The sequence below is a fragment of the Macaca nemestrina genome, chromosome 1, assembly GCF_043159975.1.
Source record: "Macaca nemestrina isolate mMacNem1 chromosome 1, mMacNem.hap1, whole genome shotgun sequence".
Lineage (NCBI taxonomy): Eukaryota > Metazoa > Chordata > Mammalia > Primates > Cercopithecidae > Macaca > Macaca nemestrina.
The window spans coordinates 203,944,528-204,016,616 of NC_092125.1; the positions used below are offsets into that span (position 1 = coordinate 203,944,528).

General features: G+C 45.6%; 1 long non-coding RNA gene across 1 annotated transcript; it reads left to right on the forward strand.

The window, feature by feature from the left end:
* Positions 1 to 26,622: 26,622 nt before the first annotated feature.
* LOC139356884 (uncharacterized) lies at positions 26,623 to 28,690 on the forward strand. Its single transcript, XR_011609381.1, has 3 exons — positions 26,623 to 26,818; positions 28,292 to 28,327; positions 28,664 to 28,690. It is a non-coding gene; the product is annotated as an uncharacterized lncRNA (long non-coding RNA).
* The last annotated feature ends 43,399 nt before the right edge of the window (positions 28,691 to 72,089 follow it).

The window sequence follows — 72,089 nt, forward strand, 5'->3', positions numbered from 1 at the left end:
TGACCAGTCATCCCAGTTTTCCCATATCTGAGTGCTTCTCTGGGATATGGAACTTTCAGTGTTAAAACCTGGACAGTTGGCCATCCTACTTGGGTGAGGCAGGGGAGGGGGCAGTGTGGTGACCTCTCTGGTGACAGGGTATGACCTGTAGGGTGATGATGTTGCAGGATCCTTGAGATGTTGCTGTTTTGGCCAGAAACCTCTGTGGCTAGTGGCACCTTTGCCCAAGTTTTGCTCAGGCCTGCCGGGCTCACTCCGTCCACTCAGCCCGGCAGGCTGCACTTGGCTCATGCTACCAACCTGGATCCCATGCCTGCCAAGGGCAAGCCAGATGTGGAGCAGCAAGGGGTATGTGAGCAAGTGAGCATGGGGTCCAGTCACTGTGCATTCAGGCATGCCAGCTGCTGCAGGGAGGTGGGCAGCTCCAGGTGCTGGCACAGGTGCCAGCTCTCTGTGAGGCTACAGCTGGACCAAGTGCACCACATGCAGCTTCTATAGTTGCCACTAGGGAACATAGTGATGTCCGGAAGCGTGGAGACTCCAGGAACCACAGGGCCCCAAAGAGGGAGTTACAGCCCTTGCTTGGGGAGCTCTCACATGTGGGCTCCCCAAACGGCCGTAGCTCTTCTCTCTTTCTCTTCACCTGCAAGGTGGCAAGCAAGGGTGTTTCAGCCTTGTTTCTGTTACAGCTCTTTCAGCCCCACCATTTGGCAGGTCTTGAGTTCTTGTCCTGTGTCCAGGAAGAATGAGGTATGCAGACAAGTGGAGGGTGAGCAAGATGAAGAGGAGTTTTATTGAGTGATAGAATAGCTCAGAGGAGGCCCTGGAGTGGGTAGCTCCTCTCTGCAGCTGGTCATCCCAACATCTGCTCAGCTCTGGCTGAGCCTAGGGCTTTCATGGGCCTCTGAGGGGAGAAAGCGGGTGCTGATTCGTCCATGCGTGGCCATGGGCAGGCCTGGAAAGGGCACCACAAGTTCTCACTCCGATCCATGTGACTGGCAGCCTGATCCCCAGCCTTCATGCCCTTACTGGCCTGAAGGTAGGGCCTCACCAGGGATCTGCCCCTTTCCACACAGCAAACTGTCTGCCTTCTGCTGCCTTTCATGGAGCCCAGGCTGTAGGTGCCAAGGGATGTCTGCAGGCCAGTGCCACACTGCCCTCAGTCCCCATCAACTTCCCGCCTATGCTCATCAGTGCCCAGAGTCTAGAGGGGGCCTAGGTGGCAGGGGTCTGGTGTGTCAGCACTGCCCTGAGCCTGTGCATACCCAGCCAGGAGGTGACAGTGCCCAGACTCGGGCTCGAACTTGCTCTAAGATCAGAGCAGGTGTTGACAGCAGGGAGAAGCCAGTCAGCAGGAGCAGGCGCTTCCGAACCTGCGAGGGCAAGGGGGCCTTCCCAGGCTCCCAAGATTGCAGACATATCTGGGTGTACAGCTGTGGTTTGGACAGCTGCAGCTGTGCCCAGTGGGGCAGTGCACCTGCCTGCTTCATGGAGTGAGAGGCGTGGGTCTGCAGCTCTGACTTGGGAGGCCAGCTGCACCCGGGAGGGTGGGGCTTCTGCCTGCTTCCAGGCCCCCAGGAGCACAGGGAGGCCCGGGTCTGCAGCCATGACTTGGGTGGCTGCAGCTGCACATGGGGAGCTTTCACCCCACCAACTCTGAACGGGCGGGGCTCCCACTTGTCCCAGGCTCCTGCCAGCTCCACAAAGTGTGAAGCCCCGGCTGTGCCTCTCTGCTACAGCTAGTGTGATGGCAGCAGCTGCTCCAGATGGGCTACCACTGCCATCAACGAGAGGTCAGGTTGTGAGGAAGAGGAAGCAGAGCTTGGCTTGGTTAGGGGCCTGGGACACCCTGTGCATAGTGACCTGCCCGTGGGGCCCTGAGGTGGCCTGATGGCTGTGGCCTGCACCTACACAGGTGTTTCCCATCTGACCTGGTGGCTCATCAAGTGCCTGCCTACCCAAGAAGCAGTGTGTGGATGGTGGCTCGGGGTTGGGGCTGGATGGTCTCTAATGCTGACTCCACCTCCACACTGGAATCTCCTTCTATTCTTGCCTTTGCCTTCTCCTCTTTCCCAACTCAGCAGTATATTGGTAAATGTTTAATAATTGGCTCTTCAGGAAAAAAAAAAAACCCTGATTGGTGGTGTTTGCCCATCGCTATGGTGTAAGTACTGCCACCATGGTCAATTTCAAGCTCTCAGGGAATTGTCACTAAACAGGAAGTTTGGGAGAGAAACAGAGTAACATGCTATGATATAGTATTTCCAGCATACAATAGCTGTAAATAACCTCAAATAGATTAACCTCAATAGATACGATAGATGTAAATGATCTCAAAGACATATGCAATAGTACAATATTAAAAGAGAATTCGGAATTAATGAATTCTGAGTACTTATTACCTTGGTTTTTAATGTAATTTTTTCATCGGATGTTAATATAATTTAATTTTTAATAGTGGTCTGTGTTTAATAACTTACTGACAAAATTCTTTAAAGTTTACCCATCTGCTCCATGAGCTGGTTTGAGCCGGCTCACATGGGATGCCCCCACTCCTCTGGCCCCATCATCTTTGGTTCTTAATCCTGCAATTATGAAAACAAAAATTTGTGTAATTTCTTGTGACCAGCCCCCTGCCTTACTCCATCACTCCCCCTAATGCAGTTCTTGACACTTTCAATTTATTTTTCAATTCCCTTATCATCCAAAATGATGATTAAATTTCCAGCATAACCACGACTTTACCAAACTGAATTCACCCCAGGGTGGGCAGGTGGGGAGAATACTTGGGGCTTTTTCTGAACATTGCAAGCAGTAACCCCTTCAGTCCTCACCGAGACCAACACAGGGAGGACACTGGGTTTTGGGGCCTCTCTGGAAGACCTCATTTGAACTTTTCCTTGCCCCAAACCCTGTGCCCTCCTGTAGCCTTGCTCATGTGGTGGAGGATCTGAGGGTAGCAGACTGGTTTCACCGGTGAAGTTTGAAGCTGGAAGGTACTGCCTTATTTTGCAGATGGGGAAACCGAGGCCCAGAGGAGGGCAGAGTCTTGCACATGGTCACCCAGCCCATCAAGGAAGATTCAGAGGGAGACATCTCACTCTCCTGGCCTGGCTCCTCCTCCAACTCTGTGTCTCAGCCCCATCAGGGCAGCAGGTTCCACCTGAGAGAGCACATGGGGATTATTCAGAGGTGGACAGAGCTCCTCAGTCATGATGTTGGGGACCCCAATCACCCGGGGACCTGGACTGCCAAGTGCTAAGATTAGGGAGATCTGAGGGGCAGTTCCGCTGCCTGACCCCCACCTAACACCACCATCAGCCCCTGGCCCAAGTGGTCGTTCATTCTTTGTTCCAACCAACCTCTGAATTTCCTCTGAATTTCCCCTTGAGTCTCCCCCTGTTTTCTCCATTCCCCTGATCCTGATCACAGCCCACAGCCACCTCACCTGTGGGCCTCCTTCTACCTGGCCCCACATCCGTTCTTCACCCATCACCAGAGTGACTGGCTCAAGGTGAAAATCTGATTATGTTGTGCTCCTGCTCAGAGCCTGTCAGGGCCTCCCTCTGCTTTTATATTAGGTCTCCACCCTTCAGGGCCATGAGGACTGTGGTGACCTGACCCCCACCACTGCTCTGACCTCATTGCTCCCACCCCAGCCCCCCTCCCTGGAGGTCCCAGGCCCCAGGTCCCTCCTGGACACTCTTCTCATCCCCCTGGGGTGTCTGCTTACCTGCTTCCTCCACCTGGGGGCTGCCCCCTGTGTGGCCAGGTTGGGCCCCCTCTCCTTTCAAGTCTGCACATTCTGTGGTCTTCTCAGGACGCTTGTCTGACTGCCAGCCCAGCCTTGATCTAAATGTGTTTGCCCTCTTGGAATGTCCATTTAGTCTCCTTTGGAGCACTTAATTCGAAGCAAAATCACATGCTCTCTAGGGGCTGTGTTGAACAGACCCCTGTGAGAAGGCTTTGACTCGCAGTGCTGTAGCCCCAGCTCCTGGAACCTGGCCTGGAACCTGGAGTGGGTGCTCAGTGCAGACTTGTGAATGAGCGGATGAATGAATGAGAGGGTGACTGTGGGGCACCGGTCAGAGTGGTGGGAAAAACTATAGGGAAAGGGCACAAACGTTCTGAAAGTTTGGAAGATTTTGCAGAGCCCTGGGGTAGAATAGCTGAAGGCAGCTATTCTATAACCCTGAGGCAGAGGGTAAGGAGTAGGTACAAAGGAGTGTGGGGGACTTTATGTTAAACAGGCTTGTTTACATATGTTGACCAGGAACCAACCTTTGATCATCCATGTGCATGTTGTTCCCTGAAATGGGAACAATAAATGTTAATTACCTACAGGTTGTGGGCTCCCAGTTTTCGGCATTGTGCCTGCACTGAATAAAAGCAAGCAGCTCCAGCTTTTCAGGGCTGTTCTCTGTTCTCTGTCCACTAGAGCCAGGCAGTCACCTAGCTGCTCTTACATTGCATGCCTGTGTCTGAGTACTCGTTTCCTCTGTCGGCCAGGGTCTGCGGGACAGACCCGGGAGGTGGGCCCTGTGTGAGGAACGCTGCAATGGACTGTGATGGAACCCTCGAAAACGAAAGTGAAGTGACCGCACAGTAGGTAACTGGTGCCTGTTGGGTTCCAATTACTTGGATTTCCAAGTTCGAGGGGATTTTCAAGCTAGGGTTTCATCATGGGAAAACAGTTATCAGCTCAACAGCAACAGTATATAAAAGTAGTGAAACAGCTGCTGAAAGCTAGCAGAACCTTGGTCTCAGAGGCCCAATTAAGGGACATAATGCAAACTGTTGTTTTCCATAACCCATGGTTCCCAGAAGAAGGCACACTAGACCTAGAGCTCTGGGAACAAGTGGGAAGAAATCTTAAATGACATTATGTACAAGGGCAACGGGTCCCAGTAACAAATGTGACAAAACCCTCCTGGCGTGCACTATGTGGATGTGGCTTCAGCCATTGCAGCCCTGATAGTCTCCAGGGTGGCAGACTTATAAATGGACAATGACAGCCACTCAGGGTTAGGGCATGGGGAACCTGTGAGTGGGAGGAAAGGGGACATGGGGCAGGTAGTCAGCCCTGGGGCTGTTAGAGAAGGAGATGTAAAATTTTAATTGGGCTTTGAGGGCTGAGGAGGAGTTTACGGGGCATTGAAGGTAGAAAAGGGCGTCCCAGGTGGAGGGAGCAGCATGCACAAAGCCTGGAGTGGTGGGGGATGGTCCAGTGAGGCTGGACCAAAGTGGTGCATGGGGCTGTGGCCTCCACAACGCCAGAGATGTCATGGCCAGAGTGACAACAGCTTTGGAAGCCAGGATGAGGGGTGTGGACTTCATTCTCAGGCCAGCAGGGATCATGAAAGTGACTTGACCGGATCATCAAGTGGAGATGGAGGCAGGAAGGTCAGAGAAGAGGCAGCTGTAGGGCTGAGGTCAGGGGTGACAGAGGCCTGGCCCACGGTGACACATGGCAGAGTCCACATGCTGTGAGTCAGAGAGGGTAGCCTGCTTCCAGCTGATCCTTCCCCAGAGGACGGTGGCCGGTGCCCCCCTAGGAACAGTGGATCCAGTGATTCAGGTCAGTGGGTGTCACTAAGGGGACTCTGAGAGCCCAGGCCTCGGGGCAGATGGAGATTTGAAGCCTGGCCCTGCTTCTCTGACCTTGTGACCATGAGCTGATCACTCAGCCTCTGTCACCAGGCTCTGGCGCTGCCCAGAGCCAATCTCCTTCCCAGAGTCTAGACTAATAACCACCACAAGCACTTAGTAGGTGCCTGCTGTGTGCCCCGTCCTGTTCTCAGCTTTACACCTAGTAATTATTCCAATTCTCACACCAACCCGAGTGGGAACCCAGAATGTGAGCACTACCTGGGACTAGGTGACCCAAACCTCACCTCTGGTCTACGGATAGGCAAGAGCACATGATGCTTGCTGATAGGTGGGACTGGCGTGAGAACTGAGGTCTCAGCTCATCCACTTCCCACTCACACAGCCTCCCCCAGCCCTGGCCTTACATGCCCCCTTCTTCCCACCTGGCTCCCTGGTTGTTGGCCTCAGGAAGGGCCCCACATGGCACAAATGTCCATTGCCCACCCACCTGCTCGGAAGGTGATATTTACCCATGAGTATGGGAGGGATAGTTGCAGACTCCACATAGGCCAGCAGGAACCAGAGCAAAGCACCTGGAGCCTCAGCTGTTAAAATGACCAGTACTGGGAGCTGGAGGTCTCGCTGGCCATGACTGGGTCCAACCCAGGGTCAGGGCCTTCCTGATTGGGAGAGACGACGTCACAGAGTGACCCTGATGGATGGCACAGGGCAGAGGTGGGAAGGCAGGAACCTGAGAAGCCCTGGGGGTGGCCTAGTCGGGGGAGCAACACCAGTCTTTGGAGCCAGATATACCTGGACTGGGGCTCCACCTCTGCCCCTCACTTTGGGCCTAATTTCCTCATCTATAAAATACTTCATAGGCATAGACTGGGGGAACAAAACTGGAGCACTGGAAAGAAATCCTTTAGCTCATACAGTTAACTCTAAAGACTGTGCAGGGGAGGCACCTGGAGCCCAGAGAGGGAGAGTGACTGGCTCCAGGCCACACAGCAAGCTGGCAATGACTTGCTGTTGTTTTGGAAAGCCCAAATGGGAACCAGTGACAAATTCCCCTGGGTTTCCAATTCCCAGCCCAGATCTCAAGAGAATCTCTAAGGCAGAGCCAAGACATCAGTGTTTTAAACAACCTCCCAGGTGCATCTGATGAGTGCAGGCGTGGTAGACTCAGGTGACCCAGAATCCTTTGGTTCAGGGAGGTCACATAGCCCAATAAAAGCCAGTGAGATGCAGTAAAACTTTTGCTGCAGATGGAAGGACAAAGGCACTGAATCTTTTGCTCTGGAATTGAGCCTGAGATGTGAAGGCTGGAGCTGCTGCAACCACTCCTGAAGCAAGAGCTCTGCGTGGACTCTGCCTCCCTCTTCGTGGGCTCAGTTGTGTTGCATTTTCTTCCCATCATCTGTAACTGCAAGTGCTGATGCAGCTGTTAATAGTCCTCTGCTGCTGTTCCCACCCTGAGGACTCAGTTTCCCCATCTGTGCAGTAAAGGAATTGGGCTGGATAAAGTCCAATGGCAGACCCAGCTATCGCATTCCAAATTTTTATGAAACCTGAGGGCCTGGGGTGAGAATCGGAGCTCTCAGAATCAGGCAGGGATTTTTCTTGCCAATTCCCCAGGTTCCCCAGGGATGCTGAGACAGCAAACAGTGGGAGGAATATTGACAACATCAAGTCAGTCTTAGCTGTCGCTTACTTGCCTTCTGGGAGATTTAGTTCAGGAAAAACTGTGCCAGGGGAGGGAAGAAGAGCTCCTTGCTGAGCCCAGGGATTGCTCAAGGACAGGAGGAGGTCCTCGTGTTGATGGTGATGCCCAGGGGCTCACAATAATCTCTCTCAGTTTTGTGAAATGCATCCTTATCCACTTGAACATCTCATGGCACTGGGTGGGAAGCAGGACCCAGGAGGAAAGGGCAGCCCAGAGAGATTCAGTGGCTAACCTGAGGTCACACAGCCATTATAGGGCTAAGCCAGGGCTTGAACTCATCTCCACATGCTCAATCTCGAATCTCCCCAGACAGCCTTGTGCCCCTGACTCAAGTGTGGTCAGTTGTGGTGACTGAGCGGATGGTGGACACTTCTGGATGACGACACATGACTGCCTGAGTGGAATCTTCTTGCCGCCACTATATGACCTCCCAGGAGGGGAGGGGAGAGGAAGGGCAGGGGAGTGGCCATTGCACGCAGCAGCAAGGTGGCATTGTGGCCACACAGACCCTGGCTGCACCATTCAGGGCTGTGGGACACCTGGGGCCAGTGGCCTAACCTCACCTGTAAGTCAGATCATAACGAGAGTCTGTATCTCACAGCCTAAGGTACCGTGTAATTCAGCTACAGAGCTGTTTGAGGGGGCCAGGCACACAGCAAGCGCTATGTCAGGGTGTCTGAATAATCTATGTGCAGACAGAACATGCTCCAGGATAGACAAGTCCCTCAAGGGTGTCAGCTGTCATCTAATACCTTGGCCCTGACTCAGGCCCCTGCAAGATCTCAGATCATCTGCATCATCCACACAGAAAGCAGCCTTCTTTCCTCTTAGCATTTGTATCTGAGCTCGCCTTGACTCTCAGTTCTGAGCCCCTTTCTCAGCAGGCCTCATCGTTTCAGTCCTCCCAAGCCAGCCTCTCAACCTGCCTCTTTCAGGAAGCCCTCCCTGATTCAACCCTGAGCCTGTGTCCCTGCCTTCAGCTTCTCTGCAGTGCTCACAAGCCCTGTGACTGGGCCTCTAGATCTGCCTCCATCACTAACCCTAACGCCCTGGGTGGCTCCAGGTAAGTTGCTTCCCCTCCCTGGACCTCAATTTCTTCATCTGACAAATGGACATGACCATCCTGCCTGGTATCTCACATGATTGTGATGCAGATCAAGTGACTGTGTGGTTGGGTGGGAAACTGCTTTGCAATGTGGGAGCCACAGGAGGACTCAGGCTGCTGTAATGCTTGTGTGGCTGAGGGTTCTGGCCACTGGGTCCCGAGGGCAGACGTGCTCCATGGTCAAGTCTAGCACATCAGAGCTGTGACACCTCGGGCGAGTCTCATGGCCACTAGGAGGTGCAGTCCTCACCCGTGCAACAGGAAGAGGCGTGTTACCAGCCTCTCAGTGGAGTGTGGGGTTAGATGGGAGGAAATACCCACACATAGCAGGGGTGGGTGGCCCTCATCCATCACTGGGACTGACAGACGGGGGTGGGGTGGTGCCACACGAGTCTCGCCGTCCAGACTGTACCATGTCTTCCCTGCTCCCCGGGTCTCTCCCAGGCTGGGCACCCTGTGATTGACCATGGCGGTGTCTCACTGAGCTCCCTGACATCCTCCCTGTGGATTTTTGCAGAGTTCTCTTTTTGTCAAAACGCCAGCTTCAATTTCTGCCAAGCATGACACAATTTGGGAGAAGGGTGACAACCACCAAACGCTGTCAGGATGCAGTGGAGGCAGGACTGAGGGCGCAAGGATGCCGAGAAGCAGGAGCAGACGTGGGCCTGGGAACAAGGGTGACGCTCAACAGTAACTGTCTCCCAAGCCCGGCCGAGGACAGGCCACCGGGGGGCCATCAGGAGGGACCTCAGGGGAGCGAGTGCCCAGGAGAGGAGGTGCTGTGACTGCCTCGTAGAGTCTGATGGCACCTCAGTCCCCCGAAGCTGCCACAGCTGCAATACCAGTGCCAGGGCCCATCTTTTGGGCACTTGCTGTGTCCCTTTATGTGCACCTTTTCCATTCATCCTCCTTACAACCCTCTGAGGGAAGCTCTTTTATTACTCCTTTAAAAAAATAAAAATAAAAAACAGATGAAGAAATGAAAACCCAGAGAGGTTGAGGAACTTGTTCAAGGACACACAGCTAGGAAGGGGATAGGAGAGACTATTGTCAAACTCCTGAACAAGCTACCAAGGGACCAAAACACTAGAAAATGAAGTGTCTCCAAGATGGGGAGGGGAGAACTGGGAGTGGAAAGGGAACCTTCTGTTCCCAAGTCCAGGGCTAGTTCCATCCTCGGCCACCTCTGAGGTCACCTGCAGCTGCAGTGGTGAGTTCCCAGGCCAGCAGGTAGCGGCCCACCTCAAGGGCTTACTCCCCCGGCCATCTGGCCTGAGGGCTTCTTCTGGGGCTGTGGGAGCCAGTTCAGCCCTCCTGTGGAGCCATCTGGAGCTCCTACAGACATCCAACTCCCAAGCAAGGGATTAACACGCCAGCTCCGGTCCCTCAGTGGACTGTCCTGAGGTGCACTCAGCATGGGTTCCTCAGAGTCGCCAGTGAGAGTGAGGTCTAATTATACCCTCCTCTGTCTTATTCCCCACACCCCTCATTTTTGCTTCCTAGGAACCCTTCTCAAGCCCTTGTCTCAGGTTCTGCCTTCAAATCACCCCAGGTTAGGACAAGAACCAAGTCCCTCCAGAGGTGCCGAGCCCAAGTCTGCCTCTTGGACACACGTACGGAAGCAGGTAGGGACCCTCACAGGCTCTGCAAGTTTCAGAGGGGCAGAGCTGGCTCATGGTGACTGAGCCTGAGGCTGTAGGAAACATAGCAGAGAGTGTCCAGGGGTACTGGAGGAAGGGCAGGCCCAGCAGTCAGCCTGTCTGCCCTAAAGCCAGGCTCAGGGGACTGCACCGAGGGAGAAACTGGGGCCAAGTCACTAGGGGAAGCAGAGCTTGTAAGAGAAGGTGGAACAAATAGTCTGAGAGTGCAGGGGCTGAGATCAGCCTTGAGGACGTGCCAGTGAGAAACTGCAGCCCCTCCCTAAGGCACCAAGGGACATCGAAGAACAGAGAGAGTCCGTCTGGGTGCCGGACACTGACAGTCCCATAAATCAATACATTGAAGAGGTATCTGCATGCCCATGTTTATGGCAGCACTGTTCACAATAGCCAAACTATGAAATCAACCTAAATGCCCGTCAGTGGATGAATGCATAAGAAAAACATGGCACATACACACAATGGAATATTATCCAGCCATAATAAAGAATAAAATCTTGTCATTTGCAGCAACATGAATGGAACTGTAGGCATTATGGTAAACAAAATAAGCCAGGCACAGAAAGACAAATATTACATGTGGGAGCTAAAAAAGTGGATCTCATGAAGATAGTAGATTGGTGGTTACCAGAGGCCGGGAAGAATAGGGGGAGGGGTGAAGAGAAGTTGATCAATTGGTAAAAATATACAGTTCAATAGAAGAAATAAGACTTAGTGTCAGAGAAATAGGGTGAGTACAGTTTAGAATAGTCTATCATACATGTCAAAATAGCTGAAAGAATAATTTGAATGTTTCTGGCATGAAGAATAGATAAATATTTAAGGTAATGGATAGCCCAAGTACATTAATTTGATATTTACAAATTATATGAATGTATTATTATCACATGTACCCTGAAATGATGTACGCCTATTATGCATCGATTTAAAAAATAATTTATAAAAACAGCATTGTTCTTTTTGTTACCAAAATGCCAGGGCTTTGGCTAAGGTCCTATTGCTTGCTGCATAGAAAGCCCATCACTGAGATAAGCATTGCCAGGGAAGAAGGCTTTATTCAGGTGCTGCGGCTGAGGAGATGCAGATCAGTCTCAGAGCCATCTCCTCAACCAACTGAAATTAGGGATTTATATAGCAGGGGAGAAATGCAACTACATGTGGAAAACAGGACTTTGAGAGGGGTAAGGAAGAGGCGTTGGTCAAGAGGAAGCAGGCAGTGGGTTAGGCAATCATAAGGGGTGAGGGGTCTGGCACCTCATTGTCCAGTTTTGGTTATCTGGTGAATTTCAGCTCCTTGATACTATCTGGGGGCCCTGATGGTTGGTTTCCTGAGAAGGGAACTCAGATAAGACAAATGCAGACACACGCCTGTAATTCCAGCTACTCAGGAGGCTGAGGCACGAGAATCCCTTGAACCCAGGAGGTGGAGGTTGCAGTGAACCAAGATTGTGCCACTGCACTCCAGCCTTGGTGACAGAGTGAGACTCTGTCTCAAAAAAAAAAAAAAAAAAATGCAAATATAACTTTCTCAGGTTTTAAGACAGGGAGTGTAAATTTCTATGTTTATTCAAAAGAAACCATAAACATCACTTCTATGGGACAGTTGGGCTGGTTTCATTTCTTTGTTTCAGCAACTTGGAAGCCCAAGGCCAGATCCCTGGCTGAGCTCTAGCAATGGCACAGGAATAAATGCCATGCATCTCTGTGTGCTTATTTCACCCTCAATCTCTCTTTCCTCCAGTTTCCAGCTATTTATATTGTAATTTTGCATTATGTGTATTTTTCGTAAGCTGCCTTAATGGCTTACAGGAATGGAGGGAGGCATAATTAAACAAATAATGTATAAACCTCACAGGTGTGCAACAGTTGACACTTCTATTTCTATTTTAATAAGGATTTTTTTTTTCTGGAAAAGTGGGAAATATACATTGTTATGATTAATTCAAGAAATATGGAACAATACAAAACAGTAAAATAAACATCTCCAAGACCCAGAAACAACTGTGATAAACTCTTGGTGAGTGAATTTCAGGCATAGCTCCATGAGCATAAACAGGATGTGACAGAGGAGATCGACTGACAGAAAAATATATAGGATTATATGTTTCCTTGAATTTCAGAGAAGAAATGTAAATTGTGATAAAATTGAAGGAATTATAAACTTCAGATGAATTCTGCTTCACAAAATCCTATCCTTGAATAATTCTGCAGAAAACATTTTGAAAAGCATTAAGGCATTATAATCATGATTTTGAAATAACTACTGATTAAATTTTTTTACTGAATGTGATAATGCCTGGCTAAAAAAAGATTAGGAAATTAGCACACCTATACTTCTTCTCACCCTTCATTCTATCACCTCCTTATTTTGTCATATTGTGTCAAAGTTATACTCTTTCATGCTCTTCTGAAACCACGGTTGTTGTGGCTCTTTAAGCTTAGACTTTGCTATACATTTATACAGATTTAATACTCAGCACGAATCCTCTTTTCTTCCTCCTCCTTCGTCTCTTCCTTCTGTCCCCCATCACACACTCTGCTGGCCTTGTCTTACCTGAGTTATTTAAATTTTTTGATGGGTTTGTTAGTGTTTTTCAAGAGTTAGGAAGATTGTTTCTTGTGTCCTGGCACAATTGAGACAGAGTATCTGTTGCCATCACACCTAGAAAATCAAATTGGTTGGGTATAAAATTACAGGGTTCTATTTTCTTGCCTTCAGACATTGGTAGATGTTGTTCCACCACTTTTGGTGTTGCTGTGGATAAGTTTGCACCAAACTAATTTCCCCACATTATTGTGGCTTGACCAATTAGACTCTAGTTTTGAATCTCAGTTGTATCATGCCAATCTGCTTGGCACATTTTTATCAGCTTTTTTTGGTAAAAGATGTTGTACACTTTTGATCTACAGATTCAGGAATTTTTGTTCATTTGTTTGAGTTTTAGAATTGTTTTCTTGCATTATTTCTTAGATTATGTTGTGCTATTTGCATCATTGAATACCTATATGTTTGAAAGTCTCTGTCTTGCAACTCTATCATGGTCTTCCTGATTGGGAAAAGAAACAAAGTTCTTTTCTAGTTAATTCTAACTTGTTCACAATATTCCTTACAGTATTTTAATTATGCATATTCTTTTTTGGTGTTTTGAATGTAGCTTTCATCTCTCCTGTTTCTTTTTCTCTATTCCATTTCATACCTATGCACAGACAGCTTGGTTTAATTTTGTGCTGTTATTTTATAGCTCTTATTTCAATCCATTTTAGTTTTTTAAAGAGATACATGTTGTCTGTTATTTCTTAATACCATGGAAAACAATTTTCCTCATGTCTTCCCCCTGATTCTTTGGGCATTGCCTCTTGTAGTGTATTTTCTTAATCTCTGGATGGGGCCAGCTCTCTGTGGTATGACAGTATGGGAAGGGATAGGAAAGGCGGGCTCAGGCGGTTAACAGCTTCCATTTGAGTTTGTTGTCTTAGACACTCTGACCACAGTAGTTATTTTCTTTGCAGTGGGAGCAGAGCTCTGTGTTTAACATCCCAGAGGTCAGCATGGCCTCAGCCAAGCTGTTTAAGTCACAGCCTCTGGGGACTATTCCCAGGGCTGACTGGGCCCTTGTCCTCCCTCTCCCTACCTAGCCTCTGGAAGCTCCCTGGGTAGATAGGGTTGGGCCTGGGAAGTGGCACATCAGTGTGACTTTTCCTTAAGCTCAACCTCTCTGCAGACCTGCAGCATCCAACTGGGTCACCCTAGGGATGACCTCCACTCCCTAGGGGGCTTTTCTGGGTCTCAGCACTTTAAGTTAAGGATTTTTGGACAAACTTCTCAAGTCGAAGATCCTTTACTTTAATGAAACTGGGTGGTACTCAAGGCCTGAGAATGTTCATGTCCATTCTCAGTTTCTTCATTTGTTCTGGTATAGATTTTTTAATACTTGATAGATATGTTTCAGATTTTGTGGATGAAATTTCTAGTATAAGTCTTTATAAAAACATCCCCTTTTTGCATTTCTGTTGTTGTTTTAGGATGGTTTTGAGGGAGAGGAATGAAATATGAATGTGTCTCCAACATTTTCACCTGGACATCAAGTGTATTCTATCCATTACCTCCTTCAATCCCAGCACCAACCCAGGAAAGTGGGCAAGGCTGTGTCCCCTGGGAGCAGAAAAGGGAATTGGCGAACCAGCACTTGAGAGCTGAACAAGCCTCCATGACCATCCATTATAGGTAAGAGCAGACAGTGCTCACATGTACCCCACACCACCCCAGGGACAAGTCCTGATGTGGGACCCAGCACGTTCTCATACACTGGGCTTTGACCTGTGTGAGACGTCAGCTCAAATAGCATGTATGTGACACTTCTGTCCTGCTCTACACTCCTGTGGCAGACATCACAATCACAGCACTCTTTCTTCCTGATCCTGAATTCAGCCCCAAACTCCTTGTCAAAGCTACATATCAATCAAGAAGACACAACCAACAAAGCGACATTAGCTTGTGAAAGAGAACCTGCTTTCTACACCAGCATTAGAGACTCTCCAGCTCCTCCAAATGTTGGTGTAAAGTCAGAGAGTCCTGGGTTTCAGCTTCAGCTCTGTGAATGACTAACAGGCTGGCCTTAAGCAAGTAAGTATATTTGTCTCTGTGGGTCTCAGTGTTGCCATGTGTAAAGTAGGATCACTTGCCTTCATTGAGGGGATTACTGAGGTAATGTGGGTAAACTTTTTAACCAAGCACATAGAATATAACAGATGCCTGATAATAATTTTGGAAAGAAATGCAAAAGTTCGTTCTACCTCCTTCTTCTCCTGGTGATGGATGCAGTTTGTGAAGAGCCAGGAAAGTAGATAGGTTTCATCTATGTGTCAACTCCAGTACTGAGTTAAGATTGTGAGGTCAAGTTCAGACTTCACGGGGCAGGTACTGTAATCAATTAATCATGTCTGCCATGGGCATGTGATGGGAAATAGTGATGTGTGTGCTGCCATATGTGAGCTGGAGAGTGAAAGAGAGGTTGGGAGATTCAGGCCCTGCTTTATCACCGATACCCCACTGTTTCTTGTGGACCACACAGGTACAGGAGCAGAAAGGTCTGCTATTGCTAATATCGCATCCCCTGCTTCCCTGATGAGTTTGTGTGGTGGGAAGGTCACTGGCAGAAATGTCAGAAAGGCTGTATTCCAGTCCTGTGAACTGGCTGCATGTCATTGAGCAAGCATGTGCTTTCTGCTTCCCTGGAGTTAGAAAGTGGAGGTGAGGGGGTGATAGTAGTGGGTAAATATTAAATCTGGAAAGTGGGATAAGCTTAGATGATTCCTAAGAATCCTTCCAACACAGACATTTAATACATTTTGTCTGTATATTGTTTCTTAAATGTAAATTTATGTGTGTATTTTGCATGTTTCATTGTGATAAAACATACATAACATAAAATTTACCGTTTTTACCATTTTAAAGCACACAGTTCAGTGGCATTAAGCATTGTTGTATAACCATCACCGCTTCTCCATCTCAGAACTTTTTCATAATCTCTGTGTTAGTTCAGGCTACTGTAACAGAATAGTACAGAGGGATAGTCTAAAAACGAACATTTATTTATCAGAGTTATGCAGCTGAGAAGTCCAAGATCAAGGTACCTGCGGATACGGTGTCTGGTGAGGACTGTCTTCCTTGTTCATAGACAGCTGTCTTTGTGTTGTGTCCTCACATGGCAGAGAGAGAACGCTAGCCTCTTTCTGTTCTTAAAAAGACTCTAATTTTATCATGGGGGCTCCACTCTCAAGACCTCATCTAAACCTAATCACCACCTCCCAAAGGTTCCACTTCTTAATGCCAGTTCACTGGAAGTAAAGATTTCAGCATATGAATTTTGGAGAGACACTATCAGGCAGTCCAAGAACAATACCACACTGAAACTCTGTACTCATTAAACAATAACTCTCCATTCTTCCCTCCAGCTTGTGGTAACCACCATTCTACTTGCTGTCTCAATGAATTTGACAGTTTCAGATATTCCATGTAAGCAGAATTATGCAATGCTTGCCCTTTTGTGTCTGATTTATTTCACTTAACATGTGTCTTCAAGGTTCATCCACATTGTAGCAAGTGTCAGAATTTCATTACTTTCAAAGACTGAATAATATCCCATTGTACGTATGTACTGTATTTTGTTTATCCATCCATCCGTCTATGAACATTTGGATTGTTCCCATCTGTGGCCATTGTGAATAATGCTTCCATGAACCTTGTTATACAAATATCCATTCAACTGCTTTCAGTTTTTTTGGGTATATACCCAGAAGTGGAATTCCTGGATCACATTCTATGCTTAATTTTTTTTTTTTTTTTTGGCAATTATCATGTTGTTTTCCGTAGTAGCTATCCGATTTAACATTCCCACCAGCAAAGCCCAAGGGTTCCTATTTCTCCACATCCTCACCAACACATGTTGTTTTCTTGTCTTTCTTTTCGTCTTTAAATATCATAGCTATCATAATGAATGTAAAGTGGTATCTCATTGAGGTTTTGATTTTCATTTCCCCAATTTTTAGTGATAGTGATGTTGAGCCTCTTTTCATGTGCTTGTTAGCCACTCATATATCTTATTTGGGGAAAAGTATATTTAAGTCCTTTGCCCATTTTAAATTTTGTTGCTATTGTTGAATTGTAGGTGTTCTTTATGTAATGTGGATATTATTCCAGTATCAGAAATTAATTTGTATATATTTCCTTCCATTCTGTGGACTGCTTTTTTACTTTGTTGATAGTGTCCTTTGATACACAAAAGATTTTAATTGAAAAATGAAGGTAAATTTATTAATTTTTTCACTTTTTCATCTATGTTGTTGGTGTCCTTTCCAAGAAGTCATTGCCAAATCCAATGTCATAAAGATTTTTCCCTGTATTTTCTTCTAAGAGCTTTACAGTTTTAGCTCTTACATTTCACTCTTTGGTCCATGTTAAATGAATTTTTATATACAGCATAATGTAAGCATCCTACTTAATTATTTTGCATGTGGATATCTAGTTATCCAACACCATTTGTTGCAAAGGTTGTCCTTTCCTCATTGAATAGTCTTGGCACTATTGTTGAAATCATTTAACCATATACATGAGGGCTTAGTTCTAGGCCCTCTATTGTACATCATTGGCCTATTTGTCTGTCTTTATGCCAAAACCACATTGTTTTTATTACTGTAACCTTGTAATAAGTTTTGAAATCAGGAAGTGTGAGACTTCGGCTTCATTCCTCTTTTTCAGGATTGTTTTTGGCTATTTGGAGTTCCCTGAGATTCCATACAAATTTCAGGATGAGTTTTGCTATTTAGGCAAAAAAAAAAAAAAGTCACTCAATTATCAGGATTTGGTTGGGGATTACATTAAATCTGTAGATCAAGTTGAGCAGCATTGACATCTAAACAATATTAAGCATTCCTATCTATGAACATGGGGTATCTTTCCATTTATGTGTGCCTTCTTTAATTTCTTTCAGCAGTGTTTTGTAGTTTTCGATGTACAAGTCTTTAACCTTATTGGTTAAACTAATTCCTATGTACTTTAATTTTTTATTGTAAATGAATCATTTACTGTTGTAAATGTATTGTCTTTTTAATTTTCTTTTTGGATCACTCACTGTTAGTGTATAGAAAATGCAAGTGATTTTTTTGTGTTGATTTTGTATCCCACAACTTTGCTGAATTTGTTTATTAGCTTTAACAGCTTCTGCATGTGTGTGTGTGCATGCATGTGTGTGTGATCGTTAGGATTTTCTACATATAAGATCATGTCATCTGTGAACAGAAATAATTTTATTTCTTCTTTTCCAATTTGGGTGCCTTTTATTTCTTTTTCTTGCCTGATTGTTTTGACTAAGACTTTCAGTACTATGTTGAATAGAAGTGGTGAAAGTAGGCATCCTTTTCTTTTCTCTTTTTCTTGATCTTAGACAAAAAAGCTTTTGGTTTTTCACCATTGAGTATAATGTTAGTGATGACTTTAAAAAAAAATACCTCAAATCTTCCTGCTTTTGAGTTTCCTAAGCGAACTCTAGAAAGTCACTATAAGTCTGTATGGAATTAAAAGGCCTGGACCTGCCTCCCAAATTTAATGTAAATCCAAGCCTGTCTTGTTGTGCAGGGGCTTTGGTTCATTTGAACTCTTGGTGACTTAATCTGTCTTTATTTCCAGCCAAGTCTCTAATCCCTGAAATTTCCATGGTGCTAGTAATTATGAACAAAATTTCTGAAGCACAGAAATGTTGCATCCTGTGTTCAAGATTACACAAATTAATAGAGTTTAATTAAATTTATTTTGCAATTACTAAAGAGATTAGACTAACTCTGTAGCTCCAGAAGGCAAAACAAGAATCAGTTGGTAGAATCCACCAGAGGCAGTTTTGAATTCAAAGAGAAGAAGCACTTTCTAATGGTCACACAGCTGGCCAGAACTGAGTGAGCTGTCCCAGGAAGCCCAGCTCAGACTGGCTGGGTCCACAGCCTGGTGTGGTCACTGTCAGGGGCAACACCAGAGAAGGGCTTTGGTTCATACTTGAGTCCACTTCCTGACTCCCCGCTTCCCAGGGATTCAGGCAAGTGATATAACTTGCATAAGCCTCAGCTTCCTCCTCTGTCAGTCAGTGACAGCCAGCTGTGACAGCATTGAGTAATGCTCCTTGAGTTGGGGATAAGATCTCCCCATTTTGATTTCACCTGGAGTCATTTCCCCTGACATGTCAGCTGTGTAGCCCCCCCACAACCTCCACCAAAGGTGACAAGTTTGAGGCAAAGCAGAACAGGCTCCCTGGGCCCATCCTTCTCACTCTGCCTTTGGGCCTGGCTGCCCGGAGAACTCATGTCTGCCCTCCTCTCCCACTGCCAGAGGTTTTATAGCAACAGTCTTCACACCCCAACCATGGAGGACCTGGGTGGAGGTGGTCAGCACACCTCTGATGATGGGTTTCTCCCTGTCTAGTTCCAGGGGGCCCACAGGGGTGTTCACATGCCTGCATGGGTGAGCTCCATTCTCCAATAACAGCTTCATCAATAATAAACGGAAGGTTCATTTTCATCCAACATGCCCTGAATCCTCTGGGTTGGTTCAGAAACAGGCAGGGAAACTGATTGCTTTAATTGGTTTCCCAAAATATTGTCACAAGCACTGTGATAATTATGGGGAAACCAATCATACAGCAGCCAACATTTGGTCTCAGTTTCCAGAACATCCCTTCAAGATGGCAAGTACCATGACTTTTTTTTTCACCACTGTAACTCCAGCCCCTAACACAGTGTCTGGATCATAAACATTTTGAATAAATTAATTTTTCCACAATACAGTGTATTAAGTGCCCTAATAAAGATATGCATAGAGGGCTATAGCAGCCCAGTTGTGGCATGGACGTTAGATAGCAGGGCTTTAGGGTAGTTACCAATATGGTTGGTGAGAAGAGTGGATGGAAAAGAGCAAGACTAGAGGCAGATTAGTAAGGGGCTTTTCTAGGAACCCAGAGAAGGGATGAGGCTTAACATCACTTGGCAACAGCAAGCTCTGTTTTTTCCCCAGAGAGATGTGTCTCTGTCCGCTTGGATGAGAAGTAATTTTACAGATTCCATGGATGCATGAGTGAGGATATGTGAGACTCTGCTGCAATAACAAACAATCCCCACACCTCAGTGACTTAAAACAACACAGGGTCAATTCTTTCCCAGTCTGTATATTTGTCAAGGGTCAGCTGTGTCTCTGCTCCATGTGCCACCCCTCAGGGTGCCAGGCTGATGAAGTCACTGCAGCCTGGAAAGTTGACTGTCACCATGGCAGAGGGATAAACAACTTTGGATGTTGACTATGGTGGTGGCGTGTCTCACATCCACATCAAAGGCTCTGACCCAGAATTGAAACATGTCATTTCCACTCACAATTAATAAGCCAAAGCTAGTTACCTAACTAGTCCCAGCCAGCTTGAGGATCAGGAAATCAATCCTGCCACATATTGGGAAAGGTCAAGTCCTGAGATACTAAGTGAGCAAAACCAATGACTCCCACACCAAGCATGCTTGTCTGGGTGACTCAGTGGATGACAGCGTCTTTCAGTGGGAACCCTGAAAAAGCAGAAAAGTAATAACAAGGGGTTTTCACTTCTGGCCCAATCCCCACCTTCTATGAAACGGGTGAAAATTACTGGGGGGGGGGAAAAAAACTTAAGTGCCTAGAAATGGCCATATGGTAAATGAAGAAACATGTGTTCAATCTACTGAAAAATGATAACTGCTAGACTTGTAATATTTGAACAAAGATACATATTTTTCCCACTCCTTCCCAGCTCCACAAGACAAAAATTCCACTCAAGATTGGTAAATCCAAAACACAGAACTTCCTTTCCCTGCAGCTCCCAGTTGGAGACCTATCTTCCAAGGAGAGGCAGAATGTCAACATTTCTCTTCCTGCCCCAGCTACTGATTGCTAAGGCTGAGTTCCAGGCAAGTGAAGCCAAGAGGTGAAAGCTCCTGTCTTCTGCCCAGCCTCAGCATGTGGGACCAAGCCTCTACTTTGGGTTCAGTGTCACTGAGAAAAAGAGGCCCTGATTGCACTTGTCTCAGGGTCATGAAATGAGAGTCGCAGACTGAGAGAGATGAGCCCAAGACACCTGGTGTTGCTCTTGCTTTGTCTACTAAACACCCAGATCCTAAAGAGGGAATGTCACTGAGAGAGATGAATGTCATTGTCCCCAACCTCAGCACCAGAGCTGAGGCTGAGAGATTTTGCTCAGGGGTGGAAGCTAGGCAAAGAATAGAAAGCACCAAGTAAATTTCCGAAGCACTGACTTCATTTGCAAAAGAGTGTGGGGAAGTTCAAGTCTAAGGGAATTGTCAAAATCAGTAGAAGTTGTGGTGAAAGGCAACTGAGAAGAGATTGGTAGATTAATTGGAGACATAGGTTAAAATGGGGTCCAGCTATTTTGCCAGAGAGAATTAGGGGAAGAGACAGGTGGGAAAACCCCTCCTGGGGGCAGAATAAATCTCAGATGCTGATTTGGAACTATACCTTGAAAGAAGTCTAAATTTGACTGGAATTTGCCTGTGAAGCAATTTCTGCTCCAGGGTTTTGTTGAAAATGAAGAGCAATCGGCTAACAATCAGTGGAGCTTAGGAACTGGGTATACTCAGAGAAAGAGAGATCTAAAGAGAGTCTTGCAAAAACCACAGTCACCCCAGGGTGACTATGGGCATACCCACTTCTATTCAACATTGAACTAGAAGTTCTAGCCAAGATAATGAGGCAAGAAAAATAAATAAAAGAAATCCAGGCCGGGCGCGGTGGCTCAAGCCTGTAATCCCAGCACTTTGGGAGGCCGAGGCGGGCGGATCACGAGGTCAGGAGATCGAGACCATCCTGGCTAACACAATGAAACCCCGTCTCCACTAAAAATACAAAAAAAATTAGCCGGGCGCGGTGGCGGGCGCCTGTAGTCCCAGCTACTCGGGAGGCTGAGGCAGGAGAATGGCGGGAACCCGGGAGGCGGAGCTTGCAGTGAGCCGAGATCGCGCCACTGCACTCCAGCCTGGGCGACAGAGCGAGACTCCGCCTCAAAAAAAAAAAAAAAAAAAAAAAATCCAGATTGGAAAAGAAAAAGTTATCTTTAATTAGAGCTGACATGATCTTGTAAATAGAAAGTCCTAAGAAATCCAGTACATGTTTGCTAGAACTAATAAATGAGTTCACAAGATTACAGGATACAAGATTAATATATGAAAATCAATTATATTTCTATATACTTGCAATGAACAACCCAAAAATAAAATTTAGAAAACAATTATGTTTATAACAGCATCAAAAATTGTTTACAGCAGTATCAAAGAGAATAAAACATTTAGGAATACATTTAACAAAAGTGTGAAACCCATACTCTGAAAATTACAAAACATTTTTTAAGGAAATTAAAGGAGATATAAATTGATGAAAAAACATTCCATATCCATGTATCCATGTATTAGAAATCTCAATACTGTTAAGATGGCAATACTTTCAAATTGATCTGTAGATTATATACAATCTCTGTTAGCATCTCAGTTGACTTCTTTGTAACAATTAACAACCTGATCCTAGAATACATATGGAATTGCAAGTGGCCCAGAATAGCCAAAACAATCTTGGAAAAGAGGAACAAGCAGGAGAACTGACATTTTCTGATGTTAAAACTTATTACATTACAATGGTAATAAAGACAGCATGGAACTGGCATAAGGACACGTAGATTAATGGAGGAGAATTGAGAATCCAGCAATGAACTGATATGGTTTGACTGAGTCCCCACCCAAATCTCATCTTGAATTGTAGCTCCCATGATCCCCACATGTTGTGGGAAGGACCTGGTAGGAGGTAATTGACTCATGGGGATGGGTTTTTCCTGTGCTGTTCCCATGATAGCGAATAAGTCTCATGAGATCTGATGGTTTTATAAAGGGCAGTTCCCTTGAACACGCTCTCTTGACTGCTGCCATGTAAGGCATGCCTTTGCTCTTCCTTTGCATTCGGGCCTCCCCAGCCACGTGGAACTGTGAATCCATTAAACCTTTTTTTCTTTATAAATTACCCAGTCTTGGGTATGTCCTTATAGCAGTGTGAGAACTGACTAATACGTAAACCCATGTGGTCTGTAGTCAACTAATTTCTGACAAGCATGCTGAGACAAATCAATGAGGGAAAGAACTGTTTTTCAACAAATGGTACTGTGACAACTGGATAGCCATCTGCAAAGGAATGAAGTTGAACTTGTACCCTATGCTATATATGAAAAATAACTCAAAATGGCTCATGCATAATTAAGAGCTTAAACCTATACAACTCTTAGAAGAATACATACAGGTAAATCCACATGACCACAGAGTTGGCAATGAATTCTTAGATATGACACCTAAAGCATAGTTATTAAAGCAAAATAGGTAAACTGAACTCAATAAAAATTAAAAACATTTGTACTTCAAGGGATACTGCCAAGAAACTTAAAAGACAAGCCAAAGACTGGGACAATGTGTTTGTTAAACATATACCTTATGTGTTTGCTAAGCATGTATCTATGACAGATATATATGTGACAGATTTGCTAAACATATATCTGGGACAGATTATATAAATAACTCTTATAACTCAACAATAAAAATACAAATAATTCAATTAAAATGGGCAAAGGATTTGAATATATATCTATCCAAAGAAGATATACAAATAGCCAGTAAGCACATGAAAAGGTGCCCCACATCATTAGTCATCAGGGAAATGCAATTCTATACCACAATGAGATACTACTTCATACCTACTAGAAAAGTCAGATGAATCTAAAAAGTGTACAAGTGTTGGCAACGATGTGGAGAAACTGAAATTCTTATACACTGCTGGTGGAAATGTAGAAGGTGTAGCCATTTTGGAAAACAGTCTGGCAATTCATGAGAGTGTTAAACATAGAGTTACCATAAAACCTACCAGTTTTACTCCTCAATATGAGCCCAAGATAAATGAAAACATATGTCCACACAAGAACTTGTACACAAATGCTTACAGTGGCACTACCCATAATAGCCAAAAGGTGGATACAACCCAAATGCCCATTAACTGACTAATGGATAAACAAAATGTTTAACCATAGAAAAGAACATTATTTGAACATAAAAAGTAATGACGTATTAATACATGTTACAACTTGAAGAAACTTTGAAAACATTATGCTAAGTAAAAGAAGCTAGATACAAAAGACCACATATTACATGATTCCATTATATAAAATGTCAAGAAGATGGAAATCTATAGAGACACATAATATATTGGTAGTTATTTCGGGCTTGGGGGATGGAGGAATAAAGGTTTGATAGCTAAAGGGTATGGGATTTCTTTATGAGGTGATAAAAATGTTCTAAAACTGATTGTCGTAATGGTTGCACATATCTGTGATATACTAAATACCATTGAATTGTTCATTGTAAATGGGTGATTTTTATGATGGGTGAATTACACATCAATAAAGCTATTATAAAAATAATAGCACAAATAGCTGCCTTTAAGGTAGGAATTCTGGAATGGCAGAGGAAGGGCCTTTAAACATTCTGCTTCTCTATGAAAGAAACAAGAACACTGGTAAAATTGTCAAAATCAACTTTTTCAGAAAGTCTGGAAATTAATCAAAGTCTTGCAACAATCCAAGGAGCATCTGTTCAAGAACAACTACTGAATCTCAGTAAGAACAGAGAGTTCTGTGGTGGTTTAACTTGCCCTATTCTGCTCCTCCTGTGCAGTAGCCTTGAAAAGGAACAACTTAGCAGCCACAGTAGCTGTGAGAGCCAGCAGCATAGCAGCTGCTGGAGAGGAAAGACCAGTTTGGGTGCTCCTCCAAAGACCCAGAGAACTGCCATCATTTTCCCTGTCTGGAAATAGCTCACTGGATAAGCCCCATTATAAGGCTTATTATTTGACCTAACTCAGAGGTCACTCACTGGTGAAAGCCCTATCTTCAGGATGTTTGTTAAAAAAATCAGCAGAAATTGTTTATCCTCACAGCTGAGGAGACAGTAATACCAGTTGAAGCAAATGATATGCTAGCCAAGAAACTTCAAAGGAGGATCTGGAAAAGTTAAATATCCATAGGTAGGGGGCATTGAAAAGTGTCAACATATTTCTGGGGCTCCAGAAGGCCTTGTGCATGTCCAGGGCTGAGCCTACACCCAGCAAAGACCCATGAAAACTCTCATCTTTCATCTCTGCTGACCTTGAGGCCCTGTGCAAGCAGAAAGTGTGAGACCAAGGCAGAATTGTAAAACTACTAGAATGTGGATAGTGTGTCCTGAAATCACATAGGGCCTTTTGGCAAAGAGTGAGAGATTATTGAAGAAAGGTATTTGAGGAAATCTCTGTCGAATCATAGACCACTAAGTTACCTGAGTGGAGAATTCAGCCACCACACATAATAAGAAATACAGACTTTAATGACAAAGTTCAAGAAAGCCACTAAACAAAGAAGCAGCAGCAGGAACAGCAACGGCAAAGTCCAAGAAGGGCATTAGAAATCTGATTTCATATGTTGCCCCATTAGATTATTTAATATGTCCAGTTTTCGACAGAAAAATTTTATAAGGCATGCAAAGAAACAGAATACAACCCACATGCAGGTTTGTTTGTTTGTTTGTTTGTTTTAAAAGCAGTCAATAGAAACTATCCTTGAGAAGACTCAGAGTTTGGACTTACTAAACAAAGACTTTAAGACAGCTATTATAAATATGTCCAGACAACAAAAAGAAACCATGTCCAAATAATTAGAGGACAGTCTGCAAACAATATTTCTCCAAATAGTGAGATAGAAATTACATTTTAAAATAATCAAATGGAAATCCTGAAGCTGGAAGCTACAATAACTGAAATGGAAATTTCAATAGTGACTCAATAATAAATGTGAGTTAGCAGAAGAAAAAAAAACAGTGAACGTGAAAATAAGTAATAGAGATTGCTCATTCTGAGGAATAGATAGAATGAAAGAAAGAAGAAAAACAACAGAAGCTCAGAAGCTTATATGGCACTATCAAGCATACCAACATACACATAATGGGACTTCCAGAATGAGAGGAAAGAGAGAAAAAACAGAAGTTGTTAAGAAATAATGGCTGCAAATTCCCCAAATTTAAAGAAAACATCAACCTATAAACCTAAGAAGCTCAAAAAACTCCATGTAGGATAAATGCAAAGAAATACACCCTAGACCCACATAGTCAAATTGTCAAAAAGACCAAGACAAAGAGAGTATCTTGAAAGCAGCAGGAGAGAAATGACTCCTGCTTACATATGAGAAAGTCTCCATAAGATTAATACTGGCACTTCTCATCAGAAACCGTAGAGGCCACAGGGCAGTGGGGTAACAGATACAAAGTGCTCAAAGAAAAAAATAAGTGAATCACAAATTCTATATCCATGAAGTCTTTCCCCATGCCTATGTCCTGAATGATATTGCCTAGGTTCTCTTCTAGGGATTTTATGGTTTTAGATTTTATGTTTAAGTCTTTAATCCATCTTGAGTTAATTTTTGTATAAGGTGAAAGGAAGGGGTCTAGTTTCTGTTTTCTGCATATGGCTAGCCAGTTTTCCCAGCACCATTTATTGAATAGGGAATCCTTTCCCCATTGCTTGTTTTTGTCAGTTTTGTTGAAGCTCAGATGGCTGTAGATAAATGCATATGGGGCTTAAAACCTAGATGACAGGTTAATAGGTGCAGCAAACCACCATGGCACATGTATACCTATGTAACAAACCTGCACATTCGGCACATGTATCCCAGAACTTAAAGTAAAATAAAAAATAAATAATTAATTAAAAAAGAGAAGGCACCAAATTAAAAAAAATCACTGATGACCTTTAGTCAATGTGGGTGGGTCATATCTATCAATATACACCATATTGAAAATTAAAATTGGGAATTTAAAAACATACCCTTATTACTTCATTTAAAGTTATAATAATCAACTCATTTGTATTAACATAAAAAGAAGAATTCTATATCCAGGGAAACTATCTTTCAAAACAGAAGGAGAGATTAGGATGTTCCAGATAAGCAAATATGGAGAGAATCTGTCACTAGCAGAGACGCTCTACAAGGAGTACCAAAGAGAGTACGTCAGGCTGAAATGAAAGGACTTTGAAAGAACAGTAACTGGAATCCACAGGAAGAAAACAAGAGCACCAGTAAAGATATCTGTAAAAGGTGGATATAAAAGGTATCTCTAAATAGTAAGTGTAAAAAACAATGTAAATGTATTTCATGTAACCCTTTTATTCTCATATCTGATTTTGAAGAACTGAAACAATGCAGTAATTATAAATCTCTATTGGTTGGATTCTAACATATGAAGATAATTTGCATGACAATAATAGCACAAAGGAAGGGAGAGGTAATGGAGCTTCCTGAGAGCAAAGTTTTTATATACTATTGAAATGAAATTGGTATTAATCTGAGCTAAATTGTTTTAAACTACTCTGTTCATTGTAATCTCCAAGGCAACCACTAAAAATAATTTTGGCCGGGTACAGTGGCTCACACCTGTAATCCCAGCATTTTGGGAGGCTGAGGCGGGTGGATCACAAAGTTGGGCGATTGAGACCATCCTGGCCAACGTGGTGAAACCCCGTCTCTACTAAAATACAAAAAATGAGCCAGGCATGGTGGTGCGTGCCTGTAGTCCCAGCTACTCAGGACAATGAGGCAGGGGAATTGCTTGAAGCTGGGAGGTGCAGATTTGCAGTGAGCTGAGATTGTGCCACTACACTCCAGTCTGGCAACAGAGTGAGACTCTATCTCAATAATAGTAATAATAATAATAATAATAATAATTTTAAAATATAATAAAAGAAACAACAAGGAAATTAAAATGACATCAACAGCAGAGCTAGAATTAAATCTTGGGTCAGGGTGACTCGGGGCCTCCTGCACAGTTACCAGCCCATACCCACAGTCACCAGCACCTTCACACTCGTGTGTCCCATGAGCTGGGCGGTGTGGGGAGCAGAATCCCTGTTACATGTGCAGAAAAACTGAGACAAGAGAATACGGATGCCTTCATGGTGCCGTGGCTTGTTTGTGGCAGGGCTTGCTCTAGAATCCAGGGCTTTAGCTGTTTGACCTTGAAATTTGTGATATAAACTCATAACGACTTTCATTGCACACTCAGTCCCTGAGTCCAAATCTTCAGGAGGCTTGAGAATCACCTGGCCAAGAGTCGATGTGTCTATTCAAAATGCTGATCCCTAGGTCCCAGTGATTCTGATTCTGTATCAGATAGGGCCAAGGAATCTGTAATTCAGGTAGACACCTCCCACCTTACCACTGCCCTTCTCTTCCCAGGTGACTCTGGTGAAAGGTTATGTGCAGACCACACGTGGAGAAATGCTGATTTTGGGATATTCCTGGCCTGCTCTAAGTACTGTCCCTTCATTTTGGCACAGTTTTTCAGAGGATAGACCATGGCTCCAGCCTGTCTGTATTGCCATCCATATCTCAGCATCTACTAATTCAGTTTAAAGCATTCGGAATATTGCCTGGCACAACGTGCACGTTTTATAATATTAGCTCTATTTGTTTTTATTTCCTTATTTAATAATTTCCTTATAAAGTACACATTTTATAATATTAGCTCTATTTGTTTTTATTTCCTTATTCAATATTAGCTCTATTTGTTTAATTTCCTTGTTAGTAATTCCTTACAGATATCCTCAATGCCATTTCACAGGTGAGGAAATGTGGGCACAGAGAGGTAAGGTAACTTGTTTAACGATGCACAGCTTGTAAATCACAGAGCTGGAGCTCAAACTCGGTTCCATGAGACTCCAGTGCCAGTGATCCTAACTGCTAGGCTGCCCTGTCCCCAAGGCACACACTCCAGATCCTTCCCTTTGCATCTGTACCCATGGGCTGAGTCAGGAGAGGTCACTGAGGTGCTGAACCCAGGCTCCTCCTGCCTTTTAAGATGAAGGAAGAGCTCTTGAGGGTAGGGAAGGGAATCAGTGGTGGACCCCGACCCCTTTATGCCCTCCTGAGCTCACCTCTGGTCATCCTCGGGACTCAGGAGCTCTCCAGAAAATGGGTGTCCTCCCCAGTGGACTCCAGATTCAATTTGCTGCCACTCACCATGAGGAAGTTCCAACTGACATCTCTGTTAGGTGCTTAAGTAAGAAAGTGACAGTTCATCCTCAGGACGATGGGCCTGGGTTTCAATCCCAGCTTCACCTCCTTCTGGCCCTGGATTTGAGCCCTTGGGCAGGCCTCAGCTTCCTCGTCTGTTAAATGGGCATACAAGTTGAATCTATCTCAATGGGCTGTGATGGTGGGAAAGTACACACCAAGTGTTCACAGCACAGTGGTTTGCACAGACTAAGGGCTTGGTAAGAGTCAGCCGTTAGTGATATTATCATTCTCAGCACACAGGCAAAGCCGTGTAGGCTTCCCTCTGACATCGTTTCTTCCTGGCCTTTCCATTGAAAACGTATCTGAAGCCCTGAGTCACCCTGAGCTCTCCTTGGCCCAGAAGTCTGTCCTCTGGAGTTGTGTTAAGTTTCAAGGGCAGATGCAGGAGTCAGGCCACGGCCAGATTTTAGCTCTGAGCCCTTAAAGGCTCCTGGAGTCATCTGGAGCCTCTGGAACCATCTGAGCCCAACTTCCTTCTGAACTGAGAGGCCCATGCACCTGCTCTGATGGAGACAGGCCCTGACTGCAAGTTTCCTCTGCCAATGTGCAACCTCAGGGGATGTGGATCAAGATGCCATTTGAGAAGAATATGCTGAGAACTACTGAGAGATGGCAGCCTTTTTCAGCCTGGGGAGAGAGCAGGACGGGTGGATGAGTCTGCCTGGGGCTGGAAACTCTGTCTTCTACCATGGGACTGCATGTGGCCTTGGGCAGTCTCCTTCTCTGCTCCAGTCTTGGATTCCTCATCTGTCAACCGGGGTGATGCCATCTGTTCAAAGTGTTGTTAAGAACATGGTAGAAGAGAAGCTTGGGACAAGGATATATCTCCAAGCTCATTTACAGCAACAATGGAGCAGTTATTAAGCACCAGGCTTTGCACTTTGGAGTCAATGTCTCATTTCATCCTGACCACATTCCCTTGGAGTAGGCACTCTCATGACCCCTGGTAACAGAGGGCACAGTGGGCTTGTTCACACAGCTGGTCAGAGGAGGAGCTGGCCTTAAACCGGAGGCAATGGAATCCCATTCAGAACCCTACCCCTAAGCCTCTGACTCCCACAGCAGGGCCTGTGCTCCCTCTGCACTGCCTGTGCATCCCCAGACCTCAAGAGCCTCCCCTCCCTTCCCCCTCCCATGCTCCAAAGTGGTGCTTGGCCTGGAGGAGTCTGGGTGTGGGGCGGGCTCCTCCTCGGTGTAGAAGCAGACTCTGTGTCACATAGAGCTGGACTAGAGCAGCTTGAAGACGGTGACTGAGAAGGAAAGTCAATGAACTCCCGATGCCGGTACGAGGTATTAAAGGTGACATATTCAGAGGCTGCAAGGTTTAAGACTGTCGGCTTGGCAAGCCTTGCTGGTGCCACTTCCCTCACCAGCCGCCACCCCAATCAGTGAAGGAGAGCTCAGACATTTATGCTCTTATAAAAGAGAGTGGACAGGGCTTTCTGGGTATGACAACATTTCAGAGTTTGGTTGCCCTCCAGGAGGCTGGAGGCAGCTCCACCAGTGCAGAGAAGCCAGATGTCAACTCCTTGTCTTGCAGTACATCCTGTGGAGGGGTATCGAGCCCAGCAGTGGTCACTGTCACATTCAGTAAGTGATATGAGCAAAACTGGCTTCCTTCCTCCCACCCAGCCGGCGCCCCAGGGACCTCCTCGACTTCCTTCATGGATTATTGTCTTAAAATTTAAAAACACAGCTGATTTCAGAGCTGGATCAGCCTGGTCTCATCCAGACTCTGTCACGTACTAGCAGAATGATCTTGCAATGCCACATGTGTCACCTCCCATCTCTAAGCCTCTGGTTTCTTGGTCACCAAATGAGATCAAGATTCTCACCCTCCAGGCTGCACTGATTATGTCTGCAGCCCTTTGGTTCTTGCTGTTGTTCAGTCGAGGCTTCACTCCTTGTGGGATGGCTGTTTCCAGACGTTCCTGGCAGTACCCCCCAAGTCAGGTTCTGTCTCCACTGTGTCCCAGGGCCAAGTTCCAGGACATGGAGCTGCTGTTTCCTTCACAGCAGCCGGCGGTCTCTGAGCCCTCACTGGGCCCTCGGCAGGTGCTTGGCACTCCGTGGCGCTGTCTCTTCTCCTCCACCCTGTGAGGTGGGGGCATCATAGACTTCACTTTAAGAGTGAAGATTCTAGGCTCAGAGGAAGTGAGTTGCCCAAGTGCTCAAGCTGATTTCAGATGTGATGAGGGCTGTGACCAGAGTGAAACAGGCTGGGATGTTAGTAAGCGCCAGGCAGGGAGAGGAGGCTGCTTCCGTTGGGGTGGTCGGGGAGGGCTTCTTGAAGAAAGGAGACTAGACACACCCTAGTGTCTACTTCACTTGAGCAGAGACTGGAGTGTGGAAAAGAAGCCAGCACATGAAGATTTGGTGACAGTAAAGGGGGCAGTGGGGACCTGAGAACCTGGGGAATCTGGAAAGTTCAGTAAGGGAATCAGGATGCCTGGATCCTAGGTCCAGGTTCTGCACCTACTTTCTGAGTGACCTTGGGCAAGTTGTTCCTCTGTTTAATTTTTCCATCTACAACATATGGTGTGATACACGTGCTTGCTCCATCGTACTGAAGGTCACAGTGAGGCACATGTCCAGATGCTAGAGGAGCCACAGAGCAGGGGAGACCTCGGGCCTGGGCTCATGTCTGCCAGGTCTTCGTGGAGAGGGTGCCTGGGGGCGGCCCAAGAAGGTTCGATAAGCTCAGCATGGCTGAGCAAAGGCCCTCCCTGCTTCAGGTTCTCTCCTGCCCTCCTCCCTCTTTCCTTCCACCTGTTTAAAGCTCTGCACCCAGGGAGGCCTGCCCCACAGGAATCCCAAAGGCCTGGCCGGGCGCCCTTTGGGGTGATGATAAAGCGGAAGAGAGGGAGGTGCTGGCCAGTGGAAGAAACCAGAGAAAAAGACAAAGGAAATGCTTGGTATGGATGGACTTGGAAAACCAAACCTTCCCTGGAAGGTTCAGGTCCAGGTGCTCAGGCAGCCAGAAGGAGCCAGGAGAGGGGTGGGGAAGACGCGTGTGTCTGTGTGTGTGTGTGTGTGTGTGTGTGTGTGTGTGTGTGTGGTGGGAGAGAGGCAGAGACAAAAATAGTCACAGATGCATAGAGAGAGACATGCAGACAGAGCTAGACAGAAACACACACACCTGGTCAGGCACAGAGGCTCACACCTGTAATCCCCACATGCTGGGAGGCCAAGGCAGGAGGATCAGTTGAACCCAGGAGTTTGAGGATGATCTGGGCAACATAGACCTTGTCTTTATTTAATAAAATAATAATAATAATAATAAACACACATCTACATCCACACAGAGTCAGAGACAGAGGAAGACAGAGAAAGTCCGAGACAGAGCGGACAACAGACAGAGGCTGGAGTTCTGGACAGGAGATCAGAGGCACCAAGCCGGGATGTAGGTGGAAAGTGGAAAAGTAAAGACCAAGAGTGACAGAAGGAGGAAGAGGAGGAGGAGGAGATATTGACAGGGAAGGGAGGAGAAGAGGGAGGCAGATTGGCTGTGGTAGAGACACCAGAGGGAGGGGCAGGAGCCTGGAAGTGGTGAAGGGCAGAGCCAAGCCACCTCCCACACTGCCATGTCCTCGTCTATAAAATGGGTGACCACAGTGATGGCAGCAGCGGGCCATCTAATGTGGCCACTGCTAACATGCTGGCCCCTGCAGGGAGGGCATGGGGAGGAGGCAAACAGGGGCCACTGTGACAGGACTGGGCCGGGTCACCTGCCAGCAGCACAGCAGGTGAGCAGCCCAGTCAGGCAGAAAGGGCCCCCAATGCAGAGCTGGGGCTGGACTTTGGGAGCCTGGGGCGGGAAGTGGGAATGGCACCCACTTCAGGGACCTGGTCAGCAGCATGGCAGGTTCCTGGGCCTTGGGAGGAGGCTCTTTGTGGGGCTGCCTGGGGCTGTATCTCCAAGGTTGCCCCACGTCGGGGTGACCACCAAGCCACCACTCTGGCTGGGTCTCAGCTGCAATTTGCTCTGCCCCAGGCAACCCCTGAGTGCCAGGGCAATGGGGAAGCTCCTGGTGACGTTGCCTCTGCACTGGATACCTGCCCACCACCCCGATGGCTATAGCCACCTAAGTTCGATTAGTAGACCTGGGCTTTGTGTGCTCTTGGAGAGCTGGGAGCAGGCAGGAGCCCAGCCCTCCTGGATGCTGCTGCAGCCGTCCAAACAGTGGCTGCAGATTGAGGCCTCCTGCTTCACAGAGCAGGCAGGAGTCCTGCCCCCCAAAGCACAGCTGCAGCTGCCCAAACCGGTAGCTGCAGCCTCAGGTATCCCTGCACTTTTGGGGACCCAGGTAGGCCCCACTGCCCTTGCAGGCTCTGAAGTGCCTGCTCCTTCTGCCTGGCTTCTCCCTGCTGTTGCCACTGGCTCCATCTTGGAGCAAAGTCGTAGCCTAGCCCGGATGCCATGAACAGCAGCAGGAGGCAAACAGATTCCTGGGTGGCAGGTCCCTGATAAAGTCCTACCTTGAGGCCAGAGAGGGCCTGAAGACTGGAGGCCTGAATGCTAGACTGCCAGACCTGCTGACCTGAGTGCGGACTTATGGCGTGTTTTCTAGGCCCACCTATGGCTGCCCATGGACCAACTGGCATGCACTTCCTCCCCTCTGAGGTGCATAAAAACCCTGGCTCAGCCACAGCAGGGCAGAGAATGGAGAGACGATGAGATGACCAGCTGCAGAGGGGAGCTACCATCTCCAGGGCCTCCTTTGCTGAGAGCTGAACACTCGATGGGAAGACCTGTCTACAGAAAGGAGCTACCCACTGTGGGTCTCCTCTGAGCTGTTCTAACACTCAGTAAAGCTGCTTTTCATCTTGCTCACCCCTCCACTTGTCTGCTTACCTCATTCTTCCCAGACGCAGGACAAGAACTTGGGCAAAGGTGCCAATGGCCACAGAGGTTTCTGGCTGGAAAAGCGACACCCCAAAGATCCCATAACAGCAGTATCCTTCACAGCTTGGTTGTGTGGGGTCAGTGACCCATGAGTTTTTTACCTCCGTGGAGCCGTGAGAGCGGCCCTTCTGTGGGGAGAACTGTGAGTGCATGAGGTCAGGGAAGGCAGAGGCCCAAGACTGGGCCAAAGAGAAAGAACCCCACAGTGTGCAGTGTCCCCACAGCCTGTCCTCTGCATCAATCTCCAGGGTGGGTCCTCGGCTCCTTCCTTGACCTCTAGCAGTTCCTCTGTCTGTCATCCTCCTCTGGCCCTGCATCTGCACGGGGGCAGCCTTTGAGTCCGGACTCGTCCGTCTATTTATCGCGCCCACTGTGCCGTGCGCTGGGCTTCCAGTTCTATAGCAATGAACTCGCTTAATCTTTATAATAGCCCCATTTTAGTTATGAGGACACTAAGGTGAGAGAGGTTCAGTAACTTGCCCAAAGTCACACAGGAAGTGGAAGAAGCAGGCTCCTGCTCTGATTCTCTGGCTCAAAGTCCGGTATTTTTCCCACTGCCTCTAGATGAGGTGACTCAGGGCACCCCCCTTGGATTAGCAAAATGTTCCTTCCTTCCTGATGCTCAGCTGAGAGCTGCCTGCCTGCCCGCAAACTGATTCCTCCTCTCTTGGAATTCAAGGCCCCGACATCTGAGTCTCCCAGATTTCCATGTTGGTACCAGCAGCAAATACGGGATTGGGGGAGCAAGCAAGTAAGAGAGGGAGATAAATTAATTGATTCATTGAGAAATAGAGAAGACACTGAGGTAGGCTTCATGCACACCCAGAGAAGGAGGTACACCTGCCCACACAGAGACACACACACACACACCCCCTCCCACTCATACACACACTCACACATACACTCTCACACTCATACACACACACGGACCACACAGCAGAGGCCAGCAGGATCATGCAACTGGCAAAAGGCAGACCCAGCATTTGAATTTAGGTTCTGGTGACTCAGGGAGTCGCCCCTTTGCCAGGCTCCAGGGGAGACAGAAACTCAGGCAGGAGGTCTGTATAGCGTTGGTGCTTTCCAGCAGCTGAAGCCCTGGAGATAAGCCTCGTGCAGGAGACATCGTTATGACTTCGAAGCTCGGAGAAACATTTTATGGAGCAGCTACGTCATGCCTGTCAACCCAGGTTCTCTGGGAAGCAGACACTGAGAGGGAATTTGGAAAGCAGGAGTTTATTTATGGGGACGACCTGTGATAAAAGAGGAGCATGCAGGTTTGCTCAGGGGGAGCCTCAGACCATGACGCCAATCTGTGTTTCCATCAGCCCCGTGGGATGTAGCGTAATAACCACTGGCCTTCGGGGAGCCTCCCACTGGCTGCTCAGTCAGCAGGGAGCAGGCCAAGGAGGCAGTGGGACCCCTCTGTGACTAGAACAGGGGGCCCAAGCTTTAGCTGCTGGTGCCACTGGGTGGGGTGGGGGTTGTCCTCATCAGGCCTGAGGTTTCAAACTTCGGGTTCAGTCTCTAATTGCAAAATCCTCTCAGTGTTCTGCACTGGACAGGCCTAGGTCCTGGAGAATTTCCCCATGGACCCCCAGGAGCTGAAGTTCTCACCAAAGGTCTGTGAATGAGCTTTAGGGACATCCAAACCCCCGAGCCCCTACACTTGTGTAAATGTAACAATGATTACGTATTCCACTGGTGGGTGACTTGATGCCCATCCCAGGTAGGGTGGCAGCAGCGGGCAGGGCGGTTCCGCAGGGGCCGAGCTCCAGAGGCCACCACTGAAGGTGAGGCAGTGCTGGGAGGACGAGCAACGGTGGGAGGAAATGTCACCTTTGCCATAAATCTGACCAAAAGAGAGTAAAACCAGTAGGGTTTAAGCCAATAGTGCCTAGATTTTAGGGAGGCAAGGGGACCAGAGCAGATACCCAGAGAACCCCAGATATAATCAAGGAAAGCAAAGATCACCTGGTGGCCATCAAGCAGACTGTCCAGAGGCAAAACTCCTTATCTGAGGAATTCAGAAGTAATTATACTTCCCTCTTATATAAAGTGGGTATCTGGGCCGGCCCGGTGGCTCACACCTGTAGTCCCAGCACTTTGGGAGGCTGAGGCGGGCGGATCACGAGGTCAGGAGATCAAGACCATCCTGGCCAACATGGTGAAAATCCATCTGTACTAAAAATACAAGAATTAGCCGGTTGTGGTGGCACGCACCTGTAGTCGCAGCTACTCGAGAGGCTGATGCAGGAGAATCACTTGAACCTGGGAGGTGGAGGTTGCAGTGAGCCAAGATAGTGCCATTGCACTCCAGCCTGGCGACAGAGCAAGGCTCCATCTCAAAAAAAGAAAAAAGAAAAAAAAAGCAGGCATCTGGTACCAGGCTTTAAAAAATATACATAATAAACTAGAATTTCTATACATCTCTGGATGCATGCATGTCAAAATTCATTGTGCAACCCTTGCTGACATTAAGGGACCAAAATGTCTACAAATGAAATAATTTATCCTGAGCTATGTGGCTAATATGGTCCAGATGACCCTTAAGCTGCCAATTTAAGGTCCATAAATGCCCCTAAGGAAAAATCCACCAGGGTGCGCTCAGTCGTCTCTTGCTGAGACGCCCCGCTGCGCTCTTCTGTTCTTTCTTTCTAATAGAACTTTCTCTTCCACACTGGGGCTTGTCTGGGGGTGAGGGCCGGGGGAGGGACAGCATCAGGATAAATAGCTAATGCATGCAGGGCTTAATACCTAGGTGATGGGTTGATAGGTGCAGGAAACCACCATGGCACACGTTTACCTGTGTAACAAACCTGCACATCCTGCACATGTGTCCTGGAACTTAAAATAAAATAAAATTTTAAAAAAATGCAAGGAATGTTGCTGGAACGTCAGAATGTCAGACCAAGTAAATGGATGCCATGAAAATACAGCTGTGTATATTTGCATGGGGGAAAAAAAAACAAAACTTTCCTTTTAAACCTATACTGTTGTCAGTAAATTCTTCTGACCAATCTGTGAGTCAACCACTTTCTGATGCCAGGGCTCTGACACCTCACCAGGCAATAATGTTTACAGGTAGCTAAGCACTTTCCTGGGCAGAATTACCGGATTCTTAAAGGGATAGGGATCTAATGATCCTAGGCTAGGCTCATGCTGCAGTAACAAACAACCCTGGAATCTCAGTAATTTAACACCTGCAGTTTACTTTCTCCTGTGATAAACTCTACCGTATGTCAGGTGATACCCAGAGGCTGCTGTCCTGGGTGACCCAAGGATCATCCAGGCTGCTGTAATGTTGGGTCTTGCCCATCTTAATACAAAGTCTCCATACTTTCCACAACAGGGAAGAGAGAACCAAAAGACCTGCAGGGACCTTTCCCCTCCTTTGCCCAGAAGTAGTATGTGTCTCTTTCCCACTGGCTGCAACTGGTTCATGGCCTGCCTACCTGCAGGGAAAGCTGGGAAGTGTAGTTTTCACGCACTCAGAAAGAAGAGGAGACCCTTCTTTCTCCTCAGGGGAGAGCGTGGGTCTTTGTCTGCCACAAAACTTGGATGACCCAAGTCAAGAAGCTTTGGGTCAAAGCAGCAGATTCCAAATCCATATTTGTAGACCAGCTGCATCAGCACCATTAGGAGACTCTGTGAAAAAGAAAGGTACCCAGGCCACAGTCCCGGAGAGTGATATTCTGTGGTCCAGGAATCTGTATTTTAACCTGTCTCACAGGTGAAAGGGCAGACAGATTTGGCAACCTCTGGAGAGGAGGGTCACCAGATCAGAGGGCTATGAAATGCCTCAAGGATCATTCCAGCTTTAAAAAGAGGCCCCTCCAGCTAAACCCTCCTTCTTGCTCTTCATCTTCCCTGCTGCCAGTTTGTGAGTTCACCTAGCATCCTGTCTGAGGCCAGCCTGTATTTAAAATTCTAGCCCCCAGGGGCCTGTGTTTTTACACTGATACCGGGCTTGGGCCCATTTCACTGCTGAGACAAATGAGGCCCAGAATACTCCTGTAGCTGGAGAAGTACCCCTGGATCTGGCATTGCAGACCCCTCTCCCCTCTGGATAAGGAAAAGACAAGAGTCTCACCCAATGCCCAAACCACTTTCCCCAGGAGGTGTGCCTGTCTGGTATTCTTCGGGGTTATGGAACTTTAAGAGGCAGGGAACAGAGGTCAAAAGTGTGCTAAACACCTTCAGTATGACCAATTCACTCTGCTGCTGTGGTTTAATTCTGCTGGGAGAACCAGATTGGAAAGACAGTGCTGATTTAATTTGCAAGAATGAATAAAGATAAGACAAATAAGACAGTAACTGAGGATAATAAAGCTCCAGGAGCACATAATTCACATACTCTCAAACCTGGGCCTCATTTCCTCATGACTGTTGTTCTGTGTTTGGAGTTGATTAAGCCCAAATAATTGCAGTTTATTGTCTTTTTCTGCTGCTGGAGTGAGGCTGACTTCTCGGGCTGGGCAGTGGGCATGCATTGGAGTTCACGAAACTCAATTGAGAGCCAAATGTTAAATTTTCTGAGCCAGTTGTTAAATCATTGGCAGCTTGAAATTGACCATGGTGGAAATATTTACACCACAGAAACTGGCAAATCAGGGCTTTTTTTTCTTTTTTTTTTTTTTTCCAGCACTCTACTCACTGTATTAGGGGCAAATCAAATTAAGAAGAGGAAGAAGCAAAACTTGTGAAGTCTCTCCCATGTCTGTGGAGCTCTATTGTTGAGGAAAGAGACAGGAAGAATGCATTTCTTAGCATTTCCACAACAGCACCCTTGAGCTTGGAATGTGCCTCCTAGATGGGGATTTTACAGGTGTACTAAAAATGGGCTCATCACAGAGCCCAGTGCCAGGCTGGATCCAGAATGCCTAGGGACCAGGGTCAGCTGTGTACAGGGGAGGGTATCGTCGGAATACACAGGGCACACCCATCCGTGCACACATGCAGGTCTTTCATCAGTGCACACAGGGATGTGTGTTGGTTAGTGCGGCAGGAGTGTGTCTGCAGGTCCCGGGCAGGGGTATTCCCTTTGGTGTGTGAATGAGCATCTGGTTAGACATGGACCCCCACTGGCTTATCAATGTATGTGATGTGAGTAAGCAAACTCGACAGTACTCAAATCTTCATTAGTTTCCTCTGCTACTATAATCAATCACCACCACAATTTTAATGGCTTGAAATGACACACATTTATCATCCTCAGGTACTGGAGATCAGGAGTCTCAAATGGGTCAGTAGAGTTCCACTCCTTCTGGAGGTTCTAGGAGAACTTGCCTTTGTTCCCCTTGATTTTCCTTGGTTGCTTTTCCATCTCCGTCTTCTCAAGGCTGCCCACATGTCTTGGCGCATGGCCCCACATCATTTGATCTGATTCTGCCATCGCATCTCTTTTTCTGACTCTCCTGCCTCCCTCTTTCCCTTATAAGGCCTTTGTGATTACATGGGGCCCATCCGGAAAATCTAGGATAATCTCTCCATCTCCAGAGCCTTAATTTAATCACATCCACAAAGTCCCCTTTGATACGCAGAGTGACATATATACAGGTTCCAGGGATATAGGGTGTGGATATCTTTTGAGGGCCATTATTCTGCCTACCACAGTCTGCCCTCTGCCCTGCAAAGATTCCCATCCATCCCAAATGCAAAATGCATTCGATTTGTTCCAACATCTCCCAAAGTCTCCACCCATTACAGCATCAACTCAAAGTGCAAAATCTCACCTAAATCTCTTGAGCTCAAAAGCCCCAAATCTCATCATCTAAAACAGGTATCTAGTGAGATTCCTCATATGGCCCATTCTGGGGCAAAATTTGTCTCCACTTGTAAACTATAGAAGAGAGATATTAATAATTCCCACTTTGTGTGTATCAGTAAGGGCTCAACAAGAGGAGGAGAGCCAATAGGAGATTGGAAAGAAGCGGGGCAGGATCTGGAGAGAACAGAGAGCAATTGCAGGCCCAACTCCTTTGTGCTCGGTGGATCGACAGATCGGCAACATTGTGGCTACTACAGCATGGGTATTGTTGTTCTTCTGCCACCAACTCTCATGAGTGCGTAACACCCCTCATAACAAGAAACACAGGAGAAGAGAGAATGGAGCTGTGCCTAGCCGAGTTGGTGCAGCCAATGCCAGCACCCTCCCAGTATTGTTGAGAGGAAACAGGCCGCGTCCGAAGGATCCCAGCCCAGCGGCCTGCCCGGTGATTGCCATGGTGTAGTTGTTGGCTCCTGCCAATGTCACTATGATGGTCATCATGTCTCCTTGCCTGCATCTCTCTGCTGGGAGTACGTTTACTAGTACACATGGCAAGTGGGCACCCTGGGCTGGTTCATGGACTTCAGCAAGAGCCACATGAATGAGGATGGAAAAGAACTGTCACTGAAAACATGCTATTTCACCTTGATTGGGGCTCAGGAAATCAGGGAGTCTGTCTGGGTGGGAGGAGGCTGACGGTAGGTGTGGATATACCCTCCAAGGGTGGAGACGTGCACTTTTGTAAAGCTGGAAGCCTGCATTGCTGCGACCAAAAGCAATTGCAGGAATGTGAAAGGATGCATTAGGAAGAGAAATCCTGTGGGCCCCACAATGGGAGGCAGGAGGCCGGAAAGAAAATAGAAGAGATTGGCTGTGGGAAGAGCAACCAAAGCCCAACCAAAGCATAAACACATCTGGGTTTCTAGTCATGTGAAATCAACAACACCTCCAGATGCGTTGCGGGATTGGGGAAGAAGAAAAAGCAGATCTCGAGGCTCTCAATTCAAGGGCTGAACCTCACAGTGTGGCTCTGGTTTTCAATTCCCCTGTGCAGTCTGCAATGAGGACAGCTGCATCTTTCTGTGGGACCTGGTGCTTCAGGGCTGGAAGGAGGGTGGGGTGGGGATTAGGGGGTGTCCTGGGATCCCAGTCAGGCAGGGAGGGCCTGTTTTCCGGGGAATAAGGAAGAAAGTGGAGTTGAGTCACCCCCAAAGGCAGGAGGGGCTGGAGCTGATGCGCCTGGTGTCAGGTTTGAGGGGTGGAGCACGGCAGTGAATGGGAGAGGACTCGGGAGCTTCAGAGGAGCAGGTGGGTCTAAGTAGGACCTGAGGTTTCAGAGAATAAGAGAGTAAATAGTGGGGCACAGGCATGAGGTGCCACCTGTGAGCAGGTGAAGTTATGCTGGCAGCTCCAAGGCATGAGAGCCTGGACCTCAGGCCTCTCTCAGGCTGTCTCGTGGGCTCCCTGAACTCCCAGAGGCCCAGGCCATCCTGGATTGTGAGAATGTAATGGAACCCCTCATCCGGGGCTCAAGAACTCAAAGAGAATTGGGGCTAGAGAGGCCTCTTGAGCTAACCCAGCCACATAAACTTACAGTCAGAGATACTGAGGTCTGGGCAGTCGGGGAGGGCATCAGGTGCAGGGTGATGGGGAGTGACCTTTCCAAGCTCACACAGTCAGGGGCCCCTACCAAAGAAGACAGACTCTTTCTCTCTCCCACCACCTCTGTCCCCTGACCAGGGCATCGCGCCTCTGGACAACATGGTAGCCCAGGTCCAACACTTAAGAAATTGTGTGTGGCCACTGCAGCCGAGTGCACTGTCTCCGGGAGGCACCTGTTAAAGCTCACGCTGCCTGCAAGGGGTGAGCCGGCCCCTCTCCCATCATCCCAGCAACAGACACTCCTCTCAGATCAGGCAGAGATGCTGCGGTGATGATGGTGAGTGAGCTCGGCAGGTGGCCCAGGAGCAGAGCAAGCCCAGGAGGGGTCTGGGCAGCAGCACCAGGGTGAGGGGTGGGAGCCCCAATGCTGGTGGGCACAGGAGGGAGACAGGGACAGGGTGCCCAGGAAATGCTGTGTCCTAGGGGCCACTCTGCAGGGAAGAGCCCCTGCGTGTGGAATGAGTGGAGACAATTGGACCCTGCTCCATGCACAGGCTCCATGGCCCTAGGCGGCCAGTGACCTCACTGCTCTGAGCCAGGGTTGGGGATAAGAATACCCTCTCCCAGGACTGCAGTGGGGAGTGAGATAACAACCCATTTATGCCAGAGGTTGCAAGTTTTTTGTGTGAAAAATCAGACCTTCGTGATGACCTTGAGCAGTAGGATATAAATAATGCCCACGAGCTTAGCATGCCAATAATAGATCACCAGGCATAAATGGGTAACATGCTCAGCCCAGGGCCTGATAGACGGGCTCCCTCCCCATCCCCCGGCCAGGACTCCCCAGGGGTCAGGATTGTGGGCTCTGCAGTTGCACATCTGGGCTTTGTGTCCTGCTCTACTGCCTGCTGGCTATGAGACCCAGGACAAGTCCCTCTTCTTCCCTGAGCCTCAGTTTCCTCTGCAAAATGGGGGTGCTAATAGCACCTTCCTCCAACTTGCGGGGATCACTCAGGGAGATAATCGTCATCAAGAGCCTGGCACCGGGCCTGGTACAGAAGACGCCTGATCAAAGGCAGTGGGTATTGCCCTGAGCTGGGGGGTCTGCAGGGGCCTTTTAGACGGTGAAGTCTGGACAGCAGGAGGGGCTGTCATTCCCACAGCTACCATTCGCTCTGGCTGTCGCTTCCAAAATTCCACGTGACAGCTGCTTCTCTCTGCCCCCAATACCTTCTTTCTTACTCCCTACCCAGGTTGACAGTGTGGGTCTGGTCTGAGCTTGGTGTGCAGAAATGGATTCTCCGTGCTCATGACCTTGTGAATCCAATGGAAATTGCTATTTTCCTCTACCTGGTGAATGACAAGGGTGCAGACCTGTCAGGGGCCTGTTTTGTGTCTCTATGAGCAATTCAGGCTGCATCACCCTCCCCCAGGCCGCCCTCACCAGCGAGGGACTCATCTTTGACAATCCGGAAAAAGGCAGCCAATGCTTTGAAGACATATTATGTGAAAAGCAGAATTTCCAGTGTGAGCCTTTCCTTTTCTCCCCGCTTCTGTTTTATTTAGATGTCAACATCTCTTACTCATTCTTCTGCCTCATGGAAGCTATCAAAAGAGTGATGATTCCAGGAATACATGAACTCCTAGAAAGTCGTGGCTCCTAAAAACATACTCATTTGTGGCATGAAATACGTCTCTGTGAGTGTGGAAACCAGGGCAGTTTCATGGGGCCTTTACTGTGCGGGGTTGAATGGTCTTGCTGCAGAGCTGTCTGTAATGACCTGCTCCTGACTGGTGCTCACGGTTTCCACTTTAAACTGTGACACCTGGGGAAGCGATGCAGCGTACGTGGATCTGTCAGCCCTGCGTCGTCAGGTAAAGCAGCCAGGTCGTCAGTACCCTCTCAGCTGTATGGCTCCCTGGAGCCCAGGCCCCTTTTCTTAGGCCTCCATGCCCTAACTCGGGTCCTGTCTCTGGACCCTTGTCCATGGCCTTTGCGATGGGGTCTTTGAGTCTTGCTCTCCCTAATGGCTTGAAACAGCCTCTTGGGTCCATCCCACCGTAGAGCTGGGCAGACAGCCTGGCAAGTGGAACAGGGCTGATTTCACAGCATCCTCAGACCTGGGCAAGAGGCCTGTGCCCTGGGTCCCACACTTTAGAGGACCCTACTCTGGCCATGCATCTCCTCAAGGGACGAGGAATCCATGGAGCCAAAGGGATGACATGCTCACGTGGAGTCTGCCTGACACCTCCCACCCTTCCAGATCACTACCTGTACCTGGGACTGCAGCATTCCCTGCCCGGATATCCCAAAGCCCACTTCCTGAGCCCAGGTGGGCTTCATCCCTGGGTCCATCCTCCTGAGGGTGGCCTGAGCTGTGAGTGCGCACCCAGGTCTGAGGAGTGGCCAGCTGTTTGTGGGGGTTATGAAAAGAGTTTGAACACGTGCACTGGTGTCTATGTGCATGTGAGCCCCTTGTAGTGTGGGAGGGACCTGGGGTAGAAAAAGAAGGGAGTGGGTCAAGGCGGGACCAAGGCTGGTTCTCCCTGCACCTCCACAGCTGGGGTGGGACCCCAAGGGGCCTGAGAACTTTAAATTCAAAACTGGCCTCCTAGATTGTTATAAAGTTGCATTTGCTAAGGGAAAAGGGTAAGACATCCTTTATTCATCAATGTGTTGGTTTGGTCTATCATTTTAAATATTTGGGAATGTGGATGTGCATTTGTGCTCTTGCCCTGGGCCCCCTAAATGTCACGGATGGCCAGAGCACCCACTGTGCATAGACACTGTGCTTGATCCTGGGGGTCAGCTGCAGGCAACATCCAATCATGATTAGGAGAGGGGGAGTCAGGGCAGCCTCCCCTGGCCTAATCTGGTTGAAGGGCAGGTGGAGTCCTCATCTACACAATGCTCCCCCTGCAGCACCCACCAAAGTAACTGTTCTGCCTTTGAGGGAGCAGTTTTTACGCTGTGCAAGAGAGGCACGCTCTGCCTGAGTGCGAGTTCACTGATGTGCTCTGGAGAGAGAGGGGCCTTTAAGGAGGTGGGGCTGGAGAGGGTGGTGCTGGGTTTAGGGACTCCTGTCTCCTCTGTTACTTACAACCACCCTGGTCCTACCATCCTTCCCACATTCAGGTGAGGGCACTTGCCCCAGGCCACAGGGTCAGCAAATGCTCCTCCCTCCTCTGACTCAGACCCAGGGAAGGGAAATGACTTGCCCAGGGCTGCACCCTAGGCTAATGGACAGTCAGGATGGAAATCTGGGCCCTCAGCCCATGAGAGCTGTGTTTAAAGAGGGTTTGTTTATCCTGGATCTCAGGGTCCCTGTGGCCTCTGCACAGAATGATCGTCACTACCTGTGCCGGTTGATTTGCACGTCAGTGTGACTGGGTTAAGGGATACCTGGAGAGCTGGGAAAGCACTAATTATTCTCAGTGCTTCAGCAGACCCAGCCTGTGCCTCTTCTGCTGAATGGGAACTCCAGGTGGTTTGGCATTTGATGGGAATGAGTGGGCTGCCCCAGGTGTGCCTCTGAGGGTGTTTCCAGAGACTGGCATGTGAGTCAGTGGACTGAGTGGGGAAAGTCGGCCCTCAGTGGGTAGAGGGGCGCCATTCACCTGCTGAAGGCTCGGATGGAACAAAAAGGCAGAAGAAAGCTGAATTCTTGCACTCTTCTAGATCCAGGATGCCCTTCTTCTCCTGCCCTTAGATGCCAGAGCTCCAGGCTCTCCAGCCTTTGGACTCCAGGACTCACATCAGCAGCCCCCTGGGCTCTTAGGCCTTGGTCCTCAGACTGAGAGTTACCTCATTGGCCTTCCTTGGTTCTCAGGCCTTCGGACTTGGGTTGAGCCATGCTACCGGCTTCCTGGTTCTCCAGCTTGCAGAGGGCCTATGGTGGGGCTTAGCTTCCATCATCAAGTACGCCAACTGCCCTAAAAAGTCCCTTTTCCTCTCTCTGTCTCTCTCTCTGTCTCTCTGTATAGATAGATAGAGATACATAGAGAGACAGAGAGATCTAAATACAGACATATCCCCCATCAATTCAGTCTCTCTGGGGAACCCTGACTAAAATACAATCCTAGAAATGCTCAGGCCTGGAAAACCCCTGCCAGGGACATTGGAAACCCCCTCCTGAGTTTGGCTGAATGCGTGGAGTTTGAAGGCAAATGAGGGCTGCTGAGACAGGAGCAGAGAGGTGATCACACACAGGCCTCATGGCGCTTCCCTCTCCCAGAGCAATTCCAGATGGACAGATCCCATTTTCTTTTGCAGGAGAGAGAAGGTGGGGGATTGGGAAGTTGGCTTCTGGAGTGGAGGTAGGACTGGATGGGTGCAGTGACTGTGACAGGGGCCTGAGCTGGGCAGATTCAACAGTCTGGAGAAAGGGAGAGCAAACAGTGGAGCACAGCAGGGCAGCCAGTACAGCATGGGGAGTCAGGAGGACTTCCTGGAGGAAGTAGTCTTTTAGCTGGGACAATGATGAGGGGTAGCCAGGCCACAAGGAGAGGAAGAGGCTCCAGGCACAGCTACCAGCCCATGCAAAGGCTGGGAGGGGACAGCAAGTGCCATAGGTGTGAGGAGGTAAAAGGGCCTAGCAGAGTCAGCCTCCATAAAGATGAATGGGACAGCCCAGAGAGATCTATTTTACCCAGTAGGAATCTAAAGCTCAGAGAAGGTCATGGGCCTGCTCTAGTCACACAGGAGTTGGTGATGGGGTTGCTGGGCTGGGATCTCACTCCTCTGACCCCTGGCCGGCCTCTTTGGCCTGGATCTTTCTCTGCATCCTGAGCTACCCCGGCCTCTATTAAGCTGATCCTTTTTCCCTCTTCTCCAACAATTCCTTGTTCACCTTCCACCCTGGTGGCTGAGCCCCTTTCTCAATATCCAGCCAAAGGGGTGAAAATAATTGATATGATTTAAATAATAAAACAATCGCTGCTGAAGCATCTGGGCCAGAGAGCTGGGAGCAGCAGGCCAGCTGCAGACACGTGTCTTCACCTCAATGCTGCTTTCTCTGAAATGAGACCTCAGAGGGGCTGACATGTGGCCCTGGGTACAGGCAGCCCTGCCACAGATCTGCTCTTTCCCGGCTACACGAGCCTGGGTCTGTCTTCACCTCTGCCGCCTAAAGTGGGGCCCACTGTGCGCCCCACGGGAGTGGTAGCAAGGCCTGAAGATGCTGGGTAGCCCCGGCCCCAGGTGCGAACCAGCCTCTGCCCAGGGGCCCTGGCGCTCCAAACCCCGATTGGTAGGGAGTGCTGTGAGCACAGCACTGCTGGTCCTGCCCCGCTCAGGGACCGGGCGCTCACTACCTCCCCAGTGGCTCCCTGCCGATGGGAGCAAATCAATGCAACCCCAACCCCCACTCCCCGCCCCCAACACACACCACCAATTCTCCTGGCACTGACAGGCCTGACCGTTCTCTGAGTCCCTGCCCTGCACTCACGGAGGATGGGGCACTGGGCAGAGACTTGGGTTCAAGTCTGAGCACTGCATCCTCTGGGAGCTGCTTCCCCCTCTGGGCTCACTTCCTCATCTGTACAATGGGGTCATTGTCCCTACCTCGAAGGCTTGTTGAGGGAACTCAGATCCATAAAGGATGCCTGAGCTCCTGATACACCCCCAGCACCAGGCTGCCCCATTTTAGCACGGTGCTGCCCCTCTTTACTTTCCCCCACCATCTCTGCGTGAGTTACCTTGGAGCCTGGATCTCGTCCTCAGGGAGCTGGTCCCTGCTCTCATGATCCTCCCCATGGGAACTGAGCCCCCTAAACAAAGTTTAATCCACCTCCTACAGCCTGAGGTTCATTTTGTTTTCTATTTGTTATTTGTTGGAACAACACCCAGCTGGGGAGAGACCACCCCCTAACGATCCGCGTCAGAGCAAAGCCCAGCCCCATGAAAGTCAAGGAGAGGCTGAAGTTTCCATCCTGGACTCTGCCGCTGACCCACTGTCTCTTTCTGCACCATGGATTTTTCTCTAAAATGTAGCACAACCATGCCTTTGGCTACTTCTAAGGTAGGGAGAGGTTTGCAAGGAACAAATGAAAGAAAAGCGAACAAAGGGGGCTCTGCTCATTAGGGCTTAACCCATTGACATTGAATATAACCATGATGTGGTTGGAGTAAGATTTACTATCTGACTATTGATTTTATGTTCATCTCCACTGTTTCGTTTCTTTGCTTCTTCTTTCCTGCCTTCTTTTCAATTAGTTGAATCTGTTTTTTTGTTTTTTTTTTTCTTTGAGATGGAGTCACCTAGGCTGGAGAGTAGTGGCACAATCTTGGCTCACTGCAACCTCTGCCTCCCGGATTCAAGAGATTCTCTTGCCTCAGCCTCTGGAGTACCTGGAATTACAGGCATGCACCACCACACCCAGCAAATGTTTTTTTGTATTTTTAGTAGAGATGGAGTTTCACCATATTGGCCAGTCTGGTCTCCTGACCTCAGGTGATCCACTTGCCTCAGCCTCCCAAAATGCTGGGATTACAGGTGTGAGCCACTGTGCCTGGCCTGAATCTGTTTTTAGAATTTCATTTTTACTTACCTATTGGCATTTTAACTATAACTCTTTGTATTTGTTTTTTTTTTTTTAATTTTTATATGATTGATCTAAAGATGACAAAACATGTCCTTAACTTTCCACCTTGCATCTGTATAGGTCTGCTTTCTGTCCTTTCTCACTATGCTTTGAGTTGTAGCTCTCATATGTATTATTACACCCACAGACATTAAAAACTTCACAATGCTTTTAGGGATTCTGCCAAGGGATCCGCTGTTAGTCTGATGGGCTTCCCTTTGTGGGTAACTCGACCTTTCTCTCTGGCTGCCCTTAACACTTTTTCCTTCATTTCAACCTTAGTGAATCTGACAATTACGTGTCTTGGGGTTACTCTTCCTGAGGAGTATCTTTGTGGTGTTCTCTGTATTTCCTGAATTTGAGTGTTGGCCTGCCTCGCTAGGTTGGGGAAGTTCTCCTGGATAATATTCTGAAGAGTGTTTTCCATCTTGGTTCCATTCTCCCCGTCACTTTCAGGTACACCAATCAAATGTAGGTTTGGTCTTTTCACATAGTCCCATATTTCTTGGAGGCTTTGTTCATTTCTTTTTACTCTTCTTTCTCTAACCTTGTCTTCTCACTTTATTTCATTAATTTGATCTTCAATCACCGATGCCCTTTATTGCATTTGATCAGATTAGTTATTGAAGCTTGTGCATGCATCGTGAAGTTCTTGTGCCATGGTTTTCAGCTCCATCAGGTCATTTAAAGTCTTCTCTATACTATTTATTCTAGTTAAGCATTCATCTAATCTTTTATTCAAGGTTTTTAACTTCCTTGCAATGGGTTCAAACATCCTCCTTTAGTTCAGAGAAGTTTGTTATTACCGACCTTCTGAAGCCTACTTCTGTCAACTCGTCAAAGTCATTCTCCATCCAGCTTTGTTCTGTTGCTGGCAAGGAGCTATGACCCTTTGGAGGAGAAGAGGCCCTCTGATTTTTAGAATTTTCAGCTTTTCTGCTCTGGTTTCTTCCAATCTTTGTGGTTTTATATACCTTTGTTCTTTGATGTTGATGACCTACAGATGGGGTTTTGGTGTAGATGACCTTTTTGTTGATGTTGATGCTAGTCCTTTCTGTTTGTTAGTTTTTCTTCTAACAGTCAGGTCCCTCAGCTGCAGGTCTGTTGTAGTTTGCTGGAGTTCCACTCCAGACCATGTTTGCCCAGGTATCACCAGCAGAGGCTGCAGGACAGCAGATGTTGCAGAACAGCAAATATTGGTGCCTGATCCTTACTCTGGAAGCTTCGGCCCAGAGGGGCAGCCACCTATATGAGGTGTCTGTTGGCCCCTACTGGGAGATGTCTCCCAGTTAGGCTACATGGGGGTCAGAGACCCACTTGAGGAGGCAGTCTGTCCATTCTCAGAGCTCAAACGCTGTGCTGGGAGAACCACTGCTCACTTCAGAGCTATCAGACAGGGACGTTTAAGTCTGCAGAAGTTGTCTGCTGCCTTTTGTTCAGCTATGTCCTGCCCACTAGACCCAGCAATCCCATTACTGGGTATATACCCAAAGGATTATAAATCATGCTACTATAAAGGCACATATACACATATGTTGTTTGCAGCACTACTCATAACAGCAAAGACTTAGAACCAGTCCAAATATCCATCAATGATAGACTAGATTAAGGAAATGTGGCACATATACACCATGGAATACTATGCAGCCATAAAAAAGGGTGAGTTCCTGTCCTTTGCAGGGACATGGATGAAGCTGGAAACCATCATTCTCAGCAAACTATCACAAGGACAGAAAACCAAACACTGCATGTTCTCACTCATAGGTGGAAATTGAACAATGAGAACACTTGGACACAGGGCTGGGAACATCATACACCAGGGCCTGTCAGGGGGTGGGGGGCTGGGAGAGGGATAGCATTAGGAGAAATACCTAATGTAAATGATGAGTTGACGGGTGCAGCAAACCAACATGGCACATGTGTACCTATGTATCAAACCTGTGCATTGTGCACATGTACCCTAGAACTTAAAGTATAATTTAAAAAAAAAATAATATATATATATACAGAAGAGATTGGACCAATAAAAAACAAACAAACAAAAATTCCACAATGCAATATTGTATGGCTTCATTTTAAAGAATCTAATATATCTTAAATAAAATAAAATGAGAAATAGCATTTTATATTATTTACCCATACATTTATCATTTCTCTTTTTTTATTACTTCCTTGAATATTTGAATTTCTGTTAACATTTTCCTTCAGCCTAAACAACTTTCATTAGCATTTCTTATACATTGAGTTGAATTAACTAACAGTTAAGTTCTCAGCAGTTGTATAGCAGTTCTATTCAACAGCAGTTAAGATCTACTATTATTGCTTTTCAGTGATATTTTTGCTGGGTATAGAATTCTGTGTTGTTCGTGATTTAAATATGTCATTCCAATATCTTCTGACCCCCATTACTTCTTACTGGAAGTCAGCAACCAATCAACATGCAAGTGTTTCTTTCATCTATGTAATGTGTCATTTTTCTCTAACTGCTTTCAAATTTTTAAAATCTTTTTTTTTTTTTTTTTTTTTTTGGTTTTAGCAGTTTGACTATGATGTGCCTTGGTATACTTTTCTTTGCATTCATCCCAGTTTGGGTTTGCTGAGTTTCTTCAATCTGTAAATATCTGTCTTTCACCAAATCTGGAATTTCCTCATTCTTTCTTCTGCCTTCAATTTTTGATTACATCATCTAGAAATTTTTAGAATATTATATTTCTCAGTTCTATAATTTTCATTTGGTTCATTTTTATAGTTTTTATTTCACTGTTGGGATTTCCTATCTTTTCATTTGTTATTCTGAGAATATATATATTTTACAGCCTTTCATTAATAATAATACTTGCTTTAAAATCTGTGCCTGATAATTCTGACATTTGGATTATTTTAAGATTGTTCTTCATTGATTATTGGTTTCCTAATTTTAGTTCACATTTTTAAATTATTTGTATTTCTGATAATTTTAGACTTTATCCTGGACAACATGAAAGATTTTTTGTTTATTTGCTTTTTTAAAGATGTTGGATTCTTTCAAAAGAGGATGATTCCTGTCTGCTGGTTCAGGGGGCAGGTGCATGAGCTGGGGCAACAGGAGGCCCTTCCTTAGCTTCAGGGCCTGTCCAGAAGCAGCCACTTCCTAGCTGGGTTCTCAGCTTCCACTACTTCCACATTGCAATTTGTTGCCAATGTGGCAGTCCAGGAATATTCCTAAAATATATAACTGGTTACTTCTTCCCTTTCCCTAGTCTTTCTTGCCTTGCTCTATGCCTCCCTTTCTCTTAGGATACAAAATAGACCTAGTATGTTGATCTGCACAGCTCTGCACTGTCACATCCATTCTCCTTCCCTTTCTGGGATAATTAATACCTGACATGTCCCTCTCCCTCCCCACCAATCTCCAGATCTTCATGTATCTTTAGTCTCCTTTGAGTGACACTCTTCTTCCCGCCACAGGGCCTTTGCATGGCTGTCCCCTCTGCTGCAATGCTCCCCTGACCCCATTTCCCCAGCCCACTTCTCACTCTTTAATCTCAGCTCAGTCATCCTCCCCTCAGGGATGTCCTATCTGACCTCCTATGACACGACAATTCCCCTATCAACATGCCTTTATAGTACTTCAGTCCTCTCTTTCATAGTAGTTATGACAGTTGGAAATTCACACTAATTTATGATATTCTGTGGCATCTGTCTGTCTGTCATACTAGACCTATCTACTCCATGAGGTCAGAGACTATGTTGGTCTTGGCTCACAGGAAAGTCCCAGGGCCTTGGGCAGTCAGGGGATTGGCCTCAGCAAAAGTGACCCATCTCTCAGTTCCAGGCCTCATTTCCCTTTAGGTATTTGGGTTGGTCCCTTGAATTTGGCTTATTTTAGGCAGACCCTCTCATTGGAAGGGATAGAACCCAAGTAGCTTAAGCATCTTTCCCGCAACATGGAGAAAGCTTGCCTGAGAATGAGGTCAGCACAGAGGAAACTGGAGATAAGAAATGGAAGGAAGGAGATAGAGCCTCAGGTCCAGCCAGAAACCAAGTGAGCTGTACTTGAACTCACAAATGTAATTAGTTCATGTAGTTACATGAACCAGCAAATGTAATTCCCTGTACCCAAAAACATGTAACATTACTTTTACAGAAATAAGTGTATGATTCCATTAAGTAAAGCTTCCAAGGCAACCAAAAGAAGAACTACAAATGTAATAATATCTGAAGAAGGGGAGATGGACTAGTATAGAAATAAGCATCACAGCAAGAAGTTAGGAGACAGTGGTACAAACATATTATTTAGCTTTTTGAGGGAATGAGTAGAAGACACAGCTAAACAAACAAAAATTGGTTACCTCTGAGGAGCAGAAGTCAGGGTGAGAGGTTCAAGGAGCCACTACTTTTTATTATCAGTCTTTGTCCTAATATTTTTAAAACCATATGCATGAACTATATATGCATGAAATATACAATAGTAAGGTTGGCACACAACATAATTTCAGTTCCTTAAGTTGACTCAGCTGAAAGAGCACATTTAAAAATAAAATCTCATACTTACAACTAAGACAGTTGAACATTAAAAGCCATGTACTTTATTTTGTTGAAACCATAGTGTAAAGTTTAATAACAGAGCCTGGAACCACTTTCTTTGTGGTGCTTACAGAAAGTATGGCTTGGTCAGGGGCGGTGGTCATCAGACCTTTTCCAGGGAGGGCTTTCCTTGGAGGAGGCTAAGCAACAAACGCTGGGCGTGGCCCCTTGGCAGGGGTCACCTGAGACATTGCACTGCCTGAGGGCTCCTTCCATGACCCCCATAAAAGCCCATCAGTGACCAAGTGTGAGAGTGGTGTTGAACCTGCAGCTGGGTATCCCAGAGTTGGTAGAGACAGAAATGGTGGTTATTAGAGGAGTGAGGGGAGGGGCGGGCAGCCAGGTCCCTCACTGCCACTCTGGCCTCTTTCCATGGAGCTCAGGTAGCCTCTGGCAGAGACCACTCCATGCCTGCCTTTCTCTGCAGTGGCCTTCCTGGCACCAACTCACACCCGGGTGGATCTCCTGGGGCAAGAGCAGTTACTTTAAGGCAATTAGGACGCTGTGGGGACTGAGCTCCATGGGACAGGGACGAGGGCCCACTCTCTAGTCATACTTTCTTACTGATTTTCTCCCGGGATCAGAAGAATCTTCCCAATTCACGCTTCTGACCTCCCCTCCCATGCCAGGCCCTCCATAAGCCAGCCCTTCCCTCCTCCCTTGAGGAAATGAAAAGATAAAGCTGAGAAGCCCCTCCCGGGCCCCCTCAACTGTGAGTTTCCATGATTCTGGAATGGACTGACCATGGGAGTGGAAATCGCACCTGCCTTCTTCAATCCTCTATTCCCATCACAGCACAGGGCACAAATGGAGCATTCAGAAAACAGTTATTGAATGAAGTAATGAATTCTAGCACTCTATAATTCTAAGTGTATATGCCTGTGATTCTAAGAGTCTATGCCTGTGATTCAAGAATTCTAAATTGTTATTACTGTTCACCAAGGATCCCAGCCGCGAATGCCGACAGGGACAAGGGCCAGACAGGGAACTTGCATGAGTGGAACGGGACAAAGCGCAAATGCACAGTTCCTCAGCGGGTGCGGCGGGGTTCCCATTGGCCGGCACCCTTGATCGGCACCGCCAGACCCGCCTCTAGCTCCACCCACGGCACCGCCTTCTCCGCCCCCTCCCCCCCGCCCCGCCCCGCGCACCTGCCCACAGCTCCAGGCATCTCAGCTCCAGGCTTTGCTTCCCTTCTGGAGTCTGGCTCTGACCCTTTATTGTGGCTTGTTTTAGGCAGAACTTCTTGTTGCAAGTTGCAGAAAACAAGTAACTTCAAGGAAAGCTAGACTGATAGGCCCACATAATAGGAAAATACGGGGAGGGGAGTGGACTGGCTTCTGGGACAGCTGAAGTCAGGGGCTCAAACAGCTTCCCTGGGGCTATGTCTCCTAACTCTCTTCTCTTAGCTTTGCTTCCTCCATAGGAAGGCTTTCTCCTCCCTGTGGAAAAGATGCATCAGAAAAGGCCTCCATGGTCCTTACAGTTTGGAGTTCTAGAGAAGAGGGACCGTCTCTCTCCACGTGCCCACATGTCAAATCTCAGTGATGGCCGCATCGGTGCTAGGGAGTGAAACGCTCACATATCTTCCACATGGCGTGGAGAAAACGGGGGTCTCCCTGCATGCCTGGAGCACCCCCACCCAAGCTCACACAAGGTGAGAGCGAGTCCAGGGGGCTGATGCCCCAGCTACTCTGTCCAAGCACCGTGGGCAAAGACATATACAGGCAGATTGAGGAGGTGGAGACAGACATTGAGAGTAGGGGGGAAAACGCGACTGTGCCTCATCAGCCTGGGCTGTCTGCGTGGTGACAGGAAGAGAAAGGATTACTGGAAAGACTGGAGGCTGGACTCGACCCCACCACTCTCCCCTAGCCCCTGCAAAAAGTAATAACCCAGGAGCTCTTCAGGCTCTCAGCCTCTGATAGGCTGCCTTAGGGGTGCAGACAGAATGAATAAACAACAGAAAAGTGAGTGCCTTATAATAACCCAAGGTTGGGCGTGAGGCAGTTATCACTGCCAACCAATCAGACAGCTGTCTGTAATTGCAGCAGGCAAGTCACAGGAAGAACCAATCAGAAGCAGCCTCCAGTCAGATGGTCCAATCAGATGGATTCATTTGTTCAGCCAATCACGCACTGAGCACTGATAGGCGCTCCTATTAGGAGATAGTTAGCTAGAATTGGGGCATCTCTAGCTTCTCAATGACCCTGAACCTCCACAGGTCTCCCCATCTCCCTCACCTTGGAAAACAGCCTTTCTGACAAGTTCAGGGCAAAATATGCTTCTATGGGCACCCCCACCTCAAGGCACACAGGTGGGATACTGCCTGACATTTTAGTGGCACTTTGATAGATACTTGAGTCATCAAGTTCATCAAAGTTGTCAAAATGTTATGATCTTCCTGAAAGAAGTGATGAATGGAATCAAGTGGATTAAATATTTCTCATGTTCCTCAGTATATCACCGTGGAGTCATTCCTACTGTCTCCAGTGGGTCACACACAGGTTGAGGCACTCCTAGGGACCTTGCTCCAATTGTCAGTGTCATTCAAGGACTCTGAGGGCTTAAAAAAAAAGTTTTACTGCAGTAAAATTTATGGACACAAATCTGCACATATTTAAAGTGTACAGTTTGATAGTTTTGACATACGTCTACACCCATGAAACCATCACCATAATCAAGATAATGATCATATTCATCTCCTCCCATTTTCTGTTTTCTTTGTACCCCTTTGTCAGCCTCCTTACCCTTCCCTCAACTAAACTGTTTTCTGTCACTGTATGTCAATGTGCATTTTTTAGAACTGTAAGTGGAATCATAGAGTCACTCAGCATAATAATTTTAAAGTTCATTCGTGTTGATATGTTTGTCAATAGTTTGTTCCTTTTTATTCCTGAGTAATATTCCATAGTACAGATATGCCACAATTAATTTATACATCCACACATTAGTGGACATGTGGGACTGTTACAAATAAAAATGTAATGAATGAAGTGTAATGAAACACGTAATGTACAAGCCTTTGCTTAAGCACGTGCTTTCTTTTATCTCAGGTATATACAGAGGAGGGGAATGGCCCTGTCATATGGTAGGTGTATGTTCGACTTTTAAAGAAACTGTCCAAGCATTTTTAAAAATAATTGTACAGCTTTACATTCTGCCAGCAGCCTACGGCAGTGCCTATTCCTCAATGTCTTTGTCAAAATGTGGCATTATCAGTCTTTTTAGGTCTAACCATTTTGGTGGGTTTGTGACTTTAACTTCTATTTGCCTAAGACTCCTGATGTTGAGAAACTGTTACGTGCTAATTTGCTATTCATACAAGAGGACTTCAAAAAGCTCATGGAAAAATTTAATTAAAAGATAAAAATAAAAACATAAACTGTATCTCTCAACATAAGCTCCATCAAGGTCAAGACAGTTTCGAAGTGATAATATCAGCCATCTAGTCCATCCTTTAAAAACTAAGGGTCCTGGGAATTTAATCATGTCAATGCAGTCCTTTTTACATTATTAACTGAAGGAAAAATTGATGCACTGATTTTTTTAACATGAAGAAACAGAAAGAAGTAAAAAGGAGCCAAATTAGCACTGTAAAATCAGCACTCTTGCAAAATTGCCTGTTTGATGAAAGGAATGAGCAGGAGCATTGTCATAGTGAAGAAGGACTCTCTGATGAAGCTTTCCTGGCTGTTTTTCTGCTAAGGCTTTGGCTAACTTTCTCAAAACACTCTTATAATAAGCAGATGTTATTGTTCTTTGGCCCTCCAGAAAGTCAACAAGCAAAATGCCTGAGCATCCCCTTCCCACCAAACGCTGACCTTCTCTTAACCAGTTCACTTTTGCTTTGATGATACCAACTCCACCCCTTGGTAGCCATTCATTTGATTTTGCCTTGTCTTCAGGATCATACTGGTAAAGATGTGTTTTATCACTTATTACAATTTTTTGAGAAAATGATTCAGCATCTTGATCCCACTTATTTAAAATATGCATTGAAAACACTACTCTTGTCTGCAGCTGGTCTGGATGTAACAGTTTTGGCATCCGTTGAGTGGAAAGTGTGCTCGACTTTAATTTTTCAGTCAGAATTACGTCCATTGAACACAATTGAGATGTCTATAATGTTGGCTGTTGTTTGTGGTATTACTAATCAGTCCTCTTCAATTAGGGCATGAACACGATTATTTATTTCCTTGCAAATGTACATGGATGGTCTGCCATCTTAGGTTCATCTTCAACATAGTCTTGTCCTTAAAACAAGCTACCCATTTGTAAACTCCAATTTCTTTGGGGCATTGTCTCCACAAACTTTTCATAAAGCGTCAACGATTTCACCTTTCTTCCACCAAAACTTCGCCATAAATTTAATGTTTGTTCTTGCTTTAATTTTGACAGAGGCTCCTTTCAAACTGATGTCTTATCCCTCTTTGTGCCTGACATTAGATCTTGTTCAGGCATGTTATAACAAGTTAATACAAGTTTTTTTGGTGCAAAAAAAATTTGGAAATCTGTGCATAGTTCTTTCCACGAACTTTTTGAAGACCTCTTATACATCTTATTTAATAAAGTGTCTGTTCAGATCTCTTGCTCATTTTTTGCGATGTTTGCCTCTATATTGTCAAGTTTTAAAGGTTTGTTATATATTCTGGATAAAAATTCTTCACTGGATATATGTTTTGCATATATTTTGCCAAACAAAATATGTTTTGCACAGTCTATGGGCGACCTTTCCATTTTTGTAAATGTCTTTGTAAGGCAAAGTTTTTAATTTTGATGAAATCCAATTTATTGATTTTTTTCTTTTGAAGTTTTTGCCCTATTTAAGATCTTCAATTTTTTTTTCATTTATTCATGAATTCCCTCACTCTTGTATAAGATATTTACTTAGCATCTATTATGTGTTAGAAACAGAGAATACAACAGGATGCTCTCTATTCTTACAGAGCTTATAGTCCATGGAAGTGACAGACAGAAATAGATATAAATATCTATTCCAGCTTTGAGCCCCCTTAGCTCTCAGCCCTCCATGGCTACCCTTCACAATCAGAGGAAAAACCAGAGTCCCAGGCATAGCTCACAATCCCTCCCCCATGCCCAGATCTACTCCCTTCCCCCTGGGGGCCTTCCTGTGACCTTGTTCCTTTCTCCTCGCATCTACTCACTGTGCTCCAGCCACACTAACCTCCTGTCAATCTTCAAACAAACTAGGCCTATTCTGACCTCAGGGCCTTTGCACTTGCAATTCCCTCTGCCAGGAACATGCTTCCCTCAGCTGTAACCAGGGCTTGTTCCTTCTCTTCGTTTAGGTCTCAGATATCCCTGAAGTATCATCTATCCCAGGTCGTCACTTTCTGGCACTCTTGATGCTGTTTTATTTTTCTTTATAGCCCTTATTACCCCTGACATTGTTTATATATGTATTTGCTTATTATTTGTCCCATCTTCACACCATATACTAGATTTTATAGGGCAGGGGCTTGGCTATTCTCCTTCCTGCTCTATCCCAAGGCCATAGGACAACATTTGGCACATCATAGATCCACAGTAGTAGCAAATGAAGAGATTGGAGCCAGGCACTTCTGAGTTAAACCCTAGCTTCTTTTTTCCCTCATGGTGTGACCTTGGATTAGATCCTTGACCTCTTTGAGCACAATGTGTCTCATCTGTGAAACAGACCTGCTAATCATGTCAAACTCACAAAGGGGTTGTGAGGTGGTCAAAAATTGAGGCAGGCAAAGTGCCTAGAGTGGGTCCTGGCACATAGAATAAGCTCTAGAAATGACAGATATTTCTGCTGTGATATTTCATGCTGCTACTACTATTATTATAATGGTAGTAGAGAGGGACTTGGTGCAATTATTTTATTTGATTATGCAGAGAAAATGTCAGCGTTACAGGACCAACAGGTTTTTTGCTCACTGCGCACGAATAGACCAATACACTGAGACAGCAGGGTTTTCAGCAGAGAAAGAGTTTAGTGATCACTGGGTAGCCAAGCAGGGAGATGAGAGGAACCCTAAAATCCATGTCCTCAAGGTGTTCTGGGCTGAGGTTTTTAAGAGGACCATAGAGGGCGAGGGGCTAGAAAATTGGGGTCACTGATTGGAGGGGGTAAGTGGATGAATTCATCAGGATGCAAAAACTGCATTCTTTGGTGAGTCAGTGTTCTGTGCAGGAGACACGCGAGGGGAGAAGAAAAGGCACACACACAATACCTTTAAGGGTAAGCAAGTTTTATCCCATGTAAATGGCAATGCAGATATAATAAGCAAATGATATAATAAGCAAATTAATATAATAAACAAATTGATATAATAAGCAAATGATATAATAAGCAAATTGTAATGGGAAGGGAAGAAGGGAAAAGATATATACATATATACACACACATATATACACACACACATATATACACACACATATATATATACACACACACATATATACACACACACATATATACACACACACATATATATATTTACACTCACCAGACTATGGAGGATTTACCACCAGATTGGGAAGGAACAGCCTGGGCTCCAGAGTTGGCCACTTGTCTGTGCGCACACGAGGAGAGGTCTCCTGATGGTTCAGCGCTGTCTGGGACCCTAGCTCTTCCTGTAATGAGTTGTTTGGCATGAGGCCCGGTCACAAGGGTCTCTTCGCAACTGGGCTCAAGGAACACATAGAAGGTCAACTTGTTTTTGTGATTGTCTTGTTTTTTAATAACTCATGTATAGGAATAGATTGAAATAGAGATTTCTCTGAAACAGCACTTGGATGAATGCCTCAAGGAGCTCACACAACCTGTTCCGGCACTTGGTGACCATTGTTTGTGTCCATGTTCAATTGAGTTCAAATTTAATATTTAACTTAGCCTCCACAGTCAGCTCCTTGTGGGTTCTTTAGACCAGCTGATGTCAGTAGTTTCATCAGCATGCAGGTCCTGAAAGAACATCTCAAATGGTAAACTTAACGTTTCAAAATGCTCAAGTTGTTATCTACAGAGCAGTTAAGGGGAACTATAATCTAGGTTCCATGCGATTCTGGGCAATAGGCAGCAAACAACTAGGAGGGAAGTAGGTCAGAGAGGAAGCTGACCTAATGATTAATGTTGAATGTGCTGCAAGCTTGGTTTATTTTCATCTCTCTTCCTCCCCTTTTTCCTGATTAATTTTATAAAGTTTACAGGGACAGTTCCACGGGGGCTGGGTTCTGAGATGTAAGGACTCACCAGTCTGATAACGAGAGAAGGGCAGATGCAAAAGCAAGGGTGGGTGCTTGCCTGCTGCGTCCCTGTCTGATGTTTGTGCCTCTGCATGAACTGTGACTCAAGGGGCACCATGGGGCTTGGTAAGGGTTTCCAGCTGAGAAGGCCCCTTTGTGTTGCTAAGGAGCCCTCTTGGGCCAAACAGAGGGCAGGCTGGAAGAGACAAGCTTGAGGGTAGAGAGGTTGGTTGGTTCATGGAGCTTTTGGTGCCAGGAAGGCTCAGCTGGAGGACCAGGAAGGGGCCCAGTGATCAAGTTAGTCCATGATCCGCTCAGGAGAAGCAGCCAAGTTTGTGGATGTGATGCTGAAATGTCCTGGCTACTGAATGTTGCTCTTTCAACCTGTAGCTAACGTCAGACTCCTCCCACCTAGGCAGCGCCCTGCTTGCAGACCGGTCTCAGTGGATGAGAGGTTGGAGAGCTGGGAGGGCTGGAGAGTCAACCAGGGCATTCATTGCCTTCATAGCCCACATGGGTGTCAGGAAGGAGCGTTCTGTCCACAAATCATGGCAGCAAAACCTGATAAGACTAGAGAACTTTCCTCGCCACAAGAAAAACAAAGGGAGACGTTTGTTACCATGACACACTTACGTTTTCAGGAGACAACGTGATTATTTGCCCACTTTTGCACTGGAAAGGAATGAATGCAAGACTCACCTGCTGTGACATTCATATCCTTCCCCAGGCACTAAACAATAGAATAGACTTCCAGGCCAAGCTCACTGGTGCCTGAAATCCCTCCGCTGGAGCTTTGGCTTGCGGCTTTGTTCTTCATAAAAATGCAAATACCTCACAACAACCATGTATTCAACAAAAATAACTTATGTTCATTCATTCCACAAATATTTACTGAGTCTCTTCCGTAAACTAGACAGTAGCTAGAGGCTGGGAGTAAAGAGATTAATTAAGACTTGGCCCATAGTTTCAAGGAACTCACAAGCTGCGTGTGTGTGTGCCTCTGTGTGCTTATTTGGGGGCTGGAGAGGGCAGACATGACCTAGAAACACAACCGTAACTGTTGCAAGTCACATGATGGTTTTGGGTACAAGAAGCCTTGGGAACCCCCAACAAGGACCCAATTATGTGTGACTTGACATCATACTATAGATCTAATATGTCAGGGAAGACAAAAATACCAAATGGAGGGTACAGCAGGGCAAATGAATGGAGTCATGAGCCAGTACCAGGGAGGGGAACTACACACCACTAAGCAGCAGGCTTGGCCATAAGGCAGGACATGGAGACAGGGCTGGAGCAGCGGGGGGAGTTCTGATTGACTGGATCATATTCATGATCTCAGGTGATGCCGTCTGTCTTAGGGCTTTGTTGCCTCCCCAGCCTCTATTTCACCGCTTTCCACTAAGTCCTCCAGACCAACACTGTGCTTTCCCTACGTGGCCTGAACAACCCACCCTCAGCTCCAGGGCTGGATTCTGATTGGCCTAAGACGTCAGTCTATCTTATCCTGCTGTTCAGTGGTTGGTTAAGGGAATGGCACATGACCCAGTTCAGACCAATGAAAGAGTTGGAGATGTTTGCTGGGGTTTCTGGGAAAAAGGAGCCACCTTTCTCTTCAGAGGGAGCTCCCAGAAGAGACTCTCTGTTCTGGTCATTGCCCAGTGAAGGTGTGATGAGGGTGTGATGGGCCTGCAAGGAGGGCAGCACGTGAAGAGAGGAGAGAATGCCAGAGAGTTGGACCCCAAGCCTGAACCCAGGGTCAAAGCTCTGTAGTTCTCTGTCAGCTGCGCCACTGACTTCCCACATTTATTTAAGCTGGCTTTGTTTGGTTGGTTTTTGTTTTGTATTCTGTTACTTTCAACTGAAGAATTTCTGATTGGTCCAGGGCGTTTCTTGAGGACAAAACTTGATAACATTGGACAAAGAGAACAGCCACCAGGTGCCTAGAACCTGGTGGGAAATGGCTATTGGTCAAGTCTGGTTTATCCTGATCTCATCTCCATTCACAATTGTCATTGTGAGAGGTGAAGCCAGCTGGACTTCCTGGGTCAAGTGGGGACTTGGAGAACTTTTCTGTCTTACCAGAGGATTGTGAAATGGACCAATCAGCACTCTGTAGCTAGAATTATAAAACACACCAATCAGGGTTCTGTAGCTAGCAAGGGGATTGTAAAATGTACCAATCAGTGCTCTGTAGCTAGCAAGAGGATTGTAAAATGCACCAATCAGCACTCTGTAAAATGCGCCAATCAGCAGGATCCTAAAAGTAGCCAATCGCAGGGAGGATTGAAAAAAGGGCACTCTGATAGGACAGAAATGGAACATAGGTGGGGACAAATAAGGGAATAAAAGCTGACCACTCCAGCCAGCAGAGGCACCCCACTCAGGTCCCCTTCCACGCTGTAGAAGCTTTGTTCTTTGACTCTTCACAATAAATCTTGCTACTGCTCACTCTTTGGGTCCATGCCATCATTTTTTTGTTTAAACAGAGTCTCACCGAGTCGCCCAGGCTGGAGTGCAGTCACGTGATCTCAGCTCACTGCAAGCTCCACTTCCCGGGTTCATGCCATTCTCCTGCGTCAGCCTCCCAAGTAACTGGGACTACAGGCGTGTGCCACCACACCTGGCTAACTTTTTGTATTTTTAGTAGAGACAGGGTTTCACCATGTTAGCCAGGACCGTCTCGATCTCCTGACCTAATGATCCTCCTGCCTCGGCCTCCCAAAGTGCTGGAATTGCAGGCATGAGTCACCTCACCCGGCCCCGGGTCCATGCCATCTTTCAGAGCTGTAACACTCACCACAAAGGTCTGCAGCTCCATCCTTGAAGTCAGCTAGACCACAAACCCACCGGAAAGAACCAACTCCAGACACAATTGTAAGTTGGGATCTTTCTGCAGAAAACATTACCTGACCCTTAATGCTAGCCTGGCACCTGCATAGCAAGTCCTGGTTGGGCAGCCCAGGTTTCAGGAGCCTGGGCTCCTGAAACCACACCCACTGCCTGGCTATGGAGCCTGTGCTGAGTTATACCCATTCTCTGGGTCTAGACTGTGATTCATCCATCAGCTCCTAGACTGTGAGCTCCCAAAGAGAAGGGGCAATGTCCAACCCATCCCTATGGCCCCTGAACCCAGGACAGGGCTGGCACAGAGCATGTGTCAGTAGGGCTATAGACCGATCATTATGGGAGCTGCACATTCCTGCTGTAACCTCTCAGGACCAGGGTCACGTGTTATGCTGACAGGGACAGCTATAGTTCCATTTGTCCACCCAGAGAGCCACCTGGAGCCGCTGGCTCAATACTAGAGCAGGAGGAAGTCTCACAGGACTAGATTTTGCATGCAGGCTGCATGGCAGAGGCTTTAGCTTGCACACAACCTCTATCTAAGACTCACTGAACCACAGTGAGGCTATAGAGTGAGGGAAATCCCTAAAAAGCTCAACCGTTTACTCTCTAGCTGCAGCTGACTTGGGCAGTCAAGGTCAGGAATTCTCTCCTCAGTTTCATACAGACAATGATGAGGCACCATGCATGGGGATAAGACTCAAAGGGTAAAATGAACCAAGCCTAAGTTTATTCTTTCAAAACAGCAAAGCCAGCACTCTGCCCTGCTGGATGATGTGGGCTGCAGTTCAGTGTGCTCAGAGGGAGAGGACACAAGCCTGTATTCACAGGCAGGAGTAGAAGAGCAGAGAAGGCAAGAGTGGAGAGACCCATGACATAGGTCAGGGACCCAAGGCCTGGGCTAGGCTGGTGATCTCAATCCTGTCTCTAGCCTTCTAGGACTGGAGTTCCTCTCTTGAGAGCATGTAGGAGGCAGATAAAGGTGCAGAGTGAGGACCTGGGTTGTACTCGATCAATTCGTTGGTATACTCAGTCATCAATATATTTACTAGCATCTTCCAGCCTAGGACTTCAAGTTACTAGTCTGGAAAATGGGCAACGAACAGGGGAATACATAGAAACATATACTTATGTATTGTAATAAGGGCCACAACAGGAGACATGATGATAAGTCAATTGTAAATGATTAAAAGATGTGCAACAGAGAGGGTGAGGAGGCAGGGGGATAAGTTAGTTGATGTTTATCTTTGCATATATCTTAACCCTCATAATAACCCAATGTGTCAAAAAACGTGTCAATTAAAAGACAGAGATTATCAGATTGGATTAAGAAAAGACCCAACTGCATACCACCTACATGAGAAACACACTTTTAATATAAAATCACATATAGGTTAAAAATAAAAGGTTGAGAAAAGATATACCACACAAGCATTAATCAAAAGAAAGTCAGAGTGACTGTATTAGTCCACTTTCACACTACTGTAAAGAAATATCCTAGACTGGGTAATTTATAAAGGAAGAGGTTTAATTGACTTACAGTTCCATGTAGCTGAGGAGGCCTCAGGAAACTTAAAATCATGGCAGAAGAAAAAGGAGCAGTAGGCACCTTCTTCACAAGGTGGCAAAAGAGAAAAAAATGAGAGCTCAGGAAGAAACTGCCGCTTTTAAAACCCTCAGGTCTAACGAGAATTCACTCACTATCACGAGAACAGCATGGGGGAAATCACAACCATGATCCAATCACATCCCTCCCTCAACACCTGGGGATTACAAGTCCTTCCCTTGACACATAGGGATTATAATTCGAGATGAGATTTGGGTGGGGACACAGCCTAACCATATCAATGATTATATTAATATCAGACAAAGTATATTTTAGGGAAAATAATATTACCAAGGATAAAGAAGACAATTTCTTAATGATGAAGAAGTCAACTCATTAGGAGGACATACAATCCTAAATGTGTACACACCTAATATCAGAATTCTAAAATACATTTTAAAAAACTGATAGAACAGCAAGAAGAAGTAGATAAACTAGCAAAGAATTCAGAACAACCAAAATTAGTAAGGATTAGGGAGTTTTAAACAGCACAATCAACTTGACCAAAAAGACAATTATAAAATACTACAAATAATAACAGAATACACATTCTTTTCAAATGCACATTGATCTCCTACAAGGATAGATCACATTCTAGGCCATAAAGATGTCCCAGTGAACATATAAGGATCCAAGCAATACAAATATGTTCTCTGACCATAATGGAATTGAATTAGAAATTAATAATGGAAAGATATCTCTGGAAAATCACCAACTATTTGAAAATTAAATAACACATATTTAAATAACCCATAGGTCAAAAATAAAATAAAAATGGGAAATAGAAAGTGTTTTGAACAGAATGAAAATTAAAAACAACATATCAAAAATTGTGAGATGCCACTAAATCAGTACTTAGAGCCTTTATTTTAGTATTAATGACTTATAATAGAAAAGAAGGGTCTCAGATCAGTGATCTCAGATTCAATGTTATGAAACTTGTGAAGAAAGAGCAAATGAAATGCAGAATAAAGGAAGGGAGGAACTATTAAAGATCAGAGTGAAATCAGTGCTATAAAAAAGGAAAAATAATAAAGACAACCAATAAAACCAGAAGCCGGTTCTTTGAGGAGATCAATAAAATTGATAAACCTCTAGCCAGACCATTAGGAAAAAAGAGAGAAAAGACACAAAGAACAAATATCAGAAATGAGAGGGGTGACATTAGCACAAATTCTACAGATATTAAAATGATAATATGAGAATATTATGTGCAACTTTATGCCAATATGGTTGACAAGTTAGAAGAAATTGACTAATTCATTGAAAAATACAAACTACTGAAACTCACTCCGGAATAAATATATAACTTGAATAGCTGTAAATCTACTGAAAACCCAAGTAAATTTGGCAAATCTAAATCTAAAGTAATCTTTAGTAAATCTACTAAAACTACTTTTTTCTTTCTTTCTTTTTTTGAGATGGAGTCTTGCTCTGTCGCCAGGCTGGAATACAGTGGCATAATCTCTGCTCATAGCAACCTCCGCCCCCTGGGTTCGAGCGATTCTTATGCCTCAGCCCATCGAGTAGCTGGGATTACAGGCACATGCCACCACACCCAGCTAATTTTTGTATTTTTAGTAGAGACGGAGTTTCACCATGTTGGCCAGGAAGGTCTCCATCTCTTGACCTCATGATCCGCCCACCTCGGCCTCCCAAAGTACTGGGATTACAGGAGTGAGCCACCGTGCCCAGCCCTAAAACTACATTTTATAGTTAAAAATGTTTTCCAAAAGTAAAATCCCAGCTCAGATGGTTTCCTTGACAAATTCTACCAATCATTTAAGGAATAAATAATACCAATTCTACTAAAAATCTTCCCCCAGAATAAAGATGAGTAAATACTTTCCAACTCTTTCTTTGTGGCTGGTATTTCTCCGATACCAAAACTTGACAAAGGCATAACAAGAAAAGGAAACTATAACCAATATTCATCATGAAAATAAATGACAATATTCTAAACAAAATTATAACAAATCAAATACAGCAATATATGAAGTGTGTAATACATCATAATTAAATGAAACTTATGCCAGGAATAAAAGGTTGGTTTACAATTTGAAGATCAATGTGATTTATCATATTAACAAATTCAAAAAGAAAAAACCCTACACTATACCTACAGAAAAAGAATTTGACAAAATCGAACATTCATTGCTAATAAAAACTCTCTGTAAGCTAGAAATAGAAGTGAATTTTCTCAACCTAATAAGAGGTATTTACAAAAACTATAGCTTACATTATACTTATTTATAGTGAAAGAGTAACTGCTTTGCCATAAAATCAGGAAAAAGACAAGATGTCTGTTCTCATCACTTTTGTTCATCATTGTACTAGAGGTTCTGACCAGTCCTATCAGACAAGGAAAAAAACTAAAGTCATTCAGTATAGAAAGAAAGAAATAATATTCTTTATTCACATACAACATGAACACCTAGGTGGAAAATCTGATGGAATGTACAAAACAAGCAAAGCCACTAGAATTACAGCAAGAGTATAGTAAGCTGCAGGATATAAAACAATATACAAATATCAAGTGTATTTCTGTATGTTAGCAGTAAACAATCAGAAATAACATTTAGAAAAACAATACCATTTACAATAACATAAAATATCACAGAAATTCTACACACTGGAAGTTACAAAACACTGGCAGTTTCCCCCAACTGTTCTGTAGATTCACTTCAATCTCAATCAGAAACCCAGCAGTCTGCTTTGCAGAAATTGAAAAAAAACTATTCTAATATCTATATGTAAATGTAAGACCTAGAATAGCTAAGACAATTTTAAACACAAGAACAACTAACAGTACTTAATTTCAAGATTTATTCTAAAACTGTAATATCAAGACAATGTGCTATTGGCATCAAGAATGACAAATCGACCAGTGAAGTAGAATAGAGCCAGAAACAGACCCACACATATACAGATACCTGATTTTTTACAATGAGGTAAAAATAAATCTGTTCAAAAGAGATGGGGTTTTTTTTCAACAACCGGCTCTGGGACCACTGGATATCCATATTCCAACAAACAAAGATGGACTTTGATCCGCACTAAATGTAAAACCTAAAACCATAAAGCATCTGAGGAAAGCACAGTAAAAAAAACTTTTATAAGATTGGTTTAAACAAGGATTTCTTAGATATAACATCAAAAACACAATTCATAAAGGAACAAACTGGTAAAACAGACATCATCAAAATAAAAATTTCTGCTCTTTGAAAGATACTTTTAAAGAGAATGGAAAGATAAGCCACAGACTGAAAGAAAACATTTGCAAATCACGTGTCTGCTAAAAGACACATATGCATATATGTAAATCAAAACCTGGTATAAGAAAACAGACAACTTAATTTAAAGGCAAAAGCTTTCAACAAATGTCATCAAAGTGATATATAGATGGCAAATAAGCACATGAAAATATGCTCAACAACTGTAGTCATTAGGAAAATGCATATTAAAACCACAGTGAGCTACTAAAATTCACCTATTTTAGTGGTGAAAATTTAAAAGACTGATATCACTAAGTGTTGGTGAGAATATGGAAAAATTAGAATTCTTCTACACTTCTGGTGGGAATATAAAATGATACAGCTCTTTTGTGGTTAAACATACACGTACTATGTGATCCAGCTATTTCACTCCTATGTATTTACTCAAGGGAAATTAAAGCATATGTTCACACAAACACTCACACAAATGTTCATAGCAGCTTCATTTACAATAATAGAAACAACAAACAAAATCTTGGGAAACCCCGAACATCCATCAACTCAACAGGTAAATGGGCAAACAAATTGTGATCTATTCATACAATGAACTACTATTCAGCAATAAAAAATAATCAAGGATTGATATGTTCAACAATACGGATACATTTCAAAAGTATTATGCTGAATGAATGAAGACCGATAAAGAGTGCCATACTATATGATTCCAATTCTAGAAAATGCAAACTAATCTCTTGTGACAGAAAGTAGATCAGTGGCTGACCTGGGATGATGGTGAGGGAGAGGGGAGTAGGTGAGAGAGGGTGATGGTGATTAAAAAGGAATACATCTATCATTGTTGTGGATGATAGACACACTCACTAACTTGTTTAAGGTGCTTATTTTATTATTAAGTTTTACACTTAAATATGCACAGTTGCTTATATAACAATTATTCCTCAACAAAGTTGTTGCGGGGAAAAAATATCTGGAGAGTCGCAAGGGTTTCCATGACAACAACCATTTAATTGGTTGCCCTGGGAGCCTTCACTGATGCCTCTGGCAAAGCAGTAGCCAGAGCTCATCAGGGATAAGGACCTGTTCCCAGCACAGAGGACAGAAGCTCTAAATGGTCCTATTAGTTTGAGATAAAACAAATGGGGAGGAAAGAGAGAAAAGGAGGTGAGATTTACACAAGGCAAGAAGATGTACAGGTTTAAGAGTACAAGCTGAGCTTTGAGTTAAAAAAGTGATATTGGATAGGCCTTCCATCACTCTATCCACTCACTTTCATCTTATAGATGAGAAAACTGAGGTTCAGAGAGGGGAAGGGACTTTCTCTAAACTACACAGCATATCAGAGCAGAACTGGCACCAGGAGTTTGGTCTCCTCCCTATCACCACATCTATTGAAGGCTAGAACTACTTCCTAGCTGGTGATAATAGACTCCCCATGCTGAAGCCATTTTAGTTGTCATGCCTGACACTAAACATTTCACATGTAATCCTCCAGCAACTTGTCAAGAAAGATTCTATTGTTACTCACTTTTTACTAGTGAGGAAGTCCCAACCTCTACAGTGATACTTGTAAAGGCCTTTAAGGAATCAATCCAATTCAATCCCTATCCTCACCCACTCCAGATCCTATTTTATAGCTGATGAACCTGAGGTACCCAAAATACAAGTGGCAGCCCTGACTCACAATTTATGACTGTGGTTTACTTGTACTTGGAGTTGAGTTTATGGAGTTTAGAGAGCTGGATTGTGTCATGAAATGTTTCATCTGTTTATTCACTTGATGTGAGACAAAAGGTATACACACGTGTGTGTATGTGGTAATGCATACATGCATATGGGTAGCCATGTCAATGTGCTTCTATGTGCATGTTCTGGTGTATGCATACATTTTATTATTATATATCTACAACCTTTCTTCTAAATTTCTCAGGAAGCACTTTCGGTCTGCTCTTCTAAAAGACTTTTCATGTCTATGGCAGCAGATGTGGTTTTCTCCACTTCTCAGCAGACCAACTCAATGCCCTGTGTCCCAGGGTGGAGGATGGGGCTGCTTTTGCCCCCTTCTAATTTGGAGTAGCCACTTAATAAAATCATGGTCCTTGGGAAGAAGTGTTGGCTGATACTTCCCAGACATAGTTGTGAGCTTGGATGACGAAAATACAGCATCTGAGTGAGATGTGATTCCAGAGGGGTAAAGAGGTATTCTTATTCTCCAAAGCAGCAAGGCTGAAAATAGTTAGATGCATAAGTGGTATCAACCCAAAATACAGACCTAGATTCTCTTCTATACCACTTGTTTGCCTGACTAACATCTATTCAATTTGGTCTCAACTTAAAGCTCATTCTCCCTAGGAAGACTTCTCTGGCACTCATGTTTCCTTCCCATGGTTTTACCATCCACTGTGCCTGTTCTGTACCATAATGTCTTACAATACTGAACGGAGAACGGCAGGGAAAGTTGATGGCTAAGAGGCATGAAGGAACTTTCCATATCTTGATTGGAATAATGTATCTACACGAGTATAGATTTGTCAAAAGTACTTGACCTGCATATTAGAAATGTGTCACTTTTTGCTGCCTGTAAATTAACATGTAATAAAGTTGATTTTAAAAATGTACTCCCCAGTCTGCAGTAGTACTCGGTCCATCTAGTCTTCATTCATCTCTCAAAGGGTGGGAACAGAATACAGAACGATGACAAGAATGCATCTGCAAGAATCCTGTTTCAGTACCACGGACAGAGGCCTCCCCAGGGAAGAAGTGTTGGGAGATGTCTGCGTTGTTTAAGCCCAGGAAAGAACCTGGTGTCTTCTGGCTACTGGTGTCAAGACATGTGGGGAACCCAGGTCATGACAGGTTATGACAGGTCACCTGCTCCAGTTAATTCTTTCTGTATAGCATGTTATCTAGACAGCCACATATTTACAAATATCCAGAGACTGTCATCATGGCCATGGTGGGAAAAATGTAAGGGATGGATCAGAAAAATCTGGGTCTGGTCCTTGACTCCTATCACTTACTCATGCCATGACCTTGGACAAGTCACCTTCATTCATCATCTGGGCCTCACTTTCTTCATATTTAAAATGACAGCCTGCACCAGATGATCTCTAAGGACCTTTCCAGGAAAAATCTCCTTAATACAAAGATTTTACAACTTCCATATTACAGTGTGTGTGGGTTTTCCCCTCCATCTTAAAGATAATGCTGGTACACTTGGCAAACTGTAGCTCCTAGTTATTTGTTCTGCATAGCCCATCATCATTGAAGGAAACCCTCCCTGTCACGGTTGCTCATGCTCCTTTGTTCTGAGCCATTCTGGTACCCAGTCTTGCTGGGCAACGGAGGCCAGGGACAGTTACAGACAAAGGCTCAAAGTTAGTCAACTTTGAAAAGTGTGTGGGGCTTTGGTATCAGACAGAACCTAATTTGGGCCCAGGCTCCACTACTCACTCTCTGTGGAGTTTTAGAAATGTCATTCATCTTTGAAGCATTATGTGAGATTGAATGCTTACCTCATTGGGAAGTCATTCGCAGTCAGGCTGAGTCATGGGAATTTCCCTCTCCTGTTGCTCTAACATTTGCGCTCATTGTTTTGCATACAAGACAATGACTCACTCATAATTCTCAATTTAAATTTCTTCTTGATTGATCTACTAGATAAAATTTGCCTTGAGCTTCTTATTACAATACTCATTACAGCCACCATTAGAACATGGATTCCTAACTGTTCTCCCACTAATATAATTGCTGTTAGACTGACATGAATAATCTTTGCTCTCATTAACATGATAAAAAAGCTGTTAGCTGCATTCCTTCACTTGTAAGGTCTGGATATCCGTGCCTCTTCAGGTTTTATTCATTTGAGCCAATCCATCCGCCTCTCCCCTAAAACATGGCCTTTTCTCCTCCTATCCCCACAATCAGTGATACGGATTCTTCCTCCTCTCCTAAAAAACACATTGCTTTGTGGATTTGAAGCAACTATTCTTGCTGCTGTTGCTACCACTGCTAGAAATTTCCTGGGCCAGACATAATGCTAAGTACTTTGCCAGCATTATTCCTATGAGAGAGGTATCATTCACATTCTCAATTTTACAGATATGAAAATTGAAGTCTAGAAAGCTTGAGTGAGTTTTCCTCACCCATTTAACTCAAGAATGATGGGGGTATTTTATTTCTGGTGTTTCTGACCCTAGAAAACATACTTTTAGCATTTTGTACTATGGGGAGGGTCCTATCCTCTTTCTGCTCCTCTTGCTTTATATTCCTCTATTTTTCTTCCTTATTCCCCTAATTCCCACCAGTTCTCTGCCCAGAGCTCAGAGCTTCCAACTCTCCCTTGGACAGGCAACCTGAGATCTGTGATTCCAACTAAATTGCCATGACAGTGAAGGAAACTTTGCCTTGAAGATGCCTCCCCTCATTCTATAAGGAGCATTCCAGGAATTCCAATCACTATAGCGCTGCCTGAAACCTCTCCCCTGATTCTAGAACTGCTCCTCTGAGAACTAACATCAGTTTCCCCCTTGGCTCTTTCCAGCCATTCAGACACGACCCTGGCTGTGCTCCAAGAATCACCTTGCTGTACATGGTGAGCCATGATAATACTGTTCCAAGGTTGATTTCACACATCTCTGCCAAGGAGCTTCTGGACCTCATATGATCACCACAACATTTGGGGAAGTTGAATATTATGCCCACCTGAAAGATGGGAAACTGAGGCCCAGAATAACTTTTTTTGGAGGTAGAAGAAACCTTAGAGATTATGAACCTTCTTCTTGTACAGATTAGGAAGGAGACCAAGAGAAGGGAAGCAACTTGGTAAGGTGACCAGCGTTAGATCTCAGAGCTCTGCATTTCTAGTTCCCCATGAGCAACATTGCCTGTGAATAGGTCCTAGGTTTTGTTTGTTTGTCTTTGCAGCATGATTCCCACCCTGCTTGCTCTTTAGAGAAGCCATGGGTG